A 72,089-nucleotide genomic window follows, 5' to 3' on the forward strand; every position below is an offset into this window, starting at 1 on the left:
TCATCTTGAATTGAGACTACAAATAGGTAAATAGAATACAAAATAATCATTTAGCTTGGAAGTTATACTATGGTTGAAAGTTTGTGTCTAGACCATTACCTCACATAACAATGGTACAGACTATGTTTTGTGCTCATGTTTGTCTGACAAGCAATACAAGTACATCATGGGCCATTGCTTGTTAGCACTAGTCTTATGCTCAAATTGAGGTGATCTATGGAAAGTTTAGATCTTAAATGTTGTATACAGCAGATTCAATATTCCTCCTTGTAGAGAATGAGCATTTGTGTCATATTTCTTCTCCTATGGCAAGAAATACATGTACATAGTTGTACAGTGTATGTGCTAGATATATTTTGTGGGCACCTGCAGCTGTGCAAGTCTGTACGTATGATGCTGTTTCACCTCTGTTGTTCTAAAGTTCAACATTTGCAAATGAATTGTTTGTATCTAGATACATGTATATAATACCACTGGAAGAACCCTTGTTGATTTTCATATTTTTTTTTTTTCTCTCTCTCTGTCATTCCTTCCAACCTCCAGATTACGAGTGAAGAGTTTCAGAACTACTACGCCGGTGTGAGTGCCTCAATTGACAAGGATTCCTACTTCATTTTGATGATGACAAATGCCTGGAAGTTATAATTTAACTCCCCAATCCCCTTCTCTCCTCCCTGTGACTTGCATATGCTACAATAAGATTCTTCTGCTTCATGCTTTAAAGGAGAGAGGAGTTTCATCAAGTGGTGATTTTTGTAACTTTTTTAAAGATTTTTTTTTTTCCTACTGTACAATATCAGGGAGTGTCTTGAAATCAAAGAGGTTGCAGTGGAGAAAAAAATATGGACTACTGACTCCAATATGAAGAAAACAAAATGTGCTGTGTGACCTGTGCTTGCAAAGGGAATCAAGCTCGCTACTAATATTTGAGATCATGCAAAATTACCCAATAGATTTGTTGATTATGTAATATATGACAGTGTTTATAGGATTGTTTTCTTCAAAAATCTTGTTTTGATGTATAGGCATAAGACTTTCTAATAGTAGACACAGATCTTGTCTTTATTGTCGTGGCACATGTGTTTCAGAATTGTGTGTGCAAGTAGTAATTTTGTCACAACATGTATGATATACAGTATTTGTAAATTAATGAGTGACTTGGTGGAAGCAGTGCACTGATTACAGTAGTTGAAATGACAAAGAACAAGCTACTGCCGTAAAATTTGCTCTAAATTAAAACAAGAAAAAAATATGATAGATGTACTACAAGAGTGATTTACACATTTCAAAGATTTACAGTTGTATTTTTATACTGAAGTAGTGAAATACAGCTGATACTAGCTTATCCTTTCAAATTACACTATACACTTGTAGTACATTGTTCTAAAGAAATCAATTTTCTTTGTGCCAAATCCAGAATTCCCAAATCCCAATAGTGTGAACCTCCCTCAAGGTTGGTCTTCTCCCTGTTTGACAGAGGAATGATGCTTTTAGCTAATCTTGGAAGATATTCAGGATTGTTTTTTATTTTTGTTTTGTGTGTTTTTTTTTTTCAAGAATCATATAATGTAGTTAGAAAACACACAGATATAATCATTAGATGTGCAACTGTGTATTCTGTGTACTACAATGTACCTGGCAAATACTTTACTCCTATTTCATTAGGAGTGAAAGACGTGATGCATGCACATGATATAATAAAGCTGTATTGTGTGGAGTAGATGAGGTATCAAAGTAATGAATAGCTCAGTCTCATTAAGGGGAGGGGGGCTCGAGGCAGACATAGTATTATAAAGATAGTAACCTTTCTGTAGCTATGAATATTGTCCATATTCTTCACAGACTAATGTTAATCCTTATTATCACACAGCATGTGTTGTCGGTACAGCATTCAGCCACTGTATTGACCTTGCATTCAGTCGTTATATCGGGGAAACTGTGTCAAGCACAACGCAAGGGTAAAGAGCCCTTGCTTTCATTATGTGGGTCAGATGTATTTCAAGGCAACCACTTTTTATCTCCTGACAATCTAGAAAGCAAGCTGACACATGTATCTTGTCTGTTGACATTTACACAATAAAGGGATAACTCTATAAGATGTGGAAAATGTTATTATGTGAAATAAGATGTTAATGAAATATAAGAACAGCATTCAAATCTGCCACAACGTACTAGTGTGGATTTCTAAGACATGACAATCTACAGGGTATGACTTGACCAATTCAGGAATTCTTTTTTTAAAAATTCTTTTTATTATTGGAGTTGATAATCTGCCCATTTTTCCCCTGTGATATTATCTTATGAGTATTAATATTATTTTGAGCAAATTGAAATGTGAGATCGTCATGTTGAGTAGTGTTCTGCTAAATGTGATTTTACATGGTATGTAGTCAGCTCTCATTACAGTGAAAATGATCAGCTTTTATTATGTCTGGATCTTTGTTTTGTTTTGCTGTTCATCCATTTACTAGGCATTCCTCCAGGTATTCATCTCCAGGTATTCATCTCACAGGGGAGATATGTTCCACATAACTACACATTTATGAGAGATTTACATTTTTGCCACTTGTTGCAGATCATTGCTTATACACAATGGCAAGCTTTTTCCTTGCACACTCGTTATTAGCTGGTACATACCATTGGCCTGTACGATCTTACCAAGGTATACTCCTTCAGTTTTTTATTCCAACTTTTATTACCACATATGCATTTAAACAGCTCTAGTAGTCGTTGGTACTTCTAACAATGATGAGCATTTATTGTGGTGTTCACTGTTGCAATAGGTGCATCAAATTTACACTTTCTGTTGTGAAGGCAATATCACCACAAAGCAATGTACATTATGTGGCCTATGGTGGATTGCTATGTCCATTATATCTATTTCAGGATTTCTTGTTTGAATTTACAGTACATGCCCAGTGTTTCATCTGGTTATATATCAAACATATGATTTACATGTGTAGGTACATAGAGGGAGGAAGATAAAATAATTTATGATTTTAGTGCAACTGCAGTTACTGTTTGTGTGCAACAAAGAGGCACGAAGTGAGATATTGCGTGATAATTTGAATAGAAAACATGAAAAACAAAAGGATTTAGAATTTATTCATATGTGTGATTTTGGTTCAGTTTATTTAAATATGCTGTGTATCATCACTAGAAAACTAGCAGGATGCAAACAATGAACAAAATTTGTTTTATCATGCTGCTTAAATGGTCTATTTAAATGTAATCAAAGATTGACTCCACATATTTCATGCTAAGGAGAGAGCATAGATTTCTGAGATGCCCCTCTTCTGATAGTAACCCTTGTTTGAAGATATGCCTTCTGTTTTCCTCTGCATATTGAGGAATGGTTTAAACAGCAAACACTTCTGAGAAGAAAAAAAAATGGTATGAAGGACTTTTCTTGAACTTGAAAGAGGTCATCTTACAAGTAAGTTGATCCTGTGAGGTACGTGTATTTCAACACATGTCATGTTGGTGGAATTTTGTGAAGACAGATAGATTTGTTTCATCAAAGATATATTCAGATATGTGTAGGATGCAATATTAATAGTTAATGAAAAATGTAGTAGCATATCCTGTGCAGTGTGAGGTTACTGGTAATAACTCTTTAATGGCTAATTATTACTCAGTATTACATGTATGTACACATGTATACTTCATATGATAAATCCTTGATTATGATTGGCAGGAATTGGAGGCATGAATTCCATAATTGCCTTAAATTTAAAAAAAAAAAATAGTACAAAACTGCCCCATAGTTCCTAAAATGTTCATAGTACTAAACAGCCCTATTGTACTACACTGCCCTCTTTTGGTTTATAGTGATACTTATATCAATGTACATACACTATCAATGTCTAGCTTCTGTAGCGAGAGAGGTTACCCTTGTTTAATCCAATCAATGTAGATGTAAATGTCTGTGCAGCAAAGATGGCAATTTGTGCACAATATGTATAGAAATAGTGTGCTGAATGGCCAGTGTAATTGTGATCTGTTTTCAATTTTACAGCATGACATTTTGCAATTTGTATGAAAATTTTGATTTAATTCTAAAACATTTAAGGCATTGTCTGTGATATTGCACCTCGGGATCTCAGTTCGATGCTGTGATCCTCAGAGCAAGATTCTCAGGTCATAACATGCTGCTGAGATCCCTCGGGTGAGGCAATAATATCGACAATGCCCCCCAAAAGCTGTCTATATCTGTATACTATTCATTTGACATCACAAAGAGTCTAAGTGTATATTGAGTAAGGATTCCATGTCCGTTTGATCGCTCTCGATGCTTCTAGAAGAATGAAAAAGCCTGTGCGGAACTCTCTGGCTAATCTCACAAAGCTTCAAGGCCGTGCTCTCACCTGATGTAAGTGTTTGATATGGACACATTTCATACCTTTCTAGGCGAATCAAATCAACACTTGACATTTTAGTCAAAACTCTGAAGTCAGAAGTGGGCAGGAAATGTTGAATTCCATCCTCCTACAGAGTATATTCTTTGCTGTCTCTGCACTGTGATGCAGTGAAGTAAATCACGATACTGACTGTTACAAAGGATGTTGTATCAGTAGTCATCCAGTCATACCCCGAAGTTGTGTAGGGTAATATCATAACATACTGTGTGTAATGTCTATGATGTGGCCCACATAATACACTATGTAAAAAAAAAAAAGAAGAAGAAGAGATTATAAAACAAAGAAGCCATGTAAGAAAAGAAAACCAAAACACTTTCTTACCAGTGTTAATCAGACATGTGATTGTTGATTTTCCCAGACTTTAGAATTACATGTACATGTAAGAGGAAAGTGCTCACAACCAGTGAAATCGTCATTTTAAAATTCTGTATTTAAAAGTGTAAACTCTACGCTTGATTTGTCCTCTTTATTTTCCAGTGGCAAGTGTTGATCAGATGAAATGTTTCCAGTTATTCTTTGTTATATTGTGCTCCTATGTGTTGTAAATTATATGTTGCGTGTAATCTAGTGTGATTTGTACATAGAGTAACAGTGTGAATATTTGATGTAAATTTATTTAGATAGAAACTATAGAACAAAAAGAAAGTGAAAGGAATAGGAGTCAATGGAAATGAGGTGTGATTATAAAATGTGATGGGTGATGCTGCCTTTGACACTGAATTTTTGGCCTTCCTTTAGAATATAACATTTGTTGCAAACTGGTAATTTTTTATATTATTACAGAGAAAAAAATAGTCATTGCAGAATGTACATATGTACCATTGTCATGAAAATTGCGAAGAAAATGGTAGTAAACTTGGTCTTGATGTTTGCATAAAATTTCTGGCTAACAAAGGTATTTATGCATATTTCAAGCGGAAAAACAAGTGAGATGCAGCCACCTTTGCAGCCAGTGAAACATATGACCAGGCTTTTTCTTGTTTTGTGAATTATTTTTGCTCTCTGTGGATCACACTGATATTGTGATGAATATGGGAGGAGCAATTACCGGTAATGCGGTTGGTTTGAGCAAATGGTCTCATGCCATGCTGTATGTGCTCTGTTGCTAATTTGATGTCTTCAGTGTATCCCTTGTCTATTCATTTGGCTGTAGCGATGTCTCGGAGAAAGTCTTTATACCTCAGAAACCAGCCGTGTATAAGCGTGGCACTTTTGTGTGGAGAAGAGGAAACCTGTATGAATTGTGGGAGTTCTATGTAGGCATGTTTCCTTGTACAATGCATACCATCCTGGGATTTTAGAATGTACAATTGCAATTGTGAACACTCCTCTGTGAGTCTCTGGCCATCTGATTTTCACACTCAAACAAACAAAAACTCAATCGTGTTAGTGGTAATATTGCCATGCACTTTATTTAGAATGCATTGATTTGTAGGTGTAAATGTCAGATTAATCATGTACATTAATCAAGTGACTGCTTTATGTGCTCCGGTGTGATCTGTCATGATCCATGCAACTCTGTCTTCATGCATTATGCATTTCTTGCATTACTTTTTTGGGGAGGAGGAGAGTATTTCAGGCTTTGCTTCACAAAATCAGAGCTAATCTGAACAATGAGGACTCACACTTTGGCATGTGTCTTCTGAAGCAGGGATAAAGGTAGCCACTGCTATACATACAACTTCGATGAGGTAATGCTGCCATGTTGTCACAAATCTCCTGTTGAAATACACACAAGTCCTCACAAGATGTCCCTGCATTTGAACACATAAAATAAAAAAAGATGAGGTAAATTCTTCACATTAATTACTGTAAAACAGGATATATTCGCAGCATGAAAATTTCTCGAAGTGGAGCTGACGACATTTCTCGCGGCATGAAATTTTCGTGAATTGCCTCTGACGTCCAATGCATATTGTGTAGGCAAGAACTTTCAAGTGCATTTTAATTTCGCGAATGTTGGCACTTCGCGAAATTAAAATGCACGCAAACATTCCTCGTTTCACAGTATGTTGTTGTGTTGCATTAACATACCATGATGTCTCTGTGGATTCGAAGGAGTTGTACTTGCTAAATTACATTGATAATCCAAAAGAAATCATGTACACAATTATGCATAAATTATATATTGTTTGTTTTTGATGTGCAAGTATAATAGAAGAGTTGTGAGTTACTGACATCATCATCTCAAAAAATTTCAAATCACAACAGGGAGCAATGCAACAGTCTTTGTGAGCCCAAGATTCTTTTATTATATATTTTTTCTTGCTGTAGGGTTTTGATACAATTCTTGGTAATCATGCCATCCTCCTCCTACATTTTTAGGTAAAAAAAAAAATGATGGTATCTCTCAGGCTATTACCATATTTTACTTCATGATGGGGTAACTTTTTGAGATGTATTTTTTTCAAGCAGTGGAAGGAAGAATCCTGGGGGAAAAAAGTACAAGATGTGAGTCTTTCAAACTTAATGTGTGAAATGTGTGCCTTGAAGATATAAATTTTGACACTCTGAACTTGGGACTTTTAAGATCTGGAAATATTTTCCAATATTCACACATAGTAATTCCAGCTCATGATTTTATTCCCTCTTGCTCTCTTTGCTCTTTTTTTTTTTTAATGCATAAGTATGGAACTTAAGATGAAGAGGTTTGGCAATGTCTGCAGTTAAATTTGGAAAAACTGCATTATTGAACTATTCGATCACCAAGGAGATGGAAGTAAAACTTGATATTGTGAACTAAACAAGCATTTCAAAACTTAGTAACAATTCCTTTGGACAGATAAAGTGTTTATATACATGCAGTGCTGGGAATATAGCATGGGCAGTAATAACATTTATATTAAATAAGTTGTGTGCCTTTCATAAACTGTGAAAACTAAAACAGTCATAAGAATGTAGAACATGTTCTCAGTGATGGAGAAACAATCATGGATCAGGGTTTGTTTCTGTTACAAAGATATCAGAGAATCATTCCGCACTAAAGATTCACATACCAAATCTTAATTTTTTGTGTTACGGTATAGGACAGATTATTGTTAGCCTTTTTTTGAAGATAACTTGAAGAACTACTGGGATGTGTTTGTAGTCTTTGCACAGTTTTTGTGTTCAGGAACAGGACAGATTTTTGTTTTTCTTTTTGAAGATAATTTGAAGAATTGTCAATTGGGATTTGTTAAGTCTTTATTTTTCACTTAAACTTTGCATTCTGATTGTCACTGGCATGTGTTTATTTTGAATGATTTTCACATTTTCGATGAGATGTGGAATCTTGGTTGACAGAGTTACTTATGTTGCCGATGTAAATGCAGGGCCAAATGCTATTTCACTTCACATTCCTGAAAGAGGTTGGTGGGCCTTTTCAAACTTACTGGAAGAAAGAATGCAATTTAAGTCGTCTTTTGTTGTCCTTTGCTTTTCTGTAAAACACATGCAGTGTAGAGTCCAAGAAGTTTTGAGTATATAGTGGCAGATTGACAAATTTTGTGCTTGATGGTTTCACCTTGAATCGTGCTCAACATCAATAAAACCTTGACTAGACCTTATAATTATTGCAAGTATTAGAGATATATTGATATGCACCTTGAAGTAGATGAATGCATTGATTGATGTTGTATGCACCTTTGACATACTAGGTACATATTCACATTGGTGTAAGTTATGATTGACATCTGTGTCAGAATCAATGCAAGATGGTGTTTATATTTATCTTGGAAATGTGCTTCTGTGTTCATGCTGTTCTTTTGAAAACATGACGTTCCATTTATTTATATTTCCTGGCATGTATTTTCCGTGTTCGTATAACTGGATTTATGTCAGCCGATGTGAATATATCCAGCAGGCAGTTGTATCGGGTCATCTGTGAATTTTGTTACTAAAAAGTTATTCTTCAGATGTTTTTCCTTTCCATCTTTAGGGAAAAGAAAGCACTTTGATCGGGGAAATGAGCAATTAGTTTTTACTGTCATTTTCATGATCTCTTGACCCATCACCATTATTATCACCTTTTTTCTTCAACATGTTTGTGTAAATGCATTGACATTGATTTTGTCAATAAATTGAATAAACAGTGATAAATATTCATTATTGATCAGGTACAGAGAGGGACTTTGGACTATAGGTCAGTGTACTTATTAATTTGCTGTTTTTGATCCAGGTTATATTATCTATTGCTTGCTGCTTTCTGATGTGATTTACTTTTCAGATAAGTTTACGATGTAATCCCTTGAAATGCCAAAAAATGTCACACTAAATTCTTTCCCAGCCAAGACCAAACAACTGTAATCATTCTTTATCTGTTCAGTTTTATGGATGTACTTGTGCACATGGCTTTTGGGCAGATTAATTTTTGCATCTTCAACCAGTCTCATTGCATTCTTCATCTTTGCATTTGCTGTAAAGGATTTTTTCTTAATTGAAATGTTCAGTTTATTTACGTAAAGGGTTGGTTAAAATGTGATTTTATGTAGTCTATACTGTAAGTACACTCACTCTACTATATTGTTGTCAAAAGGGGCCTGAGCTTCCGATCCTAGCAGAATCTTTTTCAAAGGCACTCTGACCCCCTCCACTGGCTCGCCATTATTGGATAAGCAGTTCTCAGCAGCTTTTCTGCTATGCATCTACTTGTTAAAATACCATGACAAGTTGTTTGGCCGAAACTAATCAGACATTTATCAAACTTGTCACGTTTAAACATTTCCCACGTTGACGAGACTTCGTTACGAGACTGACTGATGTCTTTTAGAATTCAGTATCTTGTCACATGTTTGTAAAATGCCTTTGCTTCACTTTGCTTTTCCCATTTCTAATTTTGCAAATGATCTCACTCGTGCTATCGTGATAATGATGGCAATTTGAACATGAAATGTGGAGATGGTCTGGTAGGGACTATGCATGTCATATGTTTTTCCAGTTTCTCTCACTTTTTGTTTTTGTTATGTTGTGCCTTGACAGAATGAACTCCAAGAAATCCCATTTGCTGATGTGCTATCATGATGTGTTGGATATAACGTAACATGCTTTCCTAACTACCCACGTTCAGTCTCGGTGAAAGAAACATTCTATTTTGAAGGTGAATTACAATATTGTCATGCAGTGAATATGCGTACAGATGTAAAAGATCTTAACAGAGCACTGTAAATCAGTTTTGGTATGAATTAATGCCCATTCTGCAACACAACACAACATGTATTCATTGTACAACCAGTATCCAACCTCTTACCTAATATGGCATTCCTTATTTCGATGTTCAGTCATGCTAAATGTTGAGTGATATGCTAATTTTGTAGATCATGTATTCATGTGTTCTATCAAAACTGTCACAGTGTATGTATATGATATGGTAGAAATTTTGCATCAAGCATATGGTGTGTGGCACGTGTCAGATATACAATTGTAATATATTTGAAGACAACATGCTTTGTGATATGAACACCTGTGTATTTTAATGAATCATGACATGCAAGTGTGATTCTGCCTACCAAGCTCATATTGTGCACTTATATGGAAGGTGTCATCAACTGAGAATGATTAAATGCAACACATCATGTTTTGCATCTCAACAAATGTCAAGTGTGATGTCTCTGAGTATATGTCTGACATGGTTTTAAGACTGCATAAATGTCATAGATACTGTAAGACATGATATATTGGCGGCATGAAATTTTCCAGATTGGAGCCAATGGCCTTTTTCGCGGCATGAAATTTTGGTGAAGTGCCGCTTGCATTCAATGCAATGTAGACAAGAACTTTCGTGTGCATTTTAATTTTGTGAATCTTGGCTCCTGCAAAATTTTGAAATTAAAATGCACATGAACATTCCTTGTTTTACACACTTGAATTGGGAAAAGGAGTCATGTTCACTAATATAACTGCAACCACAAAATGAATATTAGATCAATCAATGTCATGGCCTCTCAAGTCTCCTGTGTACAATTACTATCCTAAGTTGTGAAAACTCTCCAAATATCCTAAATATAATTGTAATGCTGGTTTTACTGAGTGATGGTGACTATTCTAAGGTGCAAAAGTAACTTGTACTCACTGCATTAATGACCAAAATGAGGTTTTCATGCAATGATTTTGAAAGCATTCTCCTGCTAGGGAAAGAAAGCATTCTCCTGCTAGGGAAAGAAAGCATACACATAGTTTACAAATGGGGCATTTGGCTCTTTACTAGATGAAGGCAGGTAGGTTTGTTGTTTTTATCTCAAAAATTACCGTATATTTTGTTTTGTTCCTTTTTTACTTGCGCATTCTTACATTATTGAGAAAGTTTGCTACATTGAGCCTCTGACTAGGCTTGATGATTGCATTTCCATTGTTTTTGTGATATGAAAATAGCAAAATAATATTATTATCTCTGGCATTTCAACCCAAACACAAATGATACAGGGTTATAAATCACCAGAATAAAACTGAAAATTTACTTGAACCTTTGAACTTGGTAATGAAATTCTGGGATAGCCGCATGATATTATTACCTCTGGCATTTCAACCCAGACACAAATGATGTGGAGTCACCAGAATAAACCTGAAACAACCATTGACCTGGGTAACACGTCAGTTTCTGGCATACTTTGCAACAAATGTTATCATTTTGTCATTAAACCGACCTCTTCATTTCACTTTCAACCCTTTAGAGGACGAGGTGATTCTGCTAGAACAGGCATTTCCCACAGGCACCTGCCTGAGCTTACTTGCATGGGACTAGTCTTCTATGGATTCATTGCCTAGCTTTACTAGAGAAAGATTTAATGGAACTGATAGAATTTATTAAATTGTAAATAAAAAGATATTAAGCAAAAAGATTTACACAAACAGAGAAACAAGTAATGACATCTTTGAAATTTGACATTGTCATCCGCAGAACTTGTTCCTGGGAGTTAAAAGTAAAATGCATAAAAAAGGCAGTCTCAAATTTACCGTCTTTTGCATTCAGATCTAAGAGGAAACACTTGAGTGTCATCTTGGACCTGAAATGATTATGTGTGTGTGTGAGAGAGAGAGAGAGAGAGAGAGAGAGTCCTACCAAGTCCAACACCTGTGGCATGATCGAGTTTCCCTAGCAACCCATCTCATGCTCTCTCACCCATCAGTCATTTCTTGTGTCTCCCAGAAAGATGAAGAAGAAGAAGAAAAAAAAAGGAAATGTGTCTGGTTGATCAACGATAAACAGTGGATTCATATGTTGGATACATAGTATCTTACAACTAATTCCTTTTCTAATAGTGATACAAAGAGGTTTCTAAAAATTCTGCCACAGACTAACATGTCAGTCAAAAATTCTACACTCATTCACCTTTCACCAAATTTGGGCGAAAAATATCAAAATGATGTCTTGCAGGACCATCTTCCATAAGTTTTTGTTGCTGTTTTTTTTTTAAAGAAGAAAGAAAAAGAATGGGACCCTGTATCTAAAAATAATTTGCCCAAGATGATGCTGACATCAAGTCAGACTATAATCTTCCATAAGGAATAGATGAAAAATGAGATTATATTATAAGTGTGCATCAAATTGCACAATTAACTTCAAAATTGAAAAGCTGAAGGGGAAGGGGGGTCACTCACTCCACGTTGACCCCTTCCCTGTCCCCCCAGACTGATGTATCTTATACTAGTCTCTCTCTTTTCTTTTTTTTAGGTCCTATTTCATATCTCTGGTACATCAAGTACAACATAAATGATTGGAACTGTGGCTGTTCCATTTTATTGAACAGGTGACGTATTGAGTGGATCTAACTGACCAAGAAAGGGAGAGATTACATCTCCATACCCTAGATATTATGTTTGCTGCCCTCTATAAGAACTTGTTGGCAAACCTCAAATCCTTACAGGCCTCACGCTCCTAATTCCAACTCGCGCATGTTATTTTTAAAAAAAGAAAAAAAAAATCATTAAAAATCAGTCAAGTGGAAAATTGCCACCTTTGGTGGTGTTTGATAATGCTTGAGGACAGGAGCTTCTGCAGACTATGAGGAAGTTGAATGAATCAGGGTTTTTGTACTTTTAATGAATTTCTATTGATATATGAGGTAATTTAGTGTTATTTTCATCGTTTTTGAGAGTGACTGGATGACTAGTCTCGTATGGAGGCTCTTGACTTTTTTTTTAGAGCTGGAAAACATCCCAAAATATGTTGTTTGCTTGAAAGCAGAAAAAATTTCCCTTCATCTGCTTCAATTTAAAAAAAAAATATATGATTCGATTGATTTTTTTTATGATTTATGGAATATGCTGCATTTAACACAAGTTTCTATGGGAGCCCGGAAAAGGAGCGCGAGGCCTACATCTCCATACCCTAGATATTATGTTTGCTGCCCTCTATAAGAACTTGTTGGCAAACCTCAAATCCTTTCTGTTGGTTGTGATCTTTACAACTACTTTACTACGTACTATGATTTTAAAGACTTCTTCTGACAATGGCATGCATCTAAAAAGGGTTTGGGAGGGGGACCTATCCACATGCCAGTGGGGTCAGCTTGACGAAATTGATCGAAAAATGTCACATTACATAATAATGAAAGAATTTAGTTTGTTAATCTTTTTTTTTCTTTGCAATAAATAACCATGTATCATCTTACTTTTTATCAAAATTTTTTAGATATTCCAATCAAAGTGTGGAATGTGCACCATTTTGTTGAATTTCGAAAACCTGATTGTGGACCTTTACTCTACTTGCTGCAATGCTTGGATGTTGGTTTTTCAAATAAATTGTATATGGTATTACAAAACAGGAAAATCTGAAGCCCTATTTGAATCTTAAGCCCGATTTGATTATTTGAACATTGCAAAATATTCTACCAAAAATGTAAATCCTGGTACATTGTAGTTTCAATTCTACCAATGTTAATACTCCATTGAGTTTGAGAGAACACCCCCTCCCCAACCCTAGGTTGCCTATTTGCTCATCACTTCCTCCAATTCCCTGAAAGTATATGTCCCCCGCGGGAAAAATACTTTCAGGGGGTTCCTTCCCATCCAGTATTTTAGGCATTACTTACCATTTGCTCACGAAACAAAAACCCAGCTTTAGCTTTAATGTTGAGTTAGGGGTAGAAACAACTAATGTAAAAATGTGTATAGGCCTACATGGGGCCTAAACAAAAATATTTATGGTACAACTGTTTCTAGGGAAAAAAAAAAAAAAAAACATCTACGATTATGGTTTATAGGCCTAGAGAAAAGTAGTTATATCTCTTTGTATTTCAGGCTTTCCATATTGCACAAATTTTAGATGGAATTTTGGATGTTTTGTAATACAACTGACCCAGGGCCGGCAGAATGGGGTGGGGGACTTTTTTGCACCCACTCATAGGAATACAGAGGGTGTTACCACTTTTCCCATCATTTTTTTTTTTCTTGTTACGCATGAAACCCGGTTCAAGTGCCATGCCCCCCCCCCCCCGACCCACAGAGAAAAAAATTTCGTCCACAATAAAACAAACACAACTACAAAATGAAGACGCCCACAACAACAATGGCATGTATGACAGATATCTGGAAAAATGCGCATGTCAAGGCGACCCAGACATCGACACATCACATGACACAAACTTCCTCATAAACTGAACATGGATCGCATGTGAACAATCTGTGAATCTATTGTCGCTAAAGCTGTGTGACGCGTTGCGTGTGTACGGTGAGAATTATAGATCTTACTTGATCCGTATTAGTTACTACTACTTGACTAGTTAGCGGGCTTCTTTTTTTAATCAACATTATGTACCTTCGATAATCTGCTTATTACCAATGAGGGCTGCTAGAGCGAGTTCAGTCAATTCTTCAAGAGACTCAGAAAGGCAGAATACTGCAAGAGTAGGCGACCACGAGAAGCCTCGCTCGAGTAGTCAGTCCCACGCGCACAAACACCCAGATCGCGGACACACGTTCCGCCGACAGGAGCGGGTTGGTTCTCACGACGAGAGTGGGTCTACCTCCGCGGCGATACGTGCTGCTTCTGCTGGACAACAACACCCCGAAGTCCTGTTGGTACCACCACCAATTGTTTACACCACAAGTTTTGACTTCTGTACTTCAGGAGATGATAGTTGTGGTAAGGACGTAAATGACATTTTTGTTTATGACTGAGCTGAGTGTGACATGACTGTGAGATCTAATTTTATGCAAATAATAATAAGGCATGGTAACTATCATTCATCCATGTCACTAAAGCAAGACAAGAGTTAGAAATCAGTGTAGAAACTGGGGTACGATTAGACAGAAAGATCTGGAGGAGTCTTTTTTTTATTTTTACTTTTTTGACGTTATCGCTCTCCTCAGGAGGGGATCCATGAAGCCAGACGCAGTCTCCGCGGAACATGTCCCCGACGACCAGATACATGTACCAGTACATCATCATACTCTTCTGAGTCTCACTTATCATACAGACTGATCTTTTGCTATTGGTCAAGGGTACGATCGATGTGCCATTCTCATGTTTACATGAACAATGCTATGACTTAGCTTCAAAATTTTCAACACGTATCATTAATCAATAAAGTTAAGATGAATCTGTCAAATATTCCAAGAAAACTTTTTTAGTAGCGTGCAGATGCTGTTTAATTTATATTTCATCTTTGATATGTTGCTTTCTTGAAATCTGAAAACTATTCTTATGTTTCATAGAATGCATTTACACTGTAGAATCCTAGATGTGAGTATTCTAAGCAAATATTTTTGTTTTGTGTACTCATTTAAATTATCTAGACCCAGTTTGTTAATTGTTGCTTGCTTTGATGGTTTCATCTAACTACCGTACTGCAGATCCAGACATGAACACGTTAGCAGCGCAAACAGTAGCATGCACAGGGGGTAGCAGCTACTCCATCAACGCTCAGACCCATTGCGAGTGTGACCATGTTAACAGGGGAAATGACCATCACCACCAAAATCACAACCACTGCTCGCAGGAGGAGGACGTCTTCAGGACCTCCCCTGCCAACATCCGGGCAGTAAATGAAATGCGGTGGGAGCTTCGCTACTTCTTCATGAATCCCTACCTCAAATACAAGAAGCGAGGGCGCAAACCGTACAAACTCGGCTTGCAGGTGTTGAAAATCGTCCTCGTCACACTACAGGTAAGTTCATTCTTCTTTGATAGCCTAGACTTCTTCCTTCAACTTGTAGGTCTTAGATATTAGGAGACTCTATAGCTGGTAATGTGACATTCTCAGAAATATGTATTGGATAACACTAAATGGGATACCAGGGAATATTGCTTATATTGCATGAATTGAAGATGACAGCAATGTTTGCTCTGACAAGTACAATGTACAATATTCTCTGGTATTTCATGAAATAAAGCCATCCAGTATGATTATTCAAATTCTGTTTATCATCATCCAGTGTAGGCAAAAACTATAAAAAGTAAGTTTTAATTACTAGAATTTGAAGAAGATTTTGCATTAGAAATGTAGTGACCTTGCACTTGCAGCGAAAGTTTGCATGCTTGTTGCAAAAGTTTGCACACTTTATAGCAGATGTTATGATGTCAGCAAGCGCTTGCGCACTAAACAAGCATTCGTGCAACAGATGACACAAAATATGGTGCATTATAATCCATAGAGAGGATTTTTAGAGCCCAAATACAAGTGTTATTTTACCGACGCACCTCATAACCTCCGACCCACTTAGAAAGTTTGTTGAACTCGACCAATATTTAAAATATTGGATGGAAAGAGGGGGATTCCCCAAAGGTTTTATAAACTGCACCATGATTGGTTGAGATATACGAGATGACCTGAAATATGAAGTAAAAACGTCTGTGATTGGTCAATCATGAATTAACTAAAATATTGTTTTTTCTAAAGTTAAGTGTTTATTAAAACAAATAGCATATATTAATCAGTTAAAATTGTACATCAAAATACATAGATCACTGTTTATCTTGGAATGAAGTGGATTAATACCATACCCCATGTCAGGATCAAGTACAGTAGGAGGCCATACAGCATTCAGAGACAGAAAGGGCAAGTGAAAATATTCTTTGCTAAAATCCTCTGTAGGATAATAATGATAATATTGGATGTCCTATTTTCGGTTAATTACAAGGAAATATTGGACTCGCTAACCAAAATATTGGACTCTGTCTTTGACTCATCCAATATTTGTGCATAGCTCGTCCAGTATTTCCTCGTATTAACCTCAAGGCTATCCAATATTATATAATTATTGCACAGTCCTTTCACTATATACAACATTGGCCTATTCAATATAATCTAAAACATTGAAACACAGACAAATAAGCCAAGCTACCGACACAAAACCAAAGACAAAGCACAACTAACCAAAGCAACTTAAACATTCAGTCTTTGAATTAGATAATTATGTAAAGAGGTGAATGCCACAATTTGGAAGAGGTTTGTCTCTTGCATCTACTGGTGTATCAAAAGTATGTTCAATATTTCACATTTTCAGAAGGATGAGACTGTTTCTCCCTTGTACATGTCGTGTAATTACAGTTTTTTGCTCTCCGCTTTTGAAGGAGTATATGTTCTGCTGGTCAGTATTTATGATATATTCCTGCCTTAAATCAGTTTTCGTGTTCATATCACTGGTAAATTCTCCCTTTCCCATGCCTGCCCCCAAAACAAAGAAAAACAAACAAACAAACAACAACAACAAAAAAATCACCCAAAACATGATTAATATACTATAACACAATTGCATGACATGACTGATGTAAAAAATATGGATTTACGGACATGTACAGCAAGTTGGAATAATCTTTCAGTCACTGACAAAACAAGTTGGTGAGAGTGGACATACTGCTAATTCAGATGGGGGATGTGAAAAGAATGTTATGACGAAATGTAAACAAAGGAAAAGTGCAAAATCTTTGAGAATCTTGCAAATATATAAAAAATGCATGAAAGCATACTTAAAGCAAAACTGAGCAGTGTTCAGAAGAGGTGTATTTATTTTCCTGTCCATCTAAGATTAACCGATCTCTGTACCTTTCATACAATGTACTTGATCATGTTTAAATTAAACATAGGGGTCACAAAACTTACACTGCTACCCGATACCAGTCATGCCTTGATATCCACTTGTTGAACAAACATGTAACAACTAGTACACACAGCTTTGACAGTTTTCGTCTTTAGTGCAAGCGTGTGTCTGATACCACTGAATAGCCAACAATTCCAGAGTTTACCCATCTCATCTAACCTGACTTTGACCTTGATAAGGTACACGCGTACGGTATGTTGTTTAGAGCGTAGATAGATCTGTCTGTCAGAATCAGATCATAGATCACTGAAGTAGAGCTATTGAAGTAGCATGTGAGCTGATCTTCAGTTTGCTCTGTGCAAAGAAAATACAATCCATAAAATCTATTGGGAGCATTATTGATGACAGAATGAAAACTTAACAGTTGCATCTAGTGGCTGTGTTGAGTTGATAATGTCTGTATTTGGATGCACAGATACAATTGGGCATATGGGAACATTCAAATTTCCTATTCCACAGTATGAAAGAGAAAAATCAGGAGTGAGCTCGCTTGTGACATCACAGAATTTGCCAACTTGGTTTTGATTGATCACAACTACCATTTGAAATAAAATTACAACTTTTTGAGATTTCATTGGAATTCACTCATTTAACTTTTCATGTCCTGAACCTCTCAGTTTTCTCCTGCTACACACACAACTAATTTTCAGGGTGGAATTCCCCTGCAATGCTATAGGTATGACATGTCAGTCAACTATTACTGATGAAAAAGAATGTACAGTTACTGTCCAGGGGATTATTCTATCATGGAGTGAACACTAAATTTTCATTCGTAGGGAAATCTATGCATGCTACAATCTGACATGTGACACCTTGGCATTTTAACAACCAGCAATGGAAATCCTCAAGGCTAATTTTAGCCAAAGAACCATAATTATGGATATATAAAAACAATGTCTTCCTTGCTTTGAATGCAAGTTCTTGTCATATTGTATATGACATGTCTACTCTTTTGAATTTGTGAATCTTATTAAGAATATAACCTGAATTGTACTTTCTTATTTTTTCTTTTAATTATCCACAACTCAGGACAAAAGCTGAATTGTAATTATTCTTTTCTCTAAATTAGCCACAAAAGGGCAATAGAGATACAACCACAACATACAGGACTAAGGCCTCACTTCCTCAATTATTATGCCACAAGTACATGTACCAAGTGGCTCTCAATTTGATGAAACTCATTGATCTTTACCAGAAAGTGATTTTATAATTAAAGCCCAGTGCCCACTGTTACCTGAACCTGCAAGCTGGTTAAAGAAACGGTCATTTTTGTTGACGAAATGACTGATTTCATAACGAAATAGGCCATGCGACACTTGGGTCTCCATGGGTCTCCATACAAATTGTCCATGGTTAAATTGTCCATGGTACCAATAGTACCACCTTCGTGAATTCAGGCCAATGGGTTAACTGTAATTGAGAGCAGACTTGACACCAAAATAAAATTGATATTATGACATGTATAATGAACATCAAACAATGGAGTCGAACACACATCACACAACTTTGCCGTTATGTGTAGCTGTACTTGAACCGCACTACAGTACATGTATACATGTACTTTCACTGTATTGTATCAGGTATGGTTGCTGGCATTTACCTGTTTGGAGTAACTTTTAAAATCCCTGGAGGGCCATGTTGGTACTACCTCATTAATTTTTCACTTCGATGTTTTTAACACACGTAGTGCAGAAACCACCTTGCTGTCATAATGCGGTGTAAACACATCTATTTGGAGCGATGTCACAGAATCAATGTGAACACTTTTCTCCTTTGCCAAACCTTCAATATTGCAGAAACAATAGCTGCTTTAATAAACTGGAGTATGTTGCAACAAAACACTGATTTAGAAGTGTCAGCCTTTTGAAACAACATAGTATACGCTGTTATTTTTCCTGTACAGATATTTTTGTGTGTTGTTAAATTCGCGATCCAACTGTGTTTGTTGCGAAATTTGTGAAAATTTAACCCACACGAAAATAACAGAGGGACGAGGTCAGAGACATTTTTTGCGAGATGTTGTTTTCACGAATAGATGCCCACACTTAACGTTAATCCACTATTAACAAAGCGTATGGAGACGTTTATTGTACACGTCCAACTGTGATTCGCGAAATTCGTGAAAAATTAACCCTCACGAAAATAACTGTTTATACAGTACACAAGCGTGCGCACACACACTCGTATAAAATACTGTTTGTCTTCGACAGTCACATAATCTTTCAAAAAAGCACAACATATCTGCCTTCCTCATTACAATTCTGCTTGAAAAGCCAAAGTACATTGCAACAAGACCAGACTCTTATTCAAGAAGTTTTGACTGATCTGATGGATCACGTCAGTCTTCAAATAATCTTCGAAGGGCTATATAAGCAAGATATCATAATCAGGGTATGAGACAGCATTGATCTTTGTTAGAGCTGTCACCATTTCATATACTGGTATAATAGAAATATTGATATTGAGAAGTATTTTGGATATTATGGGCCATCAATACCAGGAACACACCCCTGTTATGAAAACAAGATGGGGTAGTACATGTATTTGCATTTTTAATAGACTTGTTACATCAACTTGCACTTTTCATTTGCACATAAGCTCCCTAGAGCTGCCAATCTCAAGCAATCATTGAACTATCTTGTATTGTAACAGCCAAGACAACAAATCAAGACTTTTCCCATACTCGCAATAATCTGACGACGGAACCGGCAAGCAAGATCATGATGTGAATGCAAAACAAGCAAGCAAATCTGCTCATGCTACATGTATTCTTTTCCCCCTTGCAGTCTCTTTTTACCAAAATAATTATTTCATAAAGGCCAAATAAGAAATTTAATGAAAATGTCTAGTCGTATGTGGTACTGCATCAACACAAAATAAAATGCAATGACCATGCAGCAACGGTCTGATACAATAGGCAGGTACCTTGACTCTGGTCTAGCTATTGCCGACAGTAAACACTGACACAGGTCCAGGGATTTTTTTATTTCTTTATTTTTTTTCTTCACAATTTATATTGCAATCAGTATAATGTTGTACAAAGTAGCCTGCGTGACTACATGTCAAAACAGCAAATCATAAAGGTGCCATTAAACTCATTCAATAAACTTGCCATTAAGGAGAAAATCTAGACCCTTAGCAGGAAAATATGATATAAATGCCAGACATGATGTCGTCACTTTGTCTCTTGGTTTTTTCATCTTGAGATGTACCAGTATGTATGTGGGTAATTCCATAAAATAGGGACCCACTTTATGACATGCCTATTTTGCCAATAAAATCAGAAAATCAGATTTTTGTTCAACATAACTTTAAAAAACATTCATATTGAGTAAGTCCCTTGAAAACTGACTGAAAATTAACATTCTAAGCTGAAATTGAAGGAAGTCAGCATACCAAATTGCAGTGTATGGGAAAAAACTGGTTCACCATGTAAAGGGGACATCCCCTTACCCAGTGAACCATCCATTTTGGCATCTTACCTCCGTATATAAATTTCAAACTAGTTCTTTGTTTGTTTCAATAGAAGTGATTATTTTGAAGTAAGAAATTAACTTTGTATACTATTGAAAAAATGACACAACCCCTATTTTTGGCCAGGAAAAAGATTCTTCAATGTTTCTCGTGTAAGAGGGACACCAAATATTATTTTTGCATTTTTTCTTCTTCAAATTAATAGAGTGGTCAATTTTTGATACCTGTTATAAAGAAACCACAGCTACATTGTAAAATATGCCAATGAGGAGCAATTATTGTCGTGATAAGACACAAAAAATTAGCTATCACTGTGCCCCGACGTAATATTTAGGGAGACACCAAAGCCACGTGTGTGAAAATTATAATTTGGTATTTTTTTCAAATTTATTTATTTTACCCCAATTTTCTCTTGAAATCTTTTAAACTATATGATTGCTACCAAAATAACAACAAACAGTTCAACACTGGTCCTTAATATGGATTTCACACTCATAAATTAAGGTTTCTTGTGTAAGCAATTATGGGGACACCAAAACTTACTATGTGAAACGTCTTTCTTGGGATTTACGTGCGCAAATGTGTATCAATTGATGCATGAATTATATTTATAGTGTTCAAAATTTGCTCATCTTTTATCATTTTTGACCCCTTAAAATAGAGTTTAATCCACAAACAAGCTGTAAATCTGTCTAACTGGTGTTCCAGTAAAATGTCACACAATTTTGCCCCCCCCCCAAAAAAAAAAGTTGTGATTTTGCACTTTTTGTCAAAATTCATGTGGATCTTTGAAGAAGCAATTTCTATGTACTTTGAAAAGGAAGATACCTGAATATATTCAGAAGTAAAATTGATTTTAATAGAGTATGTAATTTTCAAGCAATGACAATATGAAGCAAATAGAAGGAGCATTTACTGTAACTAGTGGGACCCTTTTTAATGGAATTACCCATATCTCATTGATACTAAGTAAAAAATTGGGTTCCCAAGCTTCCTTGAGCAGCATTTTAGCCCAGTATAAAGGGACAGATAATGAAAAAATAGATCCGATCTGATCTGGTTAAAAAAAAAAAACACCTACACAGGGTGGTTTCAGAGTCTCCTGTAGATAGCATTAAAGAGCCTCAGCTGCAGCATACAACACTGTAAATAATTAATACAAATTTTAAGAAGTGGCTGTTTTGCCTCCCTGGAAGTCGACCACTGAAATTCATTGCCCTGCCAGTAATGTAAACAAAGCAAACATCATGACTTACTCCCAGAGATAAAGACTACACATCTTGCACATTTGCAGTTATGTGACACACAGTATTCAGTAGCATGCGCCATTTATAAAGGAGAACTCGCTTTTTTGATACCGTGGAAACTGAACCAGTCAGGGGTAAAACATTACATGTGTATTGATTAATCCGTACATTTACACTGCCTTCCTGTTTCGTCAAGTTTTACCATAATTCTCATAGAAATTTATGCATTTATGACCAGTGTGCACCCTCATCAAACATTTTGCAAACTGAACTACATTTATACACAATAAACATAATAAATTTGTTCTGCTGTGACGCTTCATGAACAATTGACTCCAAGGCCTTAAAGAGGAAATCCAGTCCAAATATAAGTTAGTCTGATAAAAGAGAGTAAAATCTTACGAGTTTAAAGGTAAAAATTTGACTGAAATCGGATGAAAAATAAGGAAGTTATGACATTTTCAAGTTTTGCTGATTTCTGCAAAACAGTTCTTGCACAGTGGATATGAATTTTATGCAAATGAGTGGGTTAGCCATGTCATACCCTCACAATTTTCCATTGATCGTGTACCAAAAATGACAAAAATTCAATGTTTCTGTCATTGAAGTCTGAAACATGATGTTATTCCTGTTGGAATACCTTCAGAATAGTGACCAGTTAATAGGATGAGGATTTGAGCCTCGGGCATATTTACGTTTGATTAAAAAACTGGAAATGTAAAAATTTCATGTTCAAACTATACGTACATTGTATAGCACACTTTTGTATGTTGTGAGGGAACAACATGCTCACTTTGCCATTAATTTGCATACATATTCATATTGACTGTTCAAGAACTGTTTCCCCCCAAAATAGAAGAACTTCAAAATGTCATAAATACCTTATTTTTCATCCGATTTCGATCAAAATTATACCTTCAAACTTGTAATATTTTGCTCTTTCTTATCACCAATCAGACTAACTTATATTTGGACTGGATGTCCCCTTTAAATGCCTGTTTGCATTCATCAAAATATCTTTGTGAGAAATATGGCTTTGTGTCTACACTCAGAGTCAGAGAATTGGGTTTGGAAATAGAGCGGATACAATGGATTGAGGTGCCATATTGAATTGACATGCTACCATTGACCTGCTGACAACACAGTGAGAAGTGTGTGTGCCCTTGTGAGATATCACGTGACTCGCAGACGGGGGAGGCTACGATTGTGGGAACACAGGAAACTTTTATTCCGTTGTCTTGTCATATGATTGTATGTGCTGTGCTGTGTTTGTTTTGTTTTGTTTGTTTTTTTTTTTTACTGCTAATATGTTATACATACAAATCCAGAGGGATTACACTGATGAGTCATAGACAACTCCATTTAAAGGTGTTGTAATTGTTGTTGTTGTTGTTGCTGTGTTGATATTGAAAGTCTGAATATTAGACTTGACACTGGAATTCTTGACTTGATTACGGTACTTGAAATTCTGTCATATTTATTCATTATTTATGTATTTATTCATAAAAGTTTATTAATTTTCAAGCATTGTGAAATAGCTTGCAGAAGTCAAATGGTTAGACTTACTAATTCTAAATTTTTACTATGTAGCTTTGGAGCAGGTGCTATTTCTGTTGTACCTTCTTCATTTCTTTTTTTCTTTTCTTTTTTGACTTCAAACAATTTACACAAGGAAATCTGTCGGGTCAGGAACAGACAAAACATCAACTTCCTTCCAAGTGACACTAATATCAACATGTACAGTGTATTGTTAATGTAGCCTGACTCTTCAGCTGGTGTCTGACCCATGCCAACACACTGGAGAGGAAATGATGCACTTATTGTACATTGTATGTGTAGGACCAGACGTAGGAAACCGAGACTAAAGGGCTTTCCCAGAGAGATTTTTGAAGTGCAATTCTATTCCGTATTTAGAAGCTGACTGTATGAGTGGAGTAAAATTAACTTATTATATTAAAGCAAACTGAATGGTAGATGTTTGAAAAAACAAACAAAAAAACACCAAAAACAACAAACATAGAAAAACACAGACCAACAATAAGATTTTTCAAAGTGTCACGTGTGTGTGTAGAATAGAAATTTATCGTATTTCAAAGTGTCACATGTTTTTACAAAATGTGTTGCTTTTGATATCATTTGAAATTAGCATTGTGATGTCATCACCTCACATTCACACGTTTCCCATTGACCTGCACGCACAAATCTTCACTATTAGAATTTCCAGTGAATAATTGAAAGGTACATAATAGTGAGGATATCCCTCACATGAAATTATTGTTGCATTGTAATAGATGTGTGATGATTCTTTGTGGAGGGTCTAGATGTTGTGCTTGCTTAATTATCAATGAAAACCTGTTTGCAGGGGGTCAAGGGGTTGGACGTATTGCTTCATTATCAATGAAAACCACAACTTGATGATAGCTTATGAGATATGAAAGTGTCTACAATAGCAGTCTTTCACAGATGTGCTGTCAGACAACAAAACAGGGTGTTCCCCAAAAGACAGAAAGCTTGCCCGTGTCTTGCACAATATAGCAATAACTGATAAATGCGAAGTGGACTCTAAGTACTGAAGTGTTCTGTAATATGTTGGGTTCCCACTCCTGTCATGTGATTTGTTACGAATGCCACGATTGGCCACGTGTAGCTGAACATGAAAGTTGTGTTTACTTCTCTGTTGATGGAGATCCTGAGTGACAGTGTTGAAACCTGTGTTTGCCGTCGAGCTCATTTCTCATGAGGAACTACAAGGTAGTCGCAATCACACAGACAAAATATTGCAACCACGATCACAATCCAAATACTTTTTGCACATGTTCAGATTGAGAGACTACAATGGTGCCGATCAGGATAAATCATGCTGCCTGGTTTGAATGATTGAATAGATACCCCTCCCCTTTTTTTCTCCAGTGTTCACAACTTGTCGTATTGGGAATTAATGTGCTATAGTCAAACCTGCCTTAATAGCAACCACTATAGCGTCTTTAGTGACCCCATGCACCTGCCTTATATGGCTACTAAAAACAATTCCCTGTGAAAGATATTTGTAAGCCATGTTAAAGACCCTGGTCATGATGGCCACCTGTCTATAAAGACCACTTTCTCATCTCCCTTGAGTGGTCACCATAAACAGTTTTGACTGTATTATCTAAAATTATTACATTATTACAAATTAATTCCAAAATAATTGAAAGATTTCTTGGGATTTGGATTGCGGTCATGGTGGTTGCATTATTTTGTGGGATTTTTATGTCTACACCCAGCAGTTTTTCTCAAGATTTGGATTGCTATGCATCTTTTGGGATTTTGTTTCCTAATTCACACCAGTGTGAATCCCACTAATGATTTCCTCCTTTCGTTTTTCAGTTAAAGGTATATTATATCACTGTTTTCTCTCTCTCCGCCGTTTTGGTGGGGTGGTCTCCTCTGACACTTCTGCCTCCACTGTTGTCGGCTCTGACTGGACTGAATTAGAATCAGGGACCCCCGGGTTATGCAACCTTGCCCTTTCATTTTATTCCTGTCTAACCCTTGTCATCACTCAAAGGCTCAAAAAATTGCTAGCTCAAGTTGACAGGAAAGATACGCTCCCTTTAATTGTCAAACTAAATGCTCAAAATTTTGTCCTATAGATACATGTATACGTATTGGTTCGAGGTGTCCCGTCCATCACAAGATCATTTCAAACATCCGTGCCAAAGTATGACTTCTACTCTACTTACTTGAAAGAATACTCGTATCAACTTCTGTAAATGTTCACATGAGCCATTCAAGTCAGGTTGTGCGCAATAGTACGGGACAAAGGGTCACAGATGTTGACATTCTGAGATCACATTGTATCTAAACAAAGGTTGGCATTTATCTTGACCAGGGTTGATCCTGATCACCATGATCTAGAAGCACGAGCAGATGCCATCTGTCATGCTTTGTAAGGTTCTATCTGAAACTATCTGATACAGTAATCATGTTTTAAACAGCTTATAAATGGTGTTTTAAACATCTTATAGTGTTCATTAATCAAAGAAAAGAATTTTTTTTATATCAAAAACTTTCCTGCAATCATCACATTTGATACTATACTGACATTAAACTCTGATTTAAAGATCACCGAAATGTACACAACAACATGACTTCAATTGTGGCATAAATTTTGATGGTAGGAATGGTTGTGTGGCATAAAATGGAACAGGTGAATTTTTTACAGTACATTTTTCACTAATTACTATGGGTACACTTTGGGGATAAAATTAATACCAGGAAATGTGGATATTTGCTGTACTTTTGCAATCGACAATTATATTTGCTGTGTACATGTGTCAGCATGAGTACAATATACATGTATCTTATATGTGTACATGTATGTAAGCACACACTCACATACTGAGAGTGATATTATTGATCTTGAATGAGAGAGAGAGGGGAAGAAATATCACATTAACCCGTTGAGGACGAGTCCCGAGTATACTCGGGCAGGTGTCTGGGAAATGTGTGTTGTAGCAAAATCAGTCCGTCCTCAATGGGTTAAGATGGCAGAAAGTGAAACTGGAGCACTTTTACCTTTTTGTGATATTGTGTTGAGAGGTTTGCATTTGATATAATTTCAGAAAGGGATACAGCCAAGTGTAATGGATGATTAATCAGAAGTTTCCATTAGCTGTCTTCATGTCTTTATCATTATTTCTTCCTTTTAAATGACACTTTTTCATACATGTAGTGTACTTTTAGGTATGATTGTGCCCCCAATTTGTGACAGTCATTACCCTGGTACCACATGTGGTTAATCAAAGGTTGTGGAGGAACTTTGTCACAGATACATAAAGATTTAGTGCATGTTGGGCTGGAAATTTATCTTAAATGTCTGTACAGAACGATGTACATGTATTCTTAGATTCATGTACTGTTTTTACCAATTTCCAAGAAATAGAAACAATTGGCCCAAGTTTTGGGATTATGTGAATTTATGATATTATGTCATACACATCTGGATAAAAACATTTATTGGATGTTGAATTATAAGGAGTGGTGATGAATATGAAAAATGCATGGATGTGGGGTAGCTGGATGTTCTCGAAAGATGATAAATGTCATAAGGAAAGGTGATTACAGTCCGACCTCCCCTATCTGGCCTCCTTTTATTCAGATCTCTCTATTACTGTAAAACGAGGAATGTTCACATGCATTTTAATTTCGTGAATTTCGCGAGGGCCAAGATTCGCGAAATCAAAATGCATGCGAAAGTTCATCAACACTCTGCATTGATGCCAGTGGCAGTTTGTGAACATTCCATTCCGCAAAAAAGGCCGTCGGCTCCAATTCGCGAAAAATTCATGCCGCGAATGTATCATGTTTTACAAAACATCTGGATGCGATCTTGGCGTGATTTAAAAAAAATAAATAAATCTGATGATTATGAGGAAAAGGGGGATTTCAAACTCAAACGAAATTTCTATACACATACTCGCATGAATCACATATTAACTACACACAAAGTTTGGACTGATCTTGCTCAACGAAGGAGTTTCAGTGTACACTGCCTGCAAAAGGTTACATGTACATACATTGTACATAGCTAGGTACTATTACCAGGTCGGCCACTCCATGTATTAAACATTGAACCTCCCAATCATATCCAGCCAATTCTCTTATCTAGATGAGTGGTGGTCCAGACGTGTCCAGATAGGAGAGGTCGGCTTGATGTACACACAACCAAGTCTCCCTAATTCTTTCAGGAGGCTGCATTGAAAATTAAAATATAGTTTGTCAGAGACTCCAACTCTCCCGTTTTTGATGGGAGATCTCCCGCCGAAAACCCATTTTCGCAAAATCTCCCGGTCTCCCACTTGAGAGTTAATTTCTCCCGCCCTGGCTCTGTGTCTCCCGTTGGAAAGGATTTCTTACTTATTGCCCTATCGTATGCTGAAATATTAGCCTTCGATAGCACCAGAGAGCATCTAGAACCCTAGGAACTTCGCACACATCAACTTGGAGTCTCCCATTTGCTGGGGGTTTCAGGCGGGAGAATCTCCTGGGGCCTGTTGCATAAAAGTTACAATTATATTAACTTTGCCATCCAATGGTAACTACCATGGCAACAATACTTAACAGCCAATCAAAATCAAGAATTCCATGGAAGTTACCATTGGATGGCAAAGTTACCACAATAGTAAGTTTTATGCAACGGGCCCCAGAAGGTGCTTTGGGTTGGAGTCTCTGGTTTGTATCTCTCAGGTGAACACTGCCTAACCTGCCGTTGATCACGATTGTGTTGGAAAGAAAACTTTGAAGGCGGTTTTCTCGAAACGTTGATTTCCTAGACCACCCGACATGGTCTCATAAAATAATCATTATCTTTGCAAATGAGTACTTTTATGAGTTGTGTTATAAAATTAAAGCGGAAGAGTAAGGGACTAATGTCGTGTCATTTTCAGAAAATAGACCTCCCTCAACTTTTGGATCCTCTTGTTGTAGTGGGTCACATTTTGTATATTCAGGCAGTCTTGCAAATACAGTTTTATAAATCATCAAAATCTAATTAATACTGATAAATTTATGCATACTGCATCAAAAGGTGTACATGGGACCAAGAAAGGTATACTATAAGTACCTCCTTGGTGGAACCACTCTTAATCAGGTATTAGCGAAGACAGAAAGATGGATTTGCATGGATTTGAGTCTAATTCACTAAGTCCTCCATTGAAGAGTAGTGGTTACTGTGGGCCAGTCGTGTCCATCATTGCTTCTTAGTAGGATTTTCTGGTCTAGATGACATTGAATAATGCCTTCCAAACTTTAAAATTCTATTTCCCTTGTCCATGAATACAAGTAAGCTTGTGATGTAACTTCAAAAAGCTTAAAGCAGTGTCATTTGCTTTAACTGGTACTTACATTATAAATGATGTATTAGACAGGTTGTCTTTTCTCTATTTTTCATTATATACCTCCACCCACAAATACATTGTAGTCTATTCTTCTGTCTGTTCGTCTATCAGTAATGATCAGTTTTGTTGACAGCGTAACTGAAAAACCATTTGAGGTATCCTAATGTAACTTGGCATGTATATATGTATGAATGGGTGAAATTGTGTGTATCAACTTTTTTTAAAATGTTTTTATTGGAGAAAAAACATAACATACACTGGTACACACATTAACAAAATTGTATGCATTATCATTTTATAGTAATATCAAACAAGGCATTATACAGGAAACATGAACTTATCAAAGTAAATACCTGGTACCAAGAATATTGTGTACGCTATCTTTCCTCAGCTGCGCTTCGGAAAGATAGCTACATCCAGATCGCCTCGGAAGTGATAGTTTGTCCCATCACCTTCACCAACATTGATTATTTGCTTACTATGACAGTAATAGTAATAATGATAGGGATTATAGTAGTAGTAAATAACAATGATAATAATAGGGGGATATGAGGTAGAGTGAATAGATGATGAAACTTGATAGCCTGTACCATTAACCCATTGAGGACAAGTCCCGTGTATACTCAGTCCAGTGTCAATGAGAAAAGCCTGTTGTAGCAAAATCAGCCTGTCCTCAACAGGTTAAAGTCTGTTCATGTTTTGTATCATTTTATGTAAACATGCAAACTCTCTCACTGTCATTGTGTCCCCCCTCCCTTCAACAGCTTATCCTCTTTGGGACGAGTCAGTTCTCACTGACGCAGTTCTACAAGGGTAACCACGAGGCCTTTGAGCACCTCTTCTTGAAGAACTGGGACACTGCATTTGACAGCTTGGCATACCCACAGACTGCCAGTCTCTATGCCCTCTATCAACAGGATGAGTTCTACTCTCACATGAATCATGTTGCCTACCAGGTCAGTTTCCATCATGGTTAAATCTTGTATGCTGCACCAAAATTATGGAATAATCTCCCTTTGTTTGTAAGGCAATATTAATGAATTTAAGGTCAGGTTGAAAAGTCATCTCTTGAAGTAATGCATTCTATGTTTGAATTATTTATGTTATTTTGTAATGCGCAGTAGAGTATATTATTATAGTAGCTGCGCAATATAAATGTCCTTTATTATTATTATTATTATTATTATTACCGGTAATGCTGAAATATTACAACGCTGTCTTAAAAACTCTGTAGGTATCACAGAGATATATTAATGTTATGTGGTGTATTAACAATTTTCACACTTTCATTATTCCCAGCCAGAAGAAGTATGACAAAATAATTATGCAAATTAATGATTTAGGAGGTCAAGTTATGAAGAAATACTGTGATCCACCAACAAGCAGAATTCACTGATATTGGCCTAGTCAAAATGAAAAGAATCAAAGATAATAAACGGAGCTAAAGTTTCTGCCGAAGTTTTTTTTTTTTTTTTTTTTCAGTATTGCAGTCTGCACTCTGATCTGTGCCTTCAAAGTGGCCTCTGTACTTACAGTGGAGCCCAAGTTGGGGTATTTATTTACAATGGATCAGAGTTGAGTACCAAGGAGGATACAATTGTGTACTGTGACAGGTGATTCAAATTGTTTGCATTCATGTTTTTGTTAGCTCAGAGTTGATTTCCAGCTGTAACTTTCTTCCTTCTTAATACAATTGCACACTGCCTCTTTCAGTTTGCCAGTCTGAAGACCATGGCAATAGGAACGTATGTTTACGATCGTTTGGAGGGAGAACAGCGAAAACTCCACGTCTGGCAGGAGAACTACAAAGCGGTACAAGTGACAGACGATGGTCAGTTTTTCATCAACCAGACCATACACACAGGTGAGTCAAGGTGGAATTAGGAAACCAAGAAATCATTTTCTGATTTCTGGGAGCCATTGGTTTTTATGTTACTTTTTATTTGTGAAGATCCTTTTTTTTTTTTCAAGTTAACATTTGCATCCATCTGATACTACACATAAGTCCACTATGTTGAATGACATTCTTTTTTTGCATGAAAGTTGAAGCTGCATTTACGGTGCATGGAGTTAAATATGAATTCTCAATGATAGAATCATTTGAAACCAGTTGATTACAATCTTTTATTTAAGTAAACTTTTGGTTGCAGGAGTCTTTTTATCATGAGTTTTTCATGTAAACCGAAAAATGATGTCCTCTCGACCCGGGTGTATAAATGGGTACCTGGCAACGCTAGGGTAATAATAATGGCAGGGTCCTCTGGTAGAGCAGCGGCAACACTGAAGAGGCTACCCTGGGTAAATAAGAGACTATTATAAAATCTTTAGCCACTGTGTGCTGAAACCTGCTGGTAGTGGCAGTTGCTTTAAAAAAAAAAGAAGGAAGCACAGACAGGAAAAAAATGCTTTCTTGGATTATTAGCAGGACGACTAAAAGTTACCGAAGAGATGCTTGATTACTTGTTAAGCCAACAGAATTGCATTTTAAATGAAAAATGCAGTCCAGCCCCCATTCTTGTTTCCGTAGCTCAGGTCTCACCCCAGAAACATGGTACAGTTGAACCTCTCTTATCCGGCCTCCCTTTATCCGGATCTCTCTATTATACGGACGCAATCTCGCCGTGATTTAAAAAAAAATAATAATTACGGGAGGAAAGGGGGATTCCCAACTCCTTGAGAACTCCTACACAAACACACATGAATTACATATTACTTCCAACATGATTAGCATACATTACATCAAATTTCCTTCCAAATTGCTTACCTTCAGACATTTTAACATCCCCAAACATCCCCAAATGTAACAATGAAAAGGTTGCAGTATACACATTACTACATGTGATACTACAATGGGCTACATCAGTACATGTGTATATGTACATGTATAAAGTGTTGAGTCTCCCGTATCCGGCCAAATCCCTTATCCGGATGAGCCCCGGTCCCGACTTGTCCGGATACGAGAGGTTCAACTGTATATTGAATACATAAAATCTAAGCAGGTAGACATGTGCCTGAGGTAAAGCTTGTAATCTCATAATTTGCTGTGAGAGCAGTCTTGTAGTGTCAGAATTTACACTGAAGATTATTAAGTGTACCGTATACCGTGTTTAAAGTCCCATGGCTACTGCTGTAATTTAGCTCCAAATGATGTAACTAACCTTTTGATGCTGCCATGTATGGGATACACTTCCTTGCAAATTCTACTGATTATTTTAGTCTGTAACTGTGACTTAATGGTATTAGTATAAAGGAAGATATTTGCACATTATTCCAATTTTCATCAGTGATTTCCAGTGTGAGCTGTGAGTTTGAATTACCATCTTGCTAATTAGAGAAGTGCATGAGACATGATTTCAAGAGAATACCACTTTCAGTTGATGGCAGCTGTGTAGTTAAAGGGTTGAAAATAAATGTTGTGTGTCAGTGCTGCACATGGTGTAGTATAAGGCAGTATGTGTAGAGTTCTAAATGCAGTACTGTATCATTTACCATCACGTGTCTTACGCTTCAAAACATTTTATCTCCCTTCCTTCCTTTGCTTTCTTTCAGATCACATAGTTATTTCCCTGGCACAGCACCCCAATGTATCAGTCAAAGATTACCTGGCTGAACACAACCAGAGCCTCAATTTTGACACGTAAGTAGTCTACCACTTTTCTTTGCAGGACTACAGACATGGAGTCACTGTAAAAACAGCCCTAAAGAGAAATATACCTATAGCATATGATGTGAAATTAGTTAGTGCAGCAGAAATAATAGAACACATTAAGTTAATTTGAGGAAAATATAGACAAGCCAGTAGTTGAGAAGAAAGTTCAGGTTAAAGGTTCTAGCCCACATTTGCAAACCCACAAAAATCAAAACTGCATAAAACAGGTCCAATATGACTTCAAGTACAAGTTATAACAGTAACATACCTCACCTGTCGCTCTTTGTCTATACCATTCGATAAAAGAGAGAAAATCATCGTTTTAAAATCAATTTTCAAACCGGGTCAACCTGACCCAAAATCGAATTACGAGTGCGGGTTATAGCTACGTACATTGTACATGTAACACGTACGTGGACTGGAGCTAGCGAGCGTTATACGCATGCATACGGATTACGGTGCATTTTCATTTATTTTTATGAAAGTAATGGACTAATTGCAACGAAATTTTGCACAGGTGTTACTGCAATCATACCCAAACTCCATGCTAACTATGAGACCAATTGCTGCAGGTTTACAAATGTGGGCTAATACCTTTAAAGGGCACCAAGGCCCAAATGTAAATGTGGATTGAGTGGAAGCAGCAATATTAGTAGAACACATCAGCAAAATCTTGAGAAAAATCAGACAATTGATTCAAGAGTTATACCCTTTTAAAGTTTTGGTGCCATCATTGCTGGATGTTAAAGGAAACTACTACACTTCATTATGTTATTTTGGACAATGATATGCAGAAAATATCGAGAAAATTAAACATATTTTTTTCTATCATAATGAAAGTGCACTTAATATACTTCATCCAGAAACCTGGGCAATGATGTTACCCTAAATATATCTCATTACCAAGTTAATGAAATATGTGTTTTTCTTAAAAAATGAAATTTTGTGAAAATTCTCAATGAATATCTTTGTCATATTTTTGTCCATAATAACATCATAAACTGCATTAGTCTTCTGATCCACAATGACGGCTCCGAAACTTAAAAGAATTCATAACTTTTGAATTGATTGTTCGGTTTTCCTCGAACTTTTGCTGATGTGTACTGCTGATATTGCTGCTTTCACTCAATCCACATTATTTGGGCTTTTTAAATCTATGTGCCATCATTGAGAAAAAGACTTTATGAAAAAGTATACGATATCGTGTTACAACTATGAGAAGAAGAAACTTGTGAAAAGAGAATTTTACAAAATTTAACATCTTAGAGAAGCTGTTATCCCTACTTTCTGAGAGTATGGGCAGTGCTCTTGGTAATACTTATGAAATTCTTACATCAAGTGTTTCTATCACATTTGATTGACAAATTAACCTGCATCGTCATAAATAAGCACTAAAATGATAAATGTTTGGAAGAAAAAATGGGCATACATACTCGACCAGGATTCAAACCTACTTGTATGACCTCCTGATCACTGGAGAAATGTCTTGCCCACTAGACCACTGAGTTTCCTACCCATCAGCTAGTGCTGGATATGAAGAGTTTGTTCGCAAAAACCGATAAGTCCATATTTGCCAAATGGAGATATTTGCGATTAAAGGTCAAGGAAAATAAAGAGAATAGTAAGAAAATTTTTGCTTCTTTTGACCATAACTTCAAAAATGTACCTTTATGTGTAGTGACCAATATATCATTTAAAAGGTATTATTTTGTACTTTATGACAGAGACCGTACTTCAAAATCTTCAAAAATGGACTTATCGGTTTTTGCAAACAAACTCTTCATATAATCCTTATAGCATGCAGCTGGTACTGAGTGTTAATTCAAATTAATGAAATATGGTTTAATAATCCATTAAAGTGACACCTGTTTGACAGGACAGTTGTAGCCATGTGACTGTGATACGTATTGTACAACAAATTGTCATATCTTTAGCAACAGCTGAGAGGGAGAGGTGTTATGATAAATCACAATATTAGTGCCGATACAAGAAATGATAATAATCCATAATTGTAAAAATAGTCATATTTGGAATTATTGCTATTGTATAATTTGTGACTTGTTAGATCATGTATGCGTCAGTAGGAGTATCACTATACAGTTGAACCTCTATTATCCGGCCTCCCTTTATCCGGATCTCTCTATTATACGGACGCAATCTCGCCGTTATTTTTTTTTTTTTATATCATAATTACGGGAGGAAAGGGGGATTCCCAACTCCATGAGAACTCCTACACAAACACACATGAATTACATATACTTGATACATTTCTTAATAATTATTTAGGTAAATCATCCCAAGAATTTATAAAAGAAAATGATTTCATTCTTGCAAACACAAACCTCTATTTTGGGGTCTGTTACTGAGTGTAACAATGAAAAGGTTGCAGTTTACACATTACTACATGTGGTACTACAATGGGCTACATCAGTACATGTGTATGTATATGTACATGTATAAAGCATTGAGTCTCCCATATCTGGCCAAATCCCTTATCCGGATGAGCCCTGGTCCCGACTTGTCCGGATACGAGAGGTTCAACTGTATATATTTAGTTTCTGTAATTAGTTTGAATTTTGTGTTTCTGATGGCAGCATGCGACAACTCAAACTCTACTTCATGATTAGCAGTGTCCACCTGAAGGACTCGGGGAAAGCATTCTCCATTCCAGACTGCATCAAATTCAACATCACAGTAAGGCTTTTTCCTTTTGTGACATCACAGTAAATCTTGTCCTTTTTGTGACATCACAGTAAAACTTTTTCTTTTTGTGACATCACAGTAAGTCTTTTCGTTTTTGTGACATCACAGTAAAGACTTTTTCTTTTTATGACATTATGAAGAAAAATGTAAGATTTGTCACATTATGATTGGTTATTGTCTGTCTGTTCCAGCATACATTTACTCAGTGCTGAGTTGATTGATGGTGAATCGAAATTTTATATAGGGAAGTCCAAGTTTAGTGTTATATTTTGGGTCATTTTTTGATAATGTTAAACTGTACTTTCTGGCAGAAATGGGTTATGTTGCTGTCTATAGTTTCTGAACATGAGAAAGAAATGCTATTATGATTATTGTTGTGCAATCCACCGTATCACAACTGGCCTATTGTATGCAATTTGTTTATGTTGAGTCTGCATCATATCAAATGAAATATTGTTAAGAATGCAACTTTGTCAAAAAAGGAGAAATGTAGACTTGACCTTGAGGAATGAGCCTGGCATGGCAGCATTCTAATCGAATTAAAAAAATAATATTTGTGTACCGTAACTGGTCTGTTGATTTCATGTTTAATAAGGACTATATCAGCATGAAAACAGTCAAAACTGGATGCAAATGTTAGGTTTTGTACTTTCTCTCTTCTCTTGGACCAGTAGGCTCCCAAATAATCATGTTTAGTAGAAATCCTCAGGGCTGTTATCCTGGGATCTTGTATCCCTTTATGATTTGTTTTTCATTTATATTTAATCCTGAAGGGATTATCAACATATCTATGATATAATCTATATATTTGAAAGATAAGTGTGCTTATGCATTGATCATTCAGTCACTCTTAGGTGATATAATTTATTTTCACTTTTGATTTTCAATCCTTCTTGAAACAGGTAACCTACGATAACACAAAGCACACAGGAAAGGTTCCGGTGTCTTTGTCTGTGATGCATGACTTCTACCACAACTGCACTATCAACAATACTCAAGAAGTTGGTAAGAATAGACTGTTTTATGAGTCTAAGATCTATTAATATCTATCATGGGTAACACACACACGGGTATGTACACACTTGCACTTTCAAGATTCACTTGCAGTCACAATATCTGACATACCTACAGAATGCCAAAATATATGTATGCTTCCTGTTTTGTAGAAATGCACACACCTGCACATGTAATTTATGCAAAGAGATATTCACAGATATACTTCTGGATAGTTTAAAATTGGAATAATCAATGTTCATACAATTTGTCAGAATCTTTTTGACAGAGTTTTGATTTGTTGTAATTTCTAGCTCTCTACCAGCAATTAAACGGAAGGGGTTGTTTGAACAGCCATGAGCGAACACATAAGATGCACGGGGGGTTCTCTTTCCAAAATTCAAACATTTGAATAAAAGGAATTGGTTTCATGGAGAGAAAGCGTAATATATGTATTTATAGAGGTTCAAATCGAGGCCAGTCCCTTGCTTTTTACTTGGTTTTCTAACAAAACGGACCAAGTACACAATCTTTTAAAGAGGAACAGCATTTTGGCCCCCCCCCCCTCGACGTTTCGCATGATTATTCCGCAATGCGTGATGCTCTTCAATCTTGCGGCGACATTTTATGACTTTTTTCTTTCAAGTATCGCGCAACTTTTGAGATCAAATTTGTTGCTCCCGGGCATACCGTTTTGAAGCCACGCCCCTTTGAAAAAAAATTGTCGACCCAAAAATTGCTCAAAAACATGATTTTGAGTGCAAATCCAATGTAAATTGTGTTTTTGCAATTAATTCATATAAGAATAAATATTTTTACTTTCAATGGCTGATAATGATTTATTTTAGCCTGATTATGCTCTAAAAAGTTTCTGCGACAAATTTTGATGGGAAAAAAACAACAAAAACAAAAAGTAAAAAAATACATGAGAAATTCAATAAACAATAAAATACAGAAGAAATATTTATGAAGCCAAATTTTTGCTTCGATATTATTGTTGAAGAAATTGAAAAGAATATGTTCACCAAAAAAGTCTTGTAGATTACATTGGCCTCTACCTTAGTCCAAATTTTTGCGAGGATTGCGTTATCCACGACCGAGATCTGAAGGGGGGGCCAAAAAGACCCCCCCCCTCCCCCCCGTGGTTTCAAGTCCCTCAAAAAACCCGGTAGGATTAGGGTTAAGATGCCCCATCACAGGTGGTATAAAGTTGTTATGATTGTAAAGGCAAAAGAGACTACTAGACGACACTATCTTTGGTCCCAAGTTGCTTGTCCATACACTGTACTATCCAGTAGATCAACTGAATTCAAGTGTGCAGGTCTTTCGAGTTACGATGCTGTTCGATGCATCACTTTGTGTGAACCTCCACTTAGCAATATGTCACCGTAACTGTTTGACAGTATTGATGTGCAGTCAGAAGTTCAGCAAGAATGCTTACTTTCATTTTTATATGGTTATATGTCAACCTCTGTTCTTCAATTTTCCCTTCGAAATTTGACTGGATGAGTTCATTCGATGGGTCTAGGGCAATTACCCCCTGGGCAATTACCCTGGACCCCTCCCCTGACTGTAACCCTAATCCTAATTCTGAATCTAATCCCAACCTAAACTCTATACCCTAAACCTAAACCTAACCCTAATCTTCACTCTTTGCGAGAGGTCCCGGGTTCATTTCCCGGACAAGCCCCCACATGTCATGCACCAACAGAACACCCGTCAGCACCGACATAACATCTGTCATACACCGACAAAACATTCTTGGATCAGCACCGAATGACTGCAACTGTTCACGCCATGTTTGCCAACTCCAACTCTCATGTCCCGAATGGACACTTTTATTCCACCTAACCTTATTACTAATCAGTATTTAGCCGGGGGGTAATTGCCCTTGGAGGGTAATTGCCTGGATACGCATTCAACCAATCATCATTCTGTGGGATCTAGCTTTGTTATTGTCCCACTGGTTTAAAAGCATTTGGGATGTTATATATTATACAGCACAAAAATGTAATTGATACTGCTGGAGAAGAGTGACAGCCAGCGGTAGAGTTGTATTGCTTCTAAAAGTCAGATGATAATGAAACAAAACTTTGTCATCACAGTGAGATCAAAAATGCAGTGTGCGTCCTTTATTGGTAGTACTCAGGTGACATGCACTGATTTTTGAAATTCATTTTGTTTTCTTGATAAATCTTATCTATTAAACTAGTTATTTATTAAAGTAGATATTTAATAAATCTTATCATAAATATCGAAAGATTGATAATTACAGCTAATTATTAGATTGATACAGTTGCAACTGTAAATTTCAATAATTGTCATGGTTATTAAAATTGATGAAATGAAGCTGTCAAAATAGATTTCCAGTCAGTCTTAGCTGTGCCAAGGAAGGTAAATTAGTTGTAGTGTTTTTATTCTGAGCAACATGGAGCTGCTACTGATTGATTGTCCATTGTGTAATTGTTTGTATTGTTGTCATAGATTTATAGGGATTTGTGTAACCTTTCACCATGTTGTTTCTTTCCTGTTATGTGTAGAGGAGTCTCAAAATCCCCGGGCCGTGATGACCTATTTCCTGGACATACTGGTCATCTCACTCTGTCTGCTGTCCGCTATCCTCTGCATCCGGTCAATTGTCAAGGCCCAGAAACTCAAGAGAGTATGTGTCTGGGTAATCTGTAATCTTTAAAAAAAAAAAAAAAAAAAAAAAATCGAGCAGATGGGAGTCTACTATTGCAGTGCAGTAGAGTGCATGCATAGGTCTACTGTATATGTCATATACCGTATGTCCCCCAAAAATTTACAATGGGACGCTCCACAATGATAACTTTAAAAATAGTGAATCAATCCAAATACAATTTCAGGGTATGAAACTACAACCTATTACCCACATCTTACAGAAAACCCCATCTGATTTGCTTCTGTGGTCAAAGAGAAATTAGGAGGTTTGTAGAGCATGTCAGGAATCCCTTCCCTCCAAGTTCTGTCCATTGTGTTCACACAATATGCAGTTCCAAGGACATTCATGTGCTAAATTTAGAAAAATCAGACCCATGACATGCTTTACAATGATCCACATTTCTCTGTGACCACTTAACCAAATTGAATGGGGTTTTCTGCAAAGCAAAGTAAAACTAAGATGTTATGTTTTAAAACCCTGAAGTAGCATTTAGACAGTTTGATCATATTGGAAGTTATCACTGCGAAATCTGTTTGTAATTTTTTTTTGGGTCATACTGTAGTTAGGGAGTTTAATTTATTTGCGAATCAGGACTTCCTGACAGTTTCGTAAGTTGTCAAATTCGCAATCCTGGCATACAGTAATGAACAGAGAAGTGTATGTATGCACTTGGTACTCATCTTAGGATCAGAGTAAATAATTTTGTGTGTTCAGCCTGGTTAAACATGTGATGTATATTCATGGATTTTCATCGGTAGAACAATTTTGCACATTTTCAGCATGTGCTTTTGAGTCCATAAAGGGTGGGATGATAAGGTTGTGGTCCCTTTTTTGTACAAAAAAAAAAGAAGAAGAAGAAGACAAATACTCTCAATGAGAAGGGTGCTGTGGCATGGGATGACTTTTGCATAATGTATCTAATTAGGAAATGGTTTGATGAATATAATGTGCATTTGTATTTTAGTGGGGTTTAGGGATAGTGGAATATTTGTTATGATTGTCTTTAGATTTGACAGGCAAAAGCATGAAATGGTTTCAGATAACACCCTCTGTACATGAGTGTGATGGATTTCTGTTGTGGCGATCCCGTTTCTCTTCTAGAAAACTGTGAAGTTCTTCACGGAGCACTTCAATGCCAAGCTGAGTAGAAGTGAAAGGATGGAGTTCCTCAACCTCTGGTATGTTCTGATCATTGTCAATGATATCTGCACAATAGCGGGATCTGCCTTCAAGATTCTCATCGAGGTCAGGGTGAGTATACAGTGATGGTGGTGGTGATGATGGTGATGGTGGTGGTGATGGTGATGGTGATGGTGATGGTGATGGTGATGGTGATGGTGGTGATGATGGTGATGGTGATGGTGATAGTGATGATGGTGGTGGTAATGGTGATAATTATGATGATGGTGATGGTGGTGGTGATAGTGAAGATGGTGGTGATGATGGTGATGGTGATAGTGATGGTGGTGGTGATGGTGATGATGGTTATGATGGTGGTGATGATGGCGATGATGATGGTGGTGATGATGGTGATGGTGATAGTGATGATGGTGGTACTGGTGATGGTGGTGAGGATTATGATGTTGGTGATGGCGAGGATTATGAAAGTGTTGTTATAATTGCTGTCTTTGCCCACCGTGGAGGCATATCCGGGAATTTGTCCCTGGCATGGCAATGAAATCTACATGAAAACAGCACAATTCATGGTTGTGGGGTGAAAATAAGTAACTGGTATGTGGAAGAGTTTCTTCATGATTTTCATGCAAGCTTCATATTCTCATTGCACATCAAGGGCAGATGTTTTTCTGCAACAGTTTTGATGTCAAAACTGTCCAAGGTAAACTTCTGTGTCAGATGCGATATGAAAACTTTCAGGCTGGGCAGCTCTTCATGTACACTGTATCATCAGCATAAAAGCATTGCCCTTGCTCATTACCAATCAAGATATTCTGACATTGCAACTTTTTTTTTTTTTTTTTTTTTAATAGTCTTCTCTGCAAGCCATTGAGAAGCTAGGGTCAAGTAGAATCATGACTTACAGTGTTCATGAAGCTGCATCTACTGGAGCAGTACACATACCTGGTATGAGCTTGAGCCACAGTGTGAGAATTATGCAGAAAGCCTTTGCAAAGCTGCAGTGTGCGCATGTGAAACAGATACGTTTATAAAGATTTAATCCTTTGGCTACTCAATCTTCATAATCCAAAGCACAGTTCACCCTACATTCTGAAGGAATCATGTACATAGAGTGACGTACTTTAGCAAGAAGTTGGATCCCTGTTTATCATAGAGAACAGGAATCAAGAGATTGAATATCCATTACTTCCGAAGTTTTCCATACACACATTTATCTTTTATGAGGAAGTTTACGTATTCAGCATGAATTAAGAGGAATAATTTTCATATGAATTACTAATAGAGTGCATTGTACTCAGAACTCTTTATATGGGATGACACATGTATCACCGTAACTTCATCCACTCCAGAATACCAACGACTACGATTCGTGCAGTCTTCTGCTTGGTATGGGCTGCTTCCTCGTGTGGTTTGGGGTGCTGCGCTACCTGGGATTCTTCAACAAGTACAATGTAAGTATCATTTGATTTTAAGACAAGAACAGCCGAGTGATTTCAAGGAAAGAATTAGTTCAGGTGTTAGCACTGACTACATGTAAACAGTAGCACAGGTGATAATCAGGATTTGAAATCAGGTGGTATGAGCAGGTTGACCACAAAATTGCAACATGTGTGTTCTTTACATATGGTAGTCTCTTCGGTTAATTAAAAAAAAAAGAAAATGAAAAAAGGTTTGCAAGAAAGTCCTGTATTACATAAAAGAATAGAATTACAGTTTACAATTTCAAACATTTTTTTTTTTGACATTGAAATATTACAATCTTAGCAATACAATACAAAAATCAGAATAGGTTAAAATAGAAGGAAAAAGTATAGAATTGAATATAGTATTAAATACTATGAGATCAAGCACGACCTGATATTGTTAATCTGCATCTACTTCAATGTAATGAATAGAAAAAAAAAAATCAGGTTTACAGTTTTATGATGATTTTCCGGCCATGCCATTGTTTGAAGACAGGGTAATAGACCTATATGGAATATACCAGTCAGTTTGTATGGCAGTGGTTTACCGATTCCCCTTCTTGCACAATGTAAGCCTATGTCAAAACATTCACATGTAAGCCTATGTCAATACAGTTTTTCTCCCCCAAATGAACCCAATAACACTTGAGACTTGGTCATATAAACCTGAGAAAGAAATGTGTAACCGTGGCGTCCTTTGCTGAAAGGTTTAGAAATTAGTTTCAGTTGATCCCTGATTCCACTTCAGTTGTCTTTAATAAGTGAAACATTTGTTGTTGTCTTACCTTATATATTGTTTTACCTTGTCTAGTTTTACAAATGCCACGTGCGGTCATCATTTTTTTTTTTTTTTTTTTTTTTAACAGTGTAATTCCAGTGTGATCTAGTAAACTTTGTGATGGTGTTAGTTTTTAGAAGCTAAAGGTTCAAAGATCTGAGGATTTAGAAGAGAAAGAACAAAATTTGGGGACAAACACTAGGAAACTGACAGAAACTCATTCTTATTACAAAGGAGTTTACATACCTGTAGAGTGTACTGTATAGAAGAGTTCTGCTTCTCAGTGTATTTACAGGGATTTTCATGTACGTCTCCTAATTTCCCTTGATATAAAGGTTGCAAAGTTCTGTTTGATGGTTAGACAGTATTGTTTGTGGATTTGTTGCAATAGTTTTAATTTTTGAGCGAAATTTGAAGAGCTCGGTTTGCTACAGTTCAAGCTTTATGTTGATTCTTGCTCATGCCCCATTACAAATAAATCAGAGAGAGTGTGATAAGTGCAAGCCGTGGCTAGGTTCTCAGTGCTTGATTTCTTATGTAGTTGCCTTTTCCTGATCAGAGTTGATAACTTTGAACTGTAATAGTTTTAGCTTGTATTCTCAGTGAATTTGATTTTTACATCTGGCAGATCTTGATAGTGACGTTGAAAAATGCCATGCCGAATGTCGTCCGCTTCCTGATCTGTGCTGGCATCATCTACAGTGCCTACGCCTTCTTTGGATGGATTGTACTGGGACCATACCATCCCAAGGTAATGGACGTTGATGCATGCATGTACCATAGACATTTGGGTGAAGACCCCTCTTCAGTTGTCATGCTTATTGTAAAGATGTAATGTAATATAAAAATGTAATCTTTTCTCCAGAAGAGCCAGGTTACATATTACTTGTTGTTGTTGTTGTTGTTGTTGTTGTTGTTTTACAGAATGCTGAAAATGCTGCCAAATGGTTGCAAACCATGGCAACCATTGAAATATTTTGAAATATTCTAATGATAAATGTCATTTTGTTTGTTTTTTAGGCTGTATTTACATCTTTATGCACGTGGTTGTCTATTATCATCATACAACATAGTCAAGGGGAAAGAAAATATAGTTTATGTTGAAATCAAAATGAAGTAAAAAAAAAAAAAAAGATGATGCTAGGGAAAGAGTGATTGTAACACCAAGTGGTTGCTGGAAGACATGATTTACTGATTATACCATCTTGGACTGTGGGGTGAAACACCCTCAGTGCTTGTGTAATGAAGTAATGGTCAAAATTTACAGCTCACTCTATATAGTCCTGCAAAATACCATTAACTTTTGTGTGATGAAAGCACAATACTATGAGATAGATCAGTGCCATCTATGGTGCCCATGCAGCTAGTGTGAGGTAACAAAGTTGCAGAAATATCATATGTGACTGTGCATCACAAAACCAACAACACACTGATTTTGTGTGAGGACTTAAAGGGACTGTACAGTACTGGCTGAGGTAGGGATTCATGTTTTGAACATTCCTAAGTGAGATAATGAAAAGCCTCTTCTGAAATATGAAAGAGCATGTAATTTTAAGATAAGAAGGATTCAACGTTTATTTGATGAAAAGTAGTTTTTAAATGGCTAAGATATCCAAAAAAGTGCTAATGATAAAAGGCGACATGCTACAACTTTATTAGGATCTCTTTGTTTCACCTTGTCTTTAGATATCTCAGCCATTTCAAAACCGATTTTCATCGAATAAACTTTTCATACCCCTTAGAACTGCATTCCCCCTTACATCTCATAGAGTGGTTTCTGAATATCTTGCAAAATGTTAAAAGCTAAATCTACACCTCGACCAGAACTGTACACACCCTTTAAAATAGGTAAAATGGGTCAGCCCAGCCATTCTTGAGTTTTTCATATTTTATTAAAGAGTAGGTCTTCTTCTACATTATACTGAAGGTTGGGATCATAAAACAAACAGGAACTTGTTTTTCAGCAGTTTTTCTTGAGCACTTTTTGGTGGAAAAGTGTGATTAGGTGTCTCTCACCTCTCATAGAGTCCTTTTTCATTTCTGAAAATAAAACCCTGTCCATACTCTTCACTTTCAACTCCAATAACTTTAGAAAGAATGATGTTACTGCATTGAAAGTTGGCATTAATCATCTACAGAATGTGTTGATAAAGCATGCTCAATTTCAGCTTAATCTGATAATCCCTTCATTTGTGTTGCTCTGGTGGTTAACAACGTGTTGACACTTGGAACAACTTGTTCCATTTATCGCACAGCTAGCATGGCTTGGTTAAGATTAAGCACTTGAATAGACCCTTTACTTCAGAGCCTGTTTTCTCAGTTCGCACTTTCCGGAGTGTGTACTTTCTTTACACTATTATTATAGGTTAGGAGAGTCCTTTTGAATTGAGTTAAACATCATTTTAAAGCTTAAAGTGTGCTCTTTCACAATATGGTCTTAACTTAATATCAATGTCTGGCGACTTTTTGTTGGTTTTGTGATGCAGGGTCACATTTAGTAGCTTAGCAGGAATGCAGAGAGTATTGAGAAAATACTGATTACTATCTCTGCCATGGTGGTTATTCTTTATTTTTTTATTTTTTATTTACAGCATGGTTTGTCTATTTGCAGAAGAATTCAAAAAGATGTGAACAGATTTGGATGAAACTTACAGAAAAAGTTGATGACACAAGGAACAGGTGACTAAAGTTTGGTAGTGGTTTAGGCCACTGTGGATCTAGGAATTGTTTTGAATTGTTTGGTGGATTCTCATCATTAGCAAATAGGGCCAAAAAGGGGGATTCAAGTTGTATGTATAATTTGAGGTGTGCATTAAACACACTTAACGTATGCATGGGGCACAGCAAGAAGCTAAATGTACAACATATAGAGACACTAGAAAGGTAATAGGGTGATTTTCAGAGGGGTAGAAATTATCTGCTTTGTAAAGGTCTGTGCTGTCTAAGTGCTTTCATACTTTGATTTGATTTCACTTTGAATCTTCCCTCAGTTCCGCACTCTGGAAATCTCCATAGAATGCATGTTTTCGTTGATCAATGGAGACGACATGTACGCCACATTCCGCGAGATGTCGGATCGCAATCAGGTCATCTACATTTTCAGTCGCATCTATCTCTACTCGTTCATCAGCCTCTTCATCTACGTGGTGCTCAGTCTCATAATTGCTGTCATCATGGACACCTATGAGACAATGAAGGTAAACTAGCCTACAAACAAGTCAATTCTTCTCTTTCTTATCCATTTTTCCTCCCTCAACACAATTTGATTAGACTTCCAGACTTTAATTTCACATTGCAAATATGTGCCATATGATACCAAGTGATTTTGTCTCTTTCTTTTTTATGTCGTTTTGTTTTGCTTGATTTCAGGAGTACCAGAGGACAGGCTTTGTTGAGGGCAGGCTGCAAAATTTCATGGCGGAGACTTGCGATGAGGCTATCCCGGGTCGGGGGTCCTTCCACACACAATCCAGCATGTTTGAGAGGTGGCAGCTTCGACATAGGCTCCAGGGTGCCCTCTGCTGTTGTAGGTGAGTGGATGCATTAGAAGTTGGTCCTATGAGTGGATTGAAAGCACAATGCTGAAGTGGCTAAGACATCAAACTCTTAAACATGAGGTTCAGAATTCAATACTTGGTTCGAACATCCGTATCATAGACAAGGTGATTGAACCCTCATTGTTTTCATCATCATTAGTGGTAGTAGTACTGGTGCTTGTGGTAGTAATAGTAGTAGTATGTAGCAGTGAATATGGCATGGACCATAAAACAAGTAACTGGAGCAGTGTTCGAGGGTCTAGAGCTATTTTGAATGCAGAGAGACTTGTAGAATGTTTGATTTCTTGCCGCTCATCCTAAAGCCCCTGTGAGGAGATAATGAATGTTGTGCATGTTTTCTATGTTTTTGTTAACAAAATTTACTTCTTAAAGTTATGTGCTCAGAAGAAAAGATCATGCATTTCGTGATATGAATAAGACAAGTCTTTAGAAGTGCATCATGGTTCTCACCTTCAGTTTATTGGTAGAAAGCCTTTATTCATATACACAGTATGATTTGATGTGTGTGCTCTTACCATGGTGCCACTCAGTAGAACTCACAAACTCACAGTTTTAGTGGATTTGTGCTTTTAAGACAGTGTGTTCGACTGTAGGCTTAGGCAAAAAAAAAAAAAAAAGGTTGTATTGGCGTAACATGAGATTTTCAAATAGGGTCGGTCGGGCGGATTTTTTTATTTTTTTTTATTTTTTATTTTTTATTTTTTTTGCTACCTGCATTTTATATGTGTAAAACTCGTGCTCAGCTCAGTAAACAGTTACAACTTCTGCACCGAATGTGTGCTGTGTCCATCTATTCTACAAATCATTTATGAGGCCGATATTACTGGAATTATACCCCTTCACAGAATTTAAAGATTGAAATCCCTATCCTGAATGTTTTCACTTCATATTTTACTATTTTGACTTAGAGAAGATAGATTCAAATTGACCCATATGTACGATCTTTTCATCGCACGCGGCGATCTCTATTACAGTCCCACATATACAGATTCGTGTAAAGTTCTCCACACAAGAAACCTATGGCAAAACTGTGCACAATACATCGCAGTCTGAATGCTAAGTACATGTATACACTGAATAAATCTTGTTATAGTATGCGTCCGTGTTGGAAACAGAATGACGAACTGATCAAGCGAGGCTTATGCGAGGCGCTAGGTCTCTCCCTCATACATCCGATATCCCCAGAGCCGTTTCCACTTCCGGGTGTGTGCGATCGTGATCGCAATCAACAAGATATTTGATATCGATAGCAAAAAAGATAATAAAAAAACATGGGGTTGGCGGAATTTTTAGGGTCGGGCGGGTTACGCCAATACAACAATTTTTTTTTTTTGCCTTATGTTGATGTCCATAGCGTATTAAAAATCTGCAATTACTTTTCTCTGTATTTTTTTTTTTCTCTCTCTCTGGTTTCATTATCTCAGACAAAGATCATGGTACGATGAGGATGACGCCCTGATCACATGATGTTCATGGAGCTCTTTGGTCCTGCTTACTATTCAAAATACAAGGACGAGTGTTGACAGGAGCTGACACTCAATGATTGCCTACGTCTGGATTTAGCGAGGACATGGCACGGCAATTATGACATCCAAGAATCTTCAACACTACTTAACGATTGCTTTATCTACCCAGTATGCCTTATGGAAAATTATCCTTCTGATATTAGCACTGAAAAGTAGATTGGGATTATTGTACATAAGAGGAAAGAAAAAATATCATCCTAATGCTGAAGTTACTCCGAGTGAACTTGGTGGAACAAAAGATGTCAAACTGCTCTAAAGATTCTTGTGAGATTAGGCTATTTTGTGACCAGATGAATGTCAGTCACTTAAAAGTGCAATGCGGCACCATGTGGAAGTTGCCTCTTAAGAACTACAATGCAACGAATCGAACAGAATACTGTAAATTTGTTCACCAAAGTTGGAGCCCCAGATTAGAAAGCTTTAAATTTTGACCATTGAGGTTTTAAATGAAATGAGGTTGTAAGTGGTTATAATATAATTATGCTAATGAGATGTGATGATGGTCTCATGACCTCAAAGTCATCGTTTGAACCTACGCACAAGTCACAAGGAATATCCTAGTCATGACCTGCATTAAGAAATATTATTCATATGATTTACAGAATGAGATATCCTAATAGTCATGTGACCAAGAAAGCAAAATATCGTTTGGTGACCAAGACTGAATGAAATATCCTAGTCATGTGACCAACCCTGCCATGCAATGGGTTCACTGGACTTCATTAGAGTTGTGAAGTGACTTACAGTCATGGCTTGTGTATCATTTGTCCAGTTTTACATCCGGGTTTCACTGTCTTCTTACTGTGATATTAGAGCTTTTTATAGATTGTGCTCTGAAGTCTACCTTTATTTTCTTCCATGTCAACCCTAGTCTAACTGGGGGTGGGGGTGGGGGGGGGGGGGGGGGGTCCTGCATATTTTGAAACCAAATTTGCGACGTCTGGGTACACCATTATGAAGTATGTGTTATTGTGTTGAATTGACATAAATTAGATCATTTCAACTTTATATCATTGAAATTAATCATTTCTAATGTAGATAAGCTTGAGAGAATGCGTGCAACAAATTTAGGAAAAAAAAACAATAGAAAACAAAAGGTAAAAAAACAATAGAATATGTAAAAAATTAAAGAATAAAAAGCAAAGAAATTTATTTTGATTGTGCTATTTTTTTACCAAAAAAAAATGTTTAATGTGTCTTGAGGAATTCTGACACAAATATTTAGCAATCCTTCAGTCTTTTTAATGGAGTTACAGGTTAAAATATGATTTCATGCCTAAATTTGCATAATTAATGTACTAAAAATAGAAAATCAATATTTTTGTATTCTATGACCATGTAATCTTGTAGTTGACACTCTACGTTCAGGCAAAATATTGCAGCAATCGCGCCATCGGCGGCTGAGATCTGAAGTAAAAACTTGGTCTCAAATAGCCCAGTTAAAATAGGGTGAAGTCAGCATTCATCAATACAGTAGGCCCAGTGCTGGTGTCATGATCAATCTAGGCTCCAAGAAACCTTTTTTTTTTTTTTTTTTTTTAAACAAGTGTAACATAACAAGTGTATTGATCAGTGAAAATCCAAACATAATGGAAGGCCTTGGCATTTTTCCACAAATAAATATTTTCCCATACCTGAACACAATCCCTAGACTTGTTTGGCGGTGCAATTTGTCTGACTTAATATTTTCTGTTAAGAAACTCTTAATCAGCTCTTAGGAGAGAAGAAAGTGAAATCTTCTATACAAATCAAAAAAGAGATTAAGAGTTGCATTTTGCTAATATAAATATAGTTTTATTATGCTGGTGATCAAGTGTCCCTCCTTATGTCCTTCATTTCTTCACCCATTAATGTGATTTATGGACCTATAAAGAGTGCATCCAATTCTGACATGAATGTAGCTAAGGATTTCAATCTCCATGATATGCCTTTAAAATTCTGAGCTATTGAGTAAGAAGCTGTATGTGACTGTGGAATGTTTTGTTGTGTGAAAACAATTGATTTCTATCAGAACTATATGTAATTTTCAGTGAAGATATACCCTTTTTTTCTCTACTTTTCACTCATCTTTCTTCTTTCAAGGTCAGCAATTCTTGTAAAGATTTATAGAACATAAGTTTTAACTGAAATTCTAGATCATAATTTTCTTCTGAGAGAGGTGTCTTATGTGGATGATTGTTAGGACGGACTGATTTTGCTACAACACACATTTTCCATAGACACTTGCCCGATCGTGCTCGGAACTTGTCCTCGATGGGTTAAGCAAACAGTGCTTCTGATTAGGTTGTACAAGGTATTACAGTGTATCTAAGTACTACATCATATAAAGGGTGTGTGTTTGTGTGTGCAGGTGTCATAATGTAATTGCATAAAGGAAACAATGTGCTTAGGGATTCATTGATGAAGAAAACAACACACACTAACCTATGACCTTTGTGTAAGACTTATAGTGAACAGAGTGCATGGTTGTACGTCCACTGCTTCTTTTGTTTGGACCATCCGGCATGGTCAGAAGTGGACTGGTCATTTACATTGTGATACTCAAGATAACCAGTTTCTCTTTTCCTGTATATCTGTTATTATATGTCAGTTTGTTTCATTATTGTTATAATCATTATTATTATTATGTTGAGATGATGTAGCAGCACACTTGACAATCAAACAATGTCAAAATTGATGCATTGCTATAGTGCGTTCTATATCTGGTTTTGTACAGATTGAGGTCAAAGTAATGCAGTTACTGCTGTTTTGATAGAAGGGACCTATGAAATCAAGAACCCAACTACAACAGGACAGTATCATGGGAATTTTTTTTCCAATGTACAAATGGGAAGGGACATTGGTGTAGCAAAACACAATTTTCATGAGATTTTTCTACATACTGCAGGCTTTGTATTTTGGAGGTAGGAAATTCACTAGATATCCACTGAAGATGTAGCCGTGGGTATTAGATAACCTTGTAGCAGTCCCGGAAACTAAGTATGTGAAGGAGAGGCTTTGGTATTTAGCAATGGCTTTGATGTAATACTGGACAACTCATGTAACAAAAGCTTTCCTCGCACAGTCTATCCCCTCGATAAGATATGGTGTACATCCCATTTGTGTCAGTTAGCCCCCTTTAGGACCTAAAAGTTATTTAACCAAGCTCGACAACAGTGGTGCCAAAACTTGTCTCCAGTGAATGCATATGGGCACAGATGTAGTCTGAGGTTGTTGGTGATACGTGAATGCGTTGTGGTAAAATACTGATGCGAAGTCACATGTGTACAATCTCATACCTGTCAACTGTTCAGTTTTAATCTGAATATTCAGATTTTTCACTGAAAGAAAATGCATTGATTTCAATGTGTTCTGATTTTTTGGAAATATCTGTAATAATAAAGCATATGAAATTTTTGAAAGTTCAGATTTTTGAATAATTTTTCTTTGTTTGTTTGCTCAGATTTATTAAGTCTCAAGGTTGGCAGGAATGCAATCTGGATGACTCAATTTCTGATAACTTTTACTTGAAACATTTGTTTCAACCGGAATAAAAGTCGTACTCCCTTCCCAGTCAACATTTTCTTTCGTTGTTTGCAGCTCATTTCTTTTGCAGGCACATTGTAAAAATGCGCCTGCTTATGTACCATTTCACTCTGTATTTCTCTTTGTGGTAAAGTTTGTGAAAGAAAAGGATCAAAGACATGTATGGAATGCAAATAAATAATGCCTGTGGCTTGCCTGGTATAGTAGAGAGCTTAGGGGAAATTTTTGCCACACTGATGTGCTCCTTTAAGACGGGTGAATGAACATTGTTTTGCTATGCAATTCAGTATATAGATCTGGATTTTGAGTGAACATGTGCACGGAATAATGAGGTTTTCAGTGTGCTACTTAGCTGTTAGTTGCAGTACGTTGTAATTTGATGAAGAGACAGCTATACAGGCAGGAAGATGGTGTGTACAAATGTATTTTCTTATTGAACAAATAATCCTATTTTTGGTAAAGAATTTTCACATATGAAACAACGAAACTTCGTACTATTGAAGTGAATAAGATTACAGTCTTTATAATAAATTCCAGATGGACAAGTTTTTGTTTAGTCCATTTTTGCATCAGAATTTAATGGTAAAGAGTCCATTCTCAAATCTCCTAGGACCAATGTCTCAAAGTTTTACAGCTAATTTCTCTTTGTTTTGGTTGTACAACATAGTGTACCATGAGGAAGTCTGGATGAATTGTGACTAGGTATTTTGGAGATGAGCTTTCTAGTACTTGTACTCTGAGATTTACTATTTGATTTTAGATCCAGGTGTGTAAATGGGTACCTGGCAGTGCTACAGTAATTATGATCGTAACAGGGCCTTCTCAAAGAGTGTTGATAACACTGAATACTCTATTCTGGGAAAATATTCAAATGTATTTTTACATCATAGGAAATATGTTTATAAATTTATGTATATGCCCGATTTTGTATATGTGTCAAAAGGTGTTTATTTGAAAATTCAGATTTTCACATTTATGTCTCCAAAATATTGCATGACTCAAGACAGCGTCCTTACTCTGAAGAACATTTATATAACAAACTGTGATTGTAAGAAAGCCATTTCAGTGGTTCCATGGGGTTTGCTGTGCCTCGAGTCTACTGAACCCCCTTCACAGAATGCACAAGTGGCTGCAAGAAGCAGCGAAATATAGGTATGTGGCGTAAAGACCAAATATATTATTTGTATCTGTTTGTGTGCACTTGTCTTCCTCTTTTTATGCCTCCGCCACGAAGTGGTGCCGGAGGCATTATGTTTTCGGGTTGTCCGTCCGTCCGTCCGTCCTTCCGTCCGTCCGTCCGTCCGTCCTTCCTTCTGTCCGTAATGAATTTTGTGGACAAGGTAACTATCGAAACCTGTTGAGATATCCTAATGAAACTTGGCATGTATGTGTATTAGGGGGTGAAGTTGTGCCTATCAACTTTTGGGTGCACATGCTCAAGGTCAAAGGTCAAAAGGTCACGGTCAAATACATAAAATTTCACTATTTCCACCATATCTATTGAATGCCTGAAGATATTTTCTTGAAACTTAGTGTATACATGTATTACCCAATTAAGATTCTCTGGTGAAAGTTTGGGTCATGAGGTCAAAGGTCAAAGGTCAAAAGGTCTGGGTCAAATACATAAAATTTCACTATTTCCACCACATCTATTGAATGCCTGAAGATATTTTCTTGAAACTTAGTGTATACATGTATTACCCAATTAAGAATCTCTGGTGAAAGTTTGGGTCACGAGGTCGAAGGTCAAAGGTCAAAAGGTCAGGGTCAAATACATAAAATTTCACTATTTCCACCATATCTATGGAATGCCTGAAGATATTTTCTTGAAACTTAGTGTATACATGTATTACCCAATTAAGATTCTCTGGTGAAAGTTTGGGTCATGAGGTCAAAGGTCAAAAGGTCAAGTAAAAATATTAAAACTTCTTTTTTTTTCTCCGTACCTTGGAAAATTGTTCAAGGTATCTTCATGGAACATAGTATATGCATGTACTGACTGGAAGTGATTATCTAGAGAATGTAGGGTTCATGGGGTCAAAGGTCAGGGGTCAAAGGTCAAGTGCAAGACTTCAAAATTTTACTATTACCCTCATATTTATGCAATGCCAGCAGGGTTATTTTTTTACACTTGGTGTATGCGTGTGTAACCTAATAGAAATTCTCTGGAAAGTTTTTTTTTTTCTCTTTTTGCCTCAAAGGTCAAAAGGTCAAAGATCAAGTGAAATTGCTGAACTAACTTTTTCCTCCATATCTCGGAAGTGGCTCAAGTTACCTTGAAACTTAGTACATATTATGCATGTTCTACCTGAAAGTAATTATCTTATGAATTTTAGGGTCAAGGGCCAGATGAAAATGGTAACAATTTACTATTCAATTCAGAAATTGCACTTTTTCTCCACACCTGTACCTTGAAAATTACTCAATGCCTAAATGTATGAATGGGTCAAAGTCAAGTTAAAGTCCTTATATCCCTAGATACATGCTCTCCTATTCATCCAATTAAACCTACGTCAAGGAAGGTGAACATTCAACACATTTTATGACAAACTTGTCATTCCAATATTTTGCCAATTTTGTGAAAATGTAATCACACAGTGTCCACATGTACTATCTAGACCTATTGGGAAACTCATGCATTATGGCGGAGGCATACCAGTCGCCAGAGCGACATTTCTAGTTTTTTAATGTAACCAAAACTCAGAAATGAGACAGTTCGTGTTATATTCAGTGTCATGAGGAAATCAAGTCATGACGTGAATACAAGAATATGCATGAGCAACAGCTCACTTGAATGCTGAATTAGGCTCACATGATTTATTATACATGTCTGTTGTTGTAGTTCAAAGAAATGACATCACAGTGAATTTCATGACATGCATGTACAATTGTACTTGCCATTCATGTATTTTGTATGTTACTAGTTACAAGTGTAGTATAATGAACATGGTTAACTCAGTACTGTTAATATCAGGGAGGTGATAAGCCACCTCTCAGGTAATATTTGCTTTAATAGATTGTGTACTTTACCATTTGAGAATGAAAAGAGTCGTTGCCACAAGGTTGCATGCCCTCCACACACACACACTCAGGTGGTCATCGGGTACAGCATGCGTGTTCCCGTAAAGGGATATATCTTAAGGGCTCAATTCAGGGTTATATCCCTTAGATATAGGGTGCATGTGTGCACCACTTTACGCAACAGATGATCATGAACTATTTTGGAATTAATTTTGAAAGAGTGCCATCTCATACAGAGGTGTGTTATTTGGCCCACAAGACTGTGCTATGAAGTTTGCTCTTGAAGGTCGTACAACTTTATATGCGAAGTATGTTAATTCTCCAGTACCATTTCTTCCTGAGAAGCACATCTTAATAAATGTCAAATACTTGTACAATTTTTTTATGAATAAAATATATGAAGGTTGTAGCCCTCAGTGGTTGACATATTTCTGACAATGCTTTCTAATAATGCTAAAATTCATTTCAAAAAGAAAAAATGTCAGAAAATTAACATCATGATATTACAATCGCAGTAAGAAATGTACTTACCTTACAAATTTGACCTTGCATGAGTATGCAATTTTGAGATACAAGTGTATGCGATATTGAGTTGCAAGAAATAATATCTGTAAAAAGATTTTAAGTAAGTATCAGGTTTTCTGTATTTGTATTTGTATTTATTTGATGGATGGCCGAATGAAGTGAGTGACGGGCGCTTTTATACCACGACAGTCAACGTAGTATGCTACAATAATGCAGTTAATGATTGTAGCCTTGTATTTGTTTATTAATGGGGGTGCTGTGGCATAGTGGATAAGACTTCCAACTCCCAAGCGGAGGACTCGAGTTTGATTCCCGCTCAGTGCCAACGTCTTTAGACAAGATGTTTTTACCCACCACTTCCCTCTTGACCCAGGTGTGTAAATGGGTACCTGGCAACGCTAGGGAATAATAATGACAGGCCCCTCTGGTAGAGCAGTGGTTACACTGATGAGGGTACCCTAGACAAAGAAGACGTTATTTTCTTTTCTTTTTTTAGATATCATATTTCTGCTTTTTATTTAAAGAAACAGACATGAAAACCCTGATATTCGTCGATGCATTCTGTCAAAGCAATAATGGAAAATATGGTTCCCACTGGGGGCTGCTATCAAACGTGTAATATATCACATCTCCTAGATTGCCTTTGATGTGATGTCTTTGTTTTGTACTTAGTATATCTCTTAAATTCTCCACTTTGTTCTATCCTTCCTAATCATATTTCACACTCTTTTATCTTAACGTGACAGATTGTACTTATCTTTTATTGTGATTAAGTATTCCAGTGTCTTAAGTAAAGAACCTGTGCAAATTCTATTTTGAAGTTTGTTTGTTTGTTTGTTTGTTTGTTTGTTGGTACTTAAGGAAAAATGTTACACTTTATTTCAGGGTCAGGACAGAATGTGTGTTTCTCACATGTTTATATTTCGATGTACATGTAATAATACAGTAACACCAGAATGTACATCATAATTATGATAAGAGATGCACTGGGTCGCGTGTTAGACCTCCAAATTCAGTTCTGCACTGTGATGCTTTCCGTATTGTGTAAGTTGGTTGGAAGTTTGTGGTTCTCACCTTATCTACCAGTGAATCCATAACACACTTGTACAAAATGATGCAATACAGGGGGACTCACAGTTATAACAAAGTCCTCGAGACCGGCAGTTTTCTTTCATTATATCGAAATTTTGTTATAGCCGCACAGTGAACCGAAAGGGATATACAGAGGATAATTTGGGGATCTGAATTTTTACTTCGTTGTAACGAAAATTTCGCTATCTCGCGTTCATTAGAACGGGAGTACACTGTATTTGTAATGAAGTCATTTTAAATGCAGGCAGTGACAAGAGCAATAATTACATGGAGATTGATTTAACTTGAACAATTAAAGTGAGTCGGTTGAGACTCCAGTTCGCAGTGTATCTTTTAGTATGCTATCTCGGTGACCTATAAACAGCTGTCTTGTTTGAGTTCTATGGCACATAAAGGTCAAACACGTAATTATACCGTCTGCCAACATCACTATGGAAAGACGTCAACAACATTCAACATACTGTATCCAGCTGCTATACAACACATAGACCCCAATTTTCCCAAAGCACTGAGTTTACTACGTACTGGACATTTTACACTAACATTTCACATCTAACAACCCACAGTGAATGTTGAGCCTCATGCATTGTTCAATGTGGTAGTAATAGCATGAGTAAGCCAAACAAAATAGTGAAAGCTTCAGGAAAATGAAGCCATCAAAAGACTTTTCGTGACGTTTGCACAGAACGTATTGATTTGAAATCACTTTTCTATTTAAATGAGATGATGACGCCATACCCTTGCAGCTGTCTTTTCATTGTGACATAGACTTCTACTTGGTTTCTTCTTTTCTCTTTTTTCCCTATCGATAATCCAGCCACGAGATCTCCAAATTGCACTAATTTATCATCTCAAAATCATTGCGATTAGGCCAATACTCTATGAGTTGATGCCTTCGATTGGAGTTATTCTCTAATTGGACGTTGTTTTCGAAAAAAAAAAAAAAAAACAATTTTTTGTAGTAATATGTATACCGAGGAGAGACTTGTGAAATGATTACATCATAACCTTAGCTGACCGTGAGTTACAGCTGTACAGAGAATGGACTAAGAACAATGATTCAGTATTGCACATCCCCATCAGTGTGTGTCGGCGTGCGTGTGTGTCGGTGTGTGTGTGTGCGTGTAGTGTCTGTGAATCTTTTAGAGTAGTGAATACTTCGCGAGTTGCATTTAGTGTTGTAGCCTGGACTGAAAAAAAAAGATTATAACGATAGTAATGATCATAAGATGATACTAATAATATTTAAATCATACATACATCTTGAATTGATATTCACATGTAATAGTGATGATGGTAATAAAACGGTCTTTTGAATAGCCAGCGTAGGCCTATAGCCTCTTTATAGTGTTGGGGAAAGGAGAACTTTGTAGGAGAAAAGGAAAATTGCAATTTGCATCGAAAATAGCCATGACTGATGATTGTTTTCAATCGAGATGTGCTTTCTAGCAAAATGCAATGCACTTGTATAAAAAGCTAAAATGGGTAAGAACTGATCTATTGCTTTTAGCTGATGACCGAAATTTCCATGTACAGTCGTAAAGTATGCTCCATTGTCTCGCGGTAGAAACGTAATTTCGCCAAGAAGAAAATAATAATCATAATATACGAAAAGGTAACTAACTTGTCAGAAACTTCACCATATTTTTGTTTTCAAAAATATCGGACAATATTTCCCAAAAGCCCCACATGGGCAAATAACTGTCAAGAAACTGTGTGAAATACTGGAAAGTTTCTATATCTTTTGTGTTTTGTATATCCAAAACAACTTATGTCATTTTAGTGTTAGGGATTCTTCCGCTCAAACTCTTATTCCTCTCTATTCCCTGAAAAAGCGTGTTGAGTCTTGAATGAGATGCATTTCGAAAAAAAAAGGACTCATCCTAAGATACCCCAGCTTTATGCTGGTCCTTACTAAGCTGTTGTTGCTAAGTGTATCCCCCTAACAGAGTTCGGAGGATAGATCATACTAAAGATAATGGCCTCGTCACGCCGCCGCCGCCGCCGCGTCCGCCGCAGTTCTTGGATCATTGTCAAATTTGGATGGTAAAACGAAGAAGCCTATTGTTTTTTGGTGATGGCACCTCTTGCTCGTTCCACAGAAAGGTACATTTTTTTTTTCAAGATTTGCGTGAGTGCGCAATGCTGGTCGTGGATCCCCCCCCCCAATTTGATTTGTAATGTATGCATCATTATAGTAAAATCTAGACACTTTATAGGGCCTACCTATTGGTATTGCGTCCTCACCGTTCCATCTTTCACAGGGTCAAAGGTCAACCTGATCAGGTCAAAATTTGCAAAAAAAAAAATAAATAAATAACTTGATCGCTTGCTAGGGAGGTGTATGGTAATCATTTTGAATGTAGGAAACAGCAGTTTGTTGTGACCTCAGTGTTCCGACTAGCATGACAGGTCACATTTCTTGTATGCGCTCTATTAGCCACATTTCATGTCGGATTATAATTATTTCAAACTTATTATGGAGGTTTATTGGGGTTATTCTAGGTAACAAAGGTTTTCATAGACAGCGCCCTCATTTTTCCTATTTATAAAGAATGCGTGTATTATTTCTTATTAATAATGCCTACCAGCCTCATTTCTCGTCAGATTTCATTGTATCCCGCGATTATTGTCATACTACATTTTGACCTGAAAAGTCGTCACCTAAATGGAGTATACGGCGGACGGGCTTGGGGGATACAGTCATGTGCTCGAACGGGTCCCCGGTCGAGTGCTCTAGAGGGCTTTTTACACTTGTAAATTTTTGCTTAGCCCCGGACCAACGGTGGGGCTAAGGGGGGGGGGGGGGGGGGGGGGCCTTAGCCCCACCGTTGGTACGGGACTATCCTTAGCCCACTTTCTGTTTACACTCGTTTTTGCCAAAGTGGGCTAGCCCCACCGATAGTACGGTACTATCTGGCCCTGCAAAATAGCAGGGGTTAGCACCGCAATTGCGGTGCCAATAAAGCAAGTGAGTGTAAACAGAACGAAAAAATAATCCTGGGCTAAGCGACGGAGACGAAGTGCGACTCTCACTGACCAATCAGAAACGAGGTAATCAAGTGCTGCCGGTGCGTGTGTGTACGTGTACAGTACACAGCGTAATTATGAATATTCATATTGTTTGGAAAGTCCGGGGCTAAGAAATACGAGTGTAAAAAGGTCAGTTTTCTCCTCAGCCCCGGACAAGAGATAGTACGGGACTAATTGGCGAGTGTAAAAAGCTGAAAAAATTGGTACGGGACTAACGATAGTCCTGGGTCAGAGAAAGTCCGGGGTTAAGAAACACAAGTGTACTTTGGACATGAATATTTCCCCGAAATACATAATACTAGTTCAACTGTATGTGGCACGAAAGTGTGATGGAGCTGTGATGGTGGCACATCTAAACCTTAAAAACTTTTGAGCGGATTGTTTGATTTTTCTGATGCCGGTTCTCTTTACAGTCATGGATTCATTCGTACATATATATAGCGGCAATCCCCCTTAAAGACGGAGAAACTATACAATCTAATAGTAGAGTGCTAAAATCAATTCCACTTAAATCAAACGATTCCATTCTCAGACATTCCTTTAGTACGTTATTCAAATAATCTTTTCCATCCTTTCGCATGCCCGCGAATAGATTTGGGGTTCGCAGGAGTAAAATGAAGTATCCAAATCGATATACAATAAAGGATCAAAGGTCTCCGTGGATCGCAACAGACAGTTCGACCTATCACAGATAGCCCTGATAACTGTGATAATCCGCATGCCGGTTGCAAACAAGGGGCGAAAATCTGCCATTAACCCAACCGGTGACGAGAACCCTCTGCGTTTTCGTTGATCTGTTAATATATAACTGTTTTAACCGTGCATGGGTTGGGTCATCGCTGAACTTTGAACGTGTGCAGAACACTCAATATACAAAAACTGTGATTACGCTGCAGTACTTAATATACAAACCATTCAGGGTATCATTTCCAGAATATATGTTTATGTTGAATGCATGCAGTATTGTTTTCCTCACCTGGTTCGCAACCCACATCAATCATGGCGTCATATTTATGTAATCTATTTTCGACAACCTTCCTGTGCTTAGCCACCTGCTGCGCGCTTATTTCCGCGCAAACTCGAACCTGGAATGTGACGGACCTCGGCTGGTTCGGTATCCGTAATCCTGCTTTCACGGCGATCGAACCGCGGCCGGGCGGTCAAGGCGGCTACGACCTGAGCATCAGCACATTTTCTGCAGTCCCTGAGACGCTGGATTCGAACTTCATAGTAAGGGACATTGGGCGGCAGCTCCAGGAGAAGAACATAAGAGACTTTGACGTGGAAGAACTACCCGGGCGTGTCCTTTGGCCGAACGAAATAAACCTAGTCCCGGGTGAGTAAAATAATTGATAGATAGATAGATAGATAGATAGATAGATAGATAGATAGATAGATAGATAGACAGACAGACAGATGATAGATAAATGATGTGGTTTTCTCCTCCAATCGGCAAAGATCAAAGTTCCCATCTTATATCAATGCCATTGTGAGGTCAATATGCTGAGTGACTTTGCGAAGTATTTTGTTTGCTTTAATAATATTATGCCCTTGGAGTCACTTTGAAGGTCATTATTCTGTTTGCAAAAATAGTTTTTTTCCCCGGAAATATATAGTATGCATATAATTATACAATGTATACTAATATTTTCTTTCCAAATAACAATATTGCTGAAGCATTTCTTCAATTAATTGGACATCGAAATAGGATGATAAGTTCCTGGAAACCTCGACGGACCAAAAATTATTGAATAATGATTGATAAAATGGAAAATGTCGAATCAATACCATATACATTGCAGTCCCTGACACTTAGTGTATATTACATGATAAATTTCGGATTTCTCACAGACCCACAATGCACAATTGGGAGTCTTAACGAGGAATTCCGTACCAGCTGAACGTTAGTCTGAAAATGAAGATTGAAACATCAAAACCGCAACGACTGAAATTTTATCAAATTCGGATTAAAAGTCAAGTATTTGAATGTTTAAAGATTCGTTAATTCCTTTTTTTTTTAGCAGATCTCAAGCAGTTGATGTGAATATGGATAGTATAATGTCACCAACTTACCATTCCTCAATGATTGCGTAAAAAAAGTCAATTCTGCAATAAAGGGGTAACATAACTCATTTACACGGTAAAATAATGATCAATAAGATACATTAGGATTTAGATTGGTAAAGGATTACGTTTGAAAAAAAAAATAATGTGGGTCAAGATTACATGAACAAGCTATATGGCAAAATTATTTGAGGCGATGACATGATCAACTCACTACATGCATTATACTGTTCGAAAAGAGTTAAGTTTCCTACTCTGTATTTGATTTTAATAAAATTGTAACCGCTGCGCATTTCACTTTTCTTTTTCTTAAGGATAACTTTCGACTTGTCCGAATTTGTCCTTCATAGGCACCAAACAAGTGTTACTCTGTGTTGGTGATATTCTTCATTGGTAGCACGATGGTACAGTGGAAATTTAATCTGAACTTATAGGGGGATTCCTCAGTGCAAATCCTGCTCAAAGTTTACATCCTTGGACAACATGCTTTACCCATGATGTCCCTACAGGAGCAAGTTCGGGCACCTGCTGGGGTCAAGGCACGACCCTTTTCAGGAGTATAGTGCTAAACAAGCTGGAGGAACGAGACGATTGTTTTCATCTCTATTATGTTACTGCCAAATTGCAAAATTGCAGTCATTATCCAAAATGTTTTGTAATAATCACGTTTTATTCATTTTCATGATTATTGCTATTGATCAGTCTTATCAATAGGTTTGTTTTATTTTATATTGATTTGCTATACCGATGTCAGAGGATGTCTTCGGCATCTCTGGAATCAGATGGTCGGCGACGGGTTTCCTCCTTCAGTCCAAGCGCCGAGGGAACGTTCTACTCATTGACGATTCTCAAAATGGCGGCGGTGAGCATGCCTGCTGGAGTATCTCGTGGCAGCATAGTTACCCGTTTGTTGCGATTAAACAGATGTAGGCCATACAGCTAATTCAAATGAAAACCTGTTTTCTGTAATCAACAACCGCATGAAAACAAATTTACTTCGTTTTTACTCGTAGACAACATTTACTCTTAGAAACATTTATACAGATGTTTGTTAATAGATCCCTATCATTCTGCACAATGGTTGTTTTTTAACGATGAGTCAAAGGGTGCATTTCGTATTACAAAATAGTCTTGTTATTGCATCACTAATCTGCTCATGAAGTATAATTAGTAATTTTTTTCCATGATCTTGATCGAGCATGCAGGTAATTGATAGTCTGTTCACATGGGTGCTGGTCAATGTAAATGCTTGACACCAAAATAAACCCTATAGTTTGAATATACTACATACAGTTTGCAAAAGAAAAAAAAGGAAAAAAGATAGAGGATGTTTTAAAAGTCTTTATAGAGAATCCCATTGCATAACATGTTTGTGACATGTCATAAATGTGTTTAATCTTCGAATTAGTGGCACGATCTGCACTAGAGTAAACCATACGTACGGCTGTGGTCAGAAATCCGACGTTTCTATACACAGAAAGGATATCCATAAACTTCCAATATAGGTCCTATACATATCGCTTGATGCTAACCTGAATTCTGATGTTCCCTCAAGCCATCCCGATATGTTTATTAAAAGCATATTTGAAAAGATTCAATCTATATACAACGTTTCAAACTTTTCTGCTTCAATCCATGTCAGGAAAGTACTACGACATCACAACATGGAAGTGCGACATCGGGGTGTGGTTCTATCACCGCGTAGCATGGGTCGACGTCAATGGTGACGGAAGGAAAGACGCGATCACGGGCAGAGCCAGATTTGACTTTACCTGTGAGTCAGATCTTTTGTTATTGATCTGGTTTTGATAAGTATCCCCCCAGAGTTAAAGGGATCGAAAAGTTTGGTTGAGACCAAACTGAAGGTTTCTACATTTTTTGGTGAGATAATGAGAAACTTCTTATGAAAATGAAAGAGCATGTACACTTCCAAGAGGAACTCAACATTTATTTGATGAAATTGGCTTTGAAATAACTAAGATTTCCAAAACAGCAGTCCTGATAAAACATGGGACCCACCTTTTATTACGATCGCTTTGTTTTACTTTGTTTTCGGATGTCTCAGCCATTCCCAAACCGATTTTCATCTGATAAAATTTGAATTACACTCAGAATAGTATGCTCTGTACTATTTCGTAAGTTGTTTCTTGGTATCTTGCCAAATGTTAAAAGCCCAGTCTTCATCTCCGCCAATACTATACCATCCCTTTTCACGTGACACGAAATAATCGCAGTGTGTAAATAGAAAACGAGCATCGGGGATTTGACTCCCACATAATGTACTTCACGACGAAGTCAAGTTATTATACAATGCAACTTTATTATACAATGCAACTTCCGTGTGCTCTTTGGAGGTACGTAGTCACGGGGGGGGGGGGGGGGGGCATTTCATGAAGCGGTTTTGTCAGATGTTTTTTCTGACAAACTGTTATAAGCTATGCCGAAATCATTGCATCTGATTGGCTGAGAGCAAATTTGTCCGACCAATTTGTCGGACAAACTGCTTCATGAAATGCCCCCCATGAACTGACACCACCTCCTCTGGGTTCAAAAGTGACAACTACAGCATTATAAGGGTACTAGCACACCATTCGTTTACCTATTCTAGTGGAAAGAGACATGATGGTTGCAATATTTTCTCCCTTTAGTAGCTCTGCAGTCATAGGCCACCATAGATGTCAAATGTAGCTTTTAAAATCTATCCTTGGTAACCATAGACACCAACGTCACTTTGTTACTTGTCGGTCTTCGTGGAATGAAATGATGGCATAGCAGTTGTTCGTCTAAACAATATTACAGCTCAACATGATTAAATACCGGTAAATCCTAAGCTTAATGAACGCAATGACGTTTGTCCGTGCCATCGCATGCAGACGGTCTACAGAAAGCCGAGATGGTATGGCTTGAACATCCTGAAGATCCTTTCAACGGAGAACCGTGGAATATTCACTACATGTACGACGGACCAGACGCCTTTTTTACCCTCACAAACCTCACAACGCCAGACGGTACATTTGAGGTGAGACCATAATCACAGCTTACTGTGGCATTGCACATCAGACTCTACAACAATAAGATGATTATATCAAATCCAACTAGACGCACTTTTGCCGTGGATAAGATTTTAACGAACTATAATTTATGCTCCTCTCTACCCAGATGTATGAATTAATTGGTAGAGCTGGCTGTGTTTGGTTCTTTACTCATGACACGGCCCACTTGTACCACAAATATTTCACTGAAGGGGCTACTGAAAGAAAAGAAAGTATTGTACACCAAGTTTTAAAAATAATTTTAAAAGGTGTGGTGTCTCACAAAAGAGAAATGGAAATCTGCAAACAGATCTTGACTTTCAGTTGGATGAAAGATATGCTGTCAATATCAAGGTGTTAAGGAGAAATTCACGTATGTATCACAGTACTAGTAGCTAAATCGTTTTCATATAGATTATTAGAACAGAATTATTGTAAGTGAGAAAAGACTGGGTATAGTAAATGGCAGGTTTTTCTCTTTAAACGATGTGGTCTTTTCTACCTAGGGTATAGTCACTTCAGTGTAGACACTCTTGTTCCAGAGGGTCCTGATATTATTACCCAAGCCGTACCTATTTATACATCTGGGGCGAGATGGAGATGGTGGTTGAAACGTCTTGTCCAAGGACGAAACTGAACTGGATTCGAACTCGGGTCCTCCAAATGAGAGTCAGGAGTCTTATCCACTTCACAGGGAATTTTGTAAACATTATTTCAATCATTCTATGTGTCATAACTTATTTTTGCAAAATACTTGAGACATTGGTATAGCATGAAAGACATAGGGCTCAGACTTTTCAAACCAGAAACGTTGTTAGACAGTGACTTTACAAGGGCAGATCCAAGAATTCCGTGAAGCGGAGGCGTCTTTACAAAATTAAACGGGGGGGGGGGGGGGGGCGCACGCCCCCATTTTGTCTTTTTATTTCTAAAAAAAGATAAAGGAGGGGGGGGGGGGTGGGCTGGATCCGCCACTGCTTTACAAACATTTTCCTAATGGACTCTAATTGAAAAGTAATATGAAAGGTCTCCTTTTTTAAAGCTAGCACTTGTTCCTTTACAATGAATATGGACGCAATGTTCATTGCCCCCCCCCCCCCCCCAAGTAGATCCTTGCTTGGATGAGTATATGGTCCTGAAAAATCCTGGGTTTTAATAGTCGGGTTCATCCTGATGAAGACCGATTTAGGATGCCCCTAGCGATTGAGTAGGATTACACCGAAAAAAAAATCCAAGCGGGTTGGTTATGTCTCGTTGTTTTACATGCATCTATAAACAATCTTACATGATTTGTAATCACTGTCTTATTTCATTTGCTTTTTTTAAGGCAATCATCACTCCGGCGTACTTTACTCAAGTTTTGATCGTGCACTGGATTGAAGGTAAATTTGATTCAAAGAAACTTGGGTATTGCATCCTTGAATCGCGTTTAATGATGAAATTAAGAGACCTTTGATTATTTTAATACAATTGCGACTTTACCCAGCCTAATTGGTGTCTTTCATCAAAACCCAGCTTAGTTTGACGTGATTATTAGCCACAGAGAATGATTATTAGTCAAACTATATCAAGCAGTTTATGTTTGTGAGGATGCAGTAAGCTATGTGAATCTTCTGATAATGATGGGCAAGCTTTAGCTAAACGTGGAGATGTTGCTCAACAGCGACTTTGATCGACTTCAAACTGACATGGCGTCATCACTTTAAAGGTACGCACAGAATACATGTTTCCCACTTGTAATAGACCAGTTCGTAATTCCACTTTGCGCATGAGCGGAAAACAAAGGTCATTTGAACCAACAGGCATTAACTGAGATATGATGATTATTAATGTGATCCTTATCTAAATGGTGCTTGCCAGCACATCCCCCTTACAGGAGGAACGGTATTTTGGAATGGTAAAGGTGCAATCACACATCGCCGGTTTAGACGGCGGTTCATGGCGGTTCAGCAAATCGCCGTGCTCCGCCAAAGACCGTGTTTACACCGTACACAAACCGTGGTCATCCGTCACTCATCCACCATGAACCGCGAGAACCGCGGGGAACCGCGGGGAACCGCCAGAAAAATTAAACATGTTTAATTTTTCGTGGCGGTCTTGGCGGTTTGAAATGGACCGTGTTCACATCGCCGTTCATCGTGTAAAGAACGGCATCCTCCGTGTTTGCACCTCAAGATCCGTGATAATACCGTGTTAACACCGCCATAATTTTCAAGCGAAAAGAAACAATGAACTTAAAAGAGAATAATGGCTCCGGCGACACTTTGCGGCGGAGCAATAAGAATGGAAAAAAAAAAAGCAAAAATGAACCCATAATTCAAGATCGGGTAAATATATTGAATGTTATAGTTTCCTTATACTTCTTTAACACATAGTATTATACAGTAACAAATAAAGTTTGATGTTCAAAAAGTTGTTAGGTATGTTGAATTACCTTATTTACATCAAAACCATCATTTTCATTAACTGGTAACTTCATAATTTTACTTAAGCTTATAAATAACAGCTTTTAAGATGGCCAGCCACGTGAACGTGATGAGTTATACACAGAAGACTTATGTAAATATGTTATGTTGATACAGATAAAAATATTATGTTGAAACTTAAGAGAGTAGAGGGATGTGCAATGTTGAAAATTGAAAAAAAAGACACCATTATTATGTTACGTGAACCTGTAAGTAAAGAGGAAACTATGCACACATACTGTATATGCTTGTTTGATAATGTATAATATACATAAATGTCTTTTTATTGACTGTTGTTAAAGGTATTATTATTATTATTATATTATCATCATTGCCGCTCTAATAAAGCGCATATACCTTTGGCAAGGTCTTATATGCGCTTTAGAGGGGGAACAAAAGATAAACAGGAAAAGGTAATTCCAGAAACAGCAACATGCTCCTCTAATCATCATCTACAAACACTATGTTACTATTTTATCAGATAAGTTTTTAAAAACATTTTGGACTTATTGATGGAACTTGCATGTTTTATCTCTTGGACTGCTGTTCCACAGTCCTGGAGCGGCGTAAACTACGTTTGCCATAGTAGTTTGTTGTTATGGATCGAGGGTATCACATACAGATTCCCCTTACGATTTAGGAACTCTCATAGGCTCATATTTCACAAGGAGCACTGAAAGGTAAGAAGGAGCAATTTTGTGAAAACATGGATAAACAAGCAACAAGATCTTAAATTCAATACGCGAAATAACTATGTGAACACTAAAAGGGGTTAATGAAAAAGAGAGATGTTGAAACAAGCAAGTACTCGTACGTCACTTGATGAATAAACCTGCAAATGAACAGGAAACTTCGGAAACTATGTTGGATTCTGCTTTGATATGCATGTCTTTTAATGACAGTTAATACAGATATTTTGAAAATCAAAAGAGAAAGAGAGAAAGCACGTTGAAACTTGAAGATAATTGCTTGTTGCATCACTAATATCAATCTGTAAAACATAGGGGGCTACAACGATTCATAATTTCTTTAAAATTGCGTTTACCTAACAAAGCAAAACGCTCCTTGTTGAAACCCATTGAGGACAAGTGAAAGGGCTCTGATTGCATCCAAATACACGGGCTTGGTATGGACTCCTCCACCTTTCGGGGAGATCCGCGTTACTACTGCGTCAATCCGCGTTTGCTCCGTGTTCAGATCGTGTTGAGAACGTAGTCAAAGTGCTTTCCGCCATCATTGGGACACGGTTCACGGCGGTTTGAGAACCGCCATGAACCGCCATCTAAACCGGCGATGTGTCATTGCGTTCAAAACAAAACAATGAAATGGATGCCTGCTAAAATGTCAACTGATGGAGTATATTGATCAGCTGATCTAAACGCAAGTTCATTCTTTGTTTGAACATGAATTCGATGAATTGTAACGTCGGGCAAGCTTATGCATCATGCCGCTTCAAATGAAATCGAGTGAAGTGCCTAGCGAACTGAGAAAAAAAAGGTCATTTGTACCAATGTGTACATTAGCTAATTACGAACTGGCTTATTGGCATTTGTCTTGCATATTCGTTTCTATGGTCTTTCTCTTTTTAGTGACAAACTTCACCGAAAAAACATGTTTCCCATATGAGACATTCGCAAATCAGGGCTTCTAGTGTTTTTGATATAGGTATAATAATTATGCACTTTATTTTTGAGGGGCACTATGACTAAAATTCTGTGTTTCGGATATTGTTAATTGTCTATTGAGGAATCAAAAACAAATAGAGCCAAACATATTCAGCTGAAAGAGAAGGTCGAGAAATTAAATGAGAAACAGTAAGAGACTATGTGGAACATCACTTTCAGGCATGAACTTAGATATCTGATTTTCCTACCTCTTTCGATACAAAAATGATGTAAGGCAATAATATTTCTTGAATTTGAATAATTGCGCAGTACCCGCTGCATGCTATAAGAATTAGAACCAACACTTGCTGTCGGGCGAAAGCTCGGTGGTCTAGTGGAGATGACGCCTGTCCGGTGGGGTTACGCCATTTCCTGACCCACTTTATCTGACACACTCTTTCTGACACACTTTTTTTGCCATTCATTTTGTACACGGGGCAGTTTTCATGAGACGGCCTCTGTTATTGGCTACTAGGCTAATGAATATTCAACAGCCTTACGATTTTTTTTTTTCATAATGAGTCACTCGGTCTGATTCTGTGTCTGTGATTGGCTTTTAGCTATTGACTTATGGGTGGTATCGTGATATCGATCTCCTCAAGGGGGTCCATGACGCGACGATATCTGATTACCTGTGTGCGTGTGTGTATCGAATTGCGTTTTAGTGCCAGAGAGTGTGGCATAACTTCTGCAGGTTTCCTGTCCATTTCTCTCTCTTTTTCTCTCTTTTGCTTTGGTATCATCTTATCTCTGTTATTCTTAGAGTACAATCGTACTACCACAAGTGTTTCCCCCCATTTTTTGAAGTGATTATCTCGTTTGCAACAATTTAGAGGTGAGTTTTTTGATTGAACACTATGTAGATTATCTTTGTGTACCCACTCGTTTGTTTCCGTGTGCATTTTTACCGTACAGTGTCTTCATCGTTCGTCTTCCAAGCAGCGGGTTTTCACCCTAGTTTTCCTCAACGTAGTTTTTTACCTCAATTTTTTTTTTTGGGGTGCAAGATGTTTATAGTGTATTTTTTTCTACGGTAAAATGCCATCGTTGATGATCTCCGTGTATTCATTACTAGTTTTCCGCCTCCGTTTCATTTTGTGTACAACTAACATTGATCTAAAGTCTAACCTAGTAGTTAGCTACAAGTCTGCGATGTCTGTACGTTTGCTGATGTGTTTTTGTGAGCTGGGAGTGACTATATGGTGGGAATGATATTCAGGGTTTTGCTGTGGTTGAGATGATAGTGATGATGATTATAATGATTCTGGTTTAGATATACGAACCCTTTTGATGATGCAATTTATTTCGTGTGACCATGACGTTGATGATGGCGAGAACGACACGAGTAGCCTAGCCTAGGCCAAGGACGAGAGTGACACTGTCCACGGGGGCTGTTGCTCGCTCATGCCCAGGAGTGGTCTAGAGACCTGCATTTCATCATTTTTTTTTAAACCTTTCGGTTGTTCACTTGGGTTAGTGGTCCAAAAATTCGTTTCTCTAAAGAAACTCAACCAAAAGCTTGACAATAAGGTTGCATCAGGGCTATTCTTTTAAATATTATTAGATCTAAATGGCGATGCTAATTTAGTTTTCATTTAGAACTCGATGATATCCCATTTTCTTTGCTCATTTTTCAAATAATAAATTATTTAGAACTGTACTTAAATTCTGATGTACTGCATTCACCATTGTAAAAATCAATAAAAAAGAGCCCGCTGAGCAGGTGTTTCATTCTATCATTTTCATTTCCTCCCTATCGTGTTAGTTTCCTTCCTGTCACTTCCTTCTTTGACCCTGGATGGAAGAAAAAAAAAAATCCCATCTTGCCATGTAAAGACAGAACACATACCATCATGAAATATTATGACATTAGAATAGTTTTAAAAGATTATGTAAGTCATTAAAATTCTTGTGTGTGAAAATAGATGATAAATAAAAGGTGATTTCTTACAAAGCAGTTCTTTCAAATGTCCAACAGCCTCAGAACAGCTTCGATAATAAAGCTAGTGAAATCTGAAAACTATCGTGGCAACAAGTGATATTGATAGGGAATTCTGACAAAAACTGTCACAACATTTGATGTTTAAATTTGTCTAGTTTTATTGGATTAGGTCATGAAACTATAAATGCCACCGATAAAATCACAATCGCTCTCAATTTGAACAGAGGCAGTAGGGTAGGAATGACTTAGCAAACAGCTGATTATTTATGTGTCGTATCCATGGGCAACTGCGGGGTAACTGCAAGAAGACGCACGAAGTTAAGACTTGAGTCAAGAACTATTATTTATCTTTAATTTTTTATTCAAAATATTTTTTTCTTTGGATTGCAAAAAAAAGTCAAAATATTTCATATTACGCTTCTAAAATTTATTATGAATATATGAAGTATTTTTATCGTGATTTCATGAAGAATGAGAATTATTATGAATATATAAATACTAGACGGGTTGAGCAATGAAGTCTAATTTTGCCCCAAGAATTTGCAGCCCATCGTACCTTCTGGTGGTGCATTCCTAGCGTTCTTGCCGCGCTCTCCCAGCCACGTGCACGCATATTGCATGCATGCAACAGTCACATAGAGTACACGTTTAGCTACTTCCCCCGATTTCACTCCTGATCTCTTGCAAAGAAAACCTTCACAAGTGTAGAAAATTCTCTCGAAACTAAGCCAGACATGAATTTGGAACATACATTACAGTGTCAAAACCTTTTCAGTGGACTTTGATTTCGCTATTTGTCTGTTTAGCTCTTGAATGTACGACTTCTTACGTCCGATTTGTTTTTTACCTCACCACGTGGTGCTGTTTTTTTCAGCCCCATGCTTCCTCCATATGCACACATGTTGTAAACACACACAAGCCACCGGCACCGCGATCGAAGTTTGAGCGATAGCGATAACATGTGTGGAGCAGACATGCGGATTTCAGCACAGATGAGTAGTTGAACGTATCACGATTGTAAAACAAATATTTTTCTATGTCTCTGCCAATTTGAATTAGGTTATCTAAGCATAGATAGATTACGATTTTATTCTAAAATAGATTAGCTATGGCAAGAATTTGCTTACATGAGAGCTATCTCGGGGGTTGGTTGGGAGGCGGCTTCAGGATGTTATGGACACGTCGATTTATAAGTGGGTACGATGTGATTACAGATGGGTTGAAATGAAGAGGATTTGTGAATAAAATACACAGAAACATATTTTTTTTTCATAATTCCGTCACAGTTTATTATTTCTTTTCATAAAATTCACAAGTTCTGTGAGGAATACCCTTCGCGTGTAGATCGCGCCGTAGGGAAGATCACGCCCAAAAGTTCACTGCCGACTTACTAGGCAGGCACGAAATTACAGATTTGAATACACAATAATAGAGGCCCGTACGTGGATGAGGTTAGAAATTGCCGCGCGCCTCCAGCTCACCAGCTCCTGGCCGCCTCTTATTGGCCGGCCTTGAGCGCGACGTTCGACAAGCCATACCATAGTCTTGAATATTCATTAGCACAGTAGCCAATAACAGAGGCCGTCTCATGAAAACTGCCCCGTGTACAAAGTGAATGGCAAAAAAAGTGTGTCAGAAAGAGTGTGTCAGATAAAGTGGGTCAGGAAATGGCGTAACCCTGTCCGGTGATCAGGAGGTCGTAGGTTCAAATCCTGCTCGAGCATGCACGCCTATGATTTTTTTTTTTTAATCATGGCTACTACTAAAACACTGATCAATACCGTGGTTATTTACGTCGATGTAGGGCAATTTGTCAATCAGTTGCAATGAAAACATCTCGACGGAAGAATTTCATGGATTTAAGGCAATGATATGAGAAATAAAAAAGAATATAGAAATGTCGCTACGGCGACTGGTGTATGCCTCCGCCATAATGCATGGTTCTCCTAATAGGCCCTAGGTCTATATAGTACAGTGTCTTGACAATGTGTGATGACAGTTTCACACAATAGGCAAAATATTAAAATGACAGGTTTGCCACAAATGTGCTGAATGTTCACTTTCCTAGAACTAGGTTCAATTGGATGAATGATTAAAACGTCAGAGTGCAGGTATTGGGGGAACTGATGATTTTCACTTGACTTTTGACCCTTTTATAAGTTTATGCATTGAGTAATTTTCAAGGTATTGAGAAAAAGTATAA

The 72,089-nt window shown here is 37.2% G+C and overlaps 3 protein-coding genes across 3 annotated transcripts in view; all 3 read left to right on the top strand.

Moving 5' to 3' along the window:
* LOC140236923 (calcyphosin-like protein) overlaps positions 1-670 on the top strand; it is a 20,859-nt gene extending 20,189 nt beyond the window's left edge. The window contains exon 4 of the mRNA XM_072316860.1: positions 544-670. Within this exon, the coding sequence (XP_072172961.1) occupies positions 544-645 (102 nt within the window). The 3' untranslated portion in view covers positions 646-670. The remainder of the gene's footprint in view (positions 1-543) is intronic.
* A 13,504-nt stretch (positions 671-14,174) lies between these two features.
* On the top strand, positions 14,175-47,464 carry LOC140236635 (mucolipin-3-like). The gene is made up of 14 exons (XM_072316554.1): positions 14,175-14,478; positions 15,189-15,502; positions 29,799-29,990; positions 30,748-30,898; positions 32,584-32,671; positions 35,278-35,377; positions 36,289-36,391; positions 38,920-39,041; positions 40,164-40,313; positions 41,549-41,650; positions 43,069-43,191; positions 45,431-45,637; positions 45,810-45,970; positions 47,422-47,464. The coding sequence occupies exons 1-14, from the start codon at positions 14,175-14,177 to the stop codon at positions 47,462-47,464; spliced, it is 2,160 nt and encodes a 719-aa protein (XP_072172655.1).
* Positions 47,465-57,167: 9,703 nt separating this feature from the next.
* Positions 57,168-72,089, top strand: part of LOC140236636 (uncharacterized) — a 20,415-nt gene continuing 5,493 nt past the window's right edge. The window contains exons 1-6 of the mRNA XM_072316555.1: positions 57,168-57,171; positions 59,768-60,055; positions 61,538-61,645; positions 62,426-62,557; positions 63,657-63,802; positions 65,143-65,197. Of these exons, the coding sequence (XP_072172656.1) occupies positions 57,168-57,171; positions 59,768-60,055; positions 61,538-61,645; positions 62,426-62,557; positions 63,657-63,802; positions 65,143-65,197 (733 nt within the window). The remainder of the gene's footprint in view (positions 57,172-59,767; positions 60,056-61,537; positions 61,646-62,425; positions 62,558-63,656; positions 63,803-65,142; positions 65,198-72,089) is intronic.

Source organism: Diadema setosum, chromosome 13 (assembly GCF_964275005.1).
Source record: "Diadema setosum chromosome 13, eeDiaSeto1, whole genome shotgun sequence".
Classification (NCBI taxonomy): domain Eukaryota; kingdom Metazoa; phylum Echinodermata; class Echinoidea; order Diadematoida; family Diadematidae; genus Diadema; species Diadema setosum.

Bases quoted from the DNA above. Each gene is read 5' to 3' on its own strand.
- LOC140236635 (XM_072316554.1), top strand. From the start codon at position 14,175: ATGAGGGCTGCTAGAGCGAGTTCAGTCAATTCTTCAAGAGACTCAGAA. The intron at 32,672-35,277 runs GTAAGTAGTCTA...TTCTGATGGCAG, and splicing joins CAGAGCCTCAATTTTGACAC to CATGCGACAACTCAAACTCT. The intron at 43,192-45,430 runs GTAATGGACGTT...ATCTTCCCTCAG, and splicing joins TGGGACCATACCATCCCAAG to TTCCGCACTCTGGAAATCTC.